This window comes from Lissotriton vulgaris, chromosome 7 (genome assembly GCF_964263255.1).
Source record: "Lissotriton vulgaris chromosome 7, aLisVul1.2, whole genome shotgun sequence".
NCBI classification, from domain to species: domain Eukaryota; kingdom Metazoa; phylum Chordata; class Amphibia; order Caudata; family Salamandridae; genus Lissotriton; species Lissotriton vulgaris.
In genome coordinates, this window is record NC_141695.1 from 886,532,587 (window position 1) to 886,604,675 (window position 72,089).

Genomic DNA, 72,089 nt, shown 5'->3' on the forward strand with positions numbered 1-72,089 from the left:
ACACTATGATAAGCACAGATTTTTAGCTTAGGTGTTTTAAACCACACCCTTTGTTACACCGGCCACGCCCCTTTGAGAGACCCCACCCCAGTTTTTTCATCCTACTTAAAGCCCTGCCTGTCCCCATGTGTATTGGCATGGTTCCCTGTGGAGAGAAGTCCCTCTCAACTGGCACAGGCCTGGTCGGGTTCAGTGAACAGCAGTTCAAACATACACTCACTTAGCTAAGATAAACAATCATACACAACTGCGCAAGTCGTAATCACGAAAGACATACAACTCGCCACACAGTGACGCCACAAAGACCTCGCACACAATAGGATACCGTAGGCATTTTGCAATCTGCCACCCACTGCGAGTAGAGGCGCCCATAGACGGGCTCCGCGACTCAAGAGAAGAGATCCATTCTACATAGTGTCATTCGGGGCCAGTCGCACAAATCCATTCACTCTTTCTGTAGATCTTAATAAACCATGGAGACTGTGTATTTTTGTTTGCTTTTTTAATTTGCTTTTATTTTAAAGAGCTTTTATCTAAGGCGGAGGCCCCCGAGCCCCCTGATAACAACGAAACACATATCCAGTTCATTAAGTACTCAAATCTGAAAAACATATTTGTTCAATTAAGACTCCATAGAGATGCGCAGAATGGCTTGTTCCCAGACCTGGGTCGGCCGCAGCACAGGGAGGGGGCCCTGGGAGTCTGCGGAGCAGGGGCCTGCTTTCAACCAGCACTAAAAGCAGCCCTGGAGAAGGGTCTCACAAGTTTCTCATTGGCACATACATGATTGGTTCTGCACAGAAATAATGCTCCAACATATTCTGCCAGTCCCAGATCTATTTACATTTGTCACCAGTTTTTCTCCGGTCTTGTGGGCTCCTTTGAAATTCTGAGATTGTTATCAATTTATTTGGGTAATTGTGATCCCATCTTAGTATCGATATAGCCTTATTGGCTCCCAGTGCTAATCCCTTGGAACGAAAGAGACATAGCCACCACGTTCAGGGACCGGTGTCAAAAATAATGTTTAAGGCTTCAGCTCCCACCCTGCTTGCTATCTAAGAAGTTGACCCTGGTAACACAATCGTATGTCCTTGTGCAATGTCTGTGTAGGCAGACTAGGTGCCATACAACTGTCACAGCGGTGCATATGGCTGGACTGACCGTAGCGGGCATCGGGTATTTCCCCGTTAGGCCGGCAGGGTGGGGCTGGTTTTTGACCGGTGGGGCCTGTTTTAGTTACTGAGGACCGGTTATGCAGCAGTGCTGCGTGTTGCAAAATTGGCCCCTTTTACCAAAAGCGCAGTCAAACATAACTTCCTGGGCTGGTTTACTATCTCAGTCATAGCGAAACTTGAGGGTGTTCCCCTGCAAAGTACATGGAAGACCCCTCAAACTCACCTAGGAGCTCTCAGGCCAAGGTACTGTGCTGAGTGGGCCCCTGGAGCTTGCACCCCACCGCACTGCGGGGCTGCAGGGGCCTTTGTTACGCCACTGAACTGTAGTAACATAACATACATGAGTTACCTGTAGACGCACTGTGGTCTTCCTCCTGTAACACTCTGCCTAGTTAGGGCTGGGTATTTTAAAACTACATTTGTCCCCTTTCTAGGAATGTACTGCAGTGGAGCTAGCGGAGGTGGGTTCTCGGAGGTGGATTGTTGAGGGGGTGAGAGGAGGTTTCTGGGACTCAGCCCCCCCCCCCCCCCCCCCAAAGGATATATGTCTGTTTAGGGATGCTGGTGTTCTGTTATTTCAGAAGGCCTGGTCATGCGGAATATTCCAGCATCAACTTCAGAAATGCTAGGTTGACACCTGGTACCTGTAAGCAGTATGTTGACGGCAGAGGTACCAGTGCTGCCCTGTGACTGAGGCCCAGCCTCAGATTCGAGAGAGAAGAAAGGAGGGCTGCCAACAAAGCGTTAGGCTTAAACCAGCAGCTGGCTGTCCCCTTTCTTCGTGGGAGGGTTGGGGCTGTAATGGGGATACACTACTGAGTGGTCATTATAGAGTTAATAGTAATATTAGTCATGTATCATTGGACAAACAATGTATTTTAAATAATAAAAAAAGGTAAAAGTATGTGTTGGGTCATAATTCTGTCTACGAGTGTGCCGTGTAAGATGTGGTGAAGTGGTAGAGCAGGCGGAGGCTCGGGTCAACATTCCAACCCATCCCATCACAATGCGACTCATGGTACCGGCAACTTACAGAAGAGTATGTCCGTGCACAGGAGAAAACTGACCCGATCACTCAGAATGATAACTAGATGAGCTGGGACTTGAATGAGTAATCCAACATATGAGGCACCAGAGGACACCTCTTGCCCTAATGACAGAGGTGTGGCAAAGGTAGCGGTCAGGGTATAAAACACTGACAGGAGTGCAGCAGCAATAAGTGTGCATCACCCTGACACAGCTATCCCAGTCTGTTGTTTCTTAGATTACTTGGACATGATGAATCTGTGATTATGGAGTCGGCACTTTGAGCCTAATCCACAAAGGTAACTTACACTTTTGCATAAGTTTACACTTTAGAGTAAGCTTACTACTTTTTTGTAGTGACAAATGGTGCTTTTGTAGAAACATACACGTTTGCCCTAACATCCACTTTTGTAGTAAGTCCAGCGCTACATGTGGTCAACCACTGGTACTTCACAGTCTCCCATAAACCATAATGAAGGTAGGGAGAACTTACTGCAAAAATGTAAGTTACTACAAAAGTGCAGTTTGTGAATACTGAACAGGAGCAAACGTACTCAAAAGTGAAAGCTACCACAAAAGTGCAGTTTGTGAATAGCACTTTGTAGTAAGTTTTCTAGTACTAATGTAGTACTATAAAACTTACTTCAAAGTACAGTTTGTGAATCAGGCCCACAAAACTGGCATTGCATTCTGTGGACAGGGAGATTCTCTTCCAACAAAGACTTTGAGTTGCAAATATCACTATGTTTCAGATAAAGGTATTATGGTTAAACATCTCAAAGATCCTCACAGTGGCAAATCTGGTTCCTGATAACAGGTCGTTACAGGTGTTATCTATTTATGAAGATTAATATCAGCTTCTCAAAGGAGTTAAGTCTTTAAGCATTGAGCTCCTAAAATCCATAGTCATGAGATATTCCACACCGGCGTACCCTTGGTCACCGATGTCCTTCCACAGTATGAGTGCTAGTGACATACTCCCGTCACAGGTGAGGACCAGCGAGAAGAACAAATCACATACTGTACACCTTATTCCTGGAATTCCTTTGGTCCTCCTAGGCATTGTCCATGGCCAGTGTGCCTGGAGAGAAGGCATCGTTCTGCCCACAGCCGGGGCAAGTTAGTGTTCACCAGAGAGGCCGGCCATTACCCCAGGCTCCAGCCTCAAACAACCCCATTGCGCATGGGGTGAGTCCGAACCCTGTATATGATCACGGCTGTGGCCGGGCAGAGCAGCAAGGACATCATGATGATGATGGTGGCCAGGATGATGAGAACGATGACCCAAACATCCAGGATGTGCTTGGGGACAGCGGCCGCCGTGGGATCTGCAAGGTCGTGCATGCTGGCCCATTAGTTCTCGCTGTCTCTGCAACAAAATAAACAGGAAACGTTACTGGAAGCCTCAGCTACCACAAGAAGCCTACTGCAGGTCTTCACACGCTGCCCACCCCTCTTGCACCACATTATTTTGAAAATTATATAGTCGCACATTCAGATGTTTATGGAAGTTGCTATGTGGGAAACCATGGGTCAGTGGCACCGCACTCATTGTCTTGGTAGAGTTAAGACTGCCACCTCATCCCATACCTGCTGAGTTTTCACTCAATATCCAGCTGCAACCATGTTACTGCAGCTCCTACACTTGCTGCATCATTCCATCCTAGCAGCAAGGTCTACTGCGTGGTAATGCACAGAATGTACCACCTATTCCATTTAACAATAGCGCTCTTAAACCACAAGGTACTAGTGCCCTTTACAACAAGCATTTGCAATGCAATCGGTCTCGCTATACAGCACGTTAGCCTGGGTGCTGAAAGATCTACTGTTCTTTAACATGGATGGAAAGTAAGCACCAAACTGCGTGACACGCCTGGTGTGGGAACACATGGAGAGAAATATTGCCTTTAATCGGGAAATGGTATTGTCCAAAGCTCTGTTTTTAATATAAAATCAGGGCCTTCAGTGGTCCTATCACTGAAAATACAAGATTTGAAAAAAATCATTTTGTCTACAGGTGCTCGTGTAAGACAATTTCTAAGGACTGGAATCTAGAGAATGCTAAAGTGATTCTGGTATTTTACTGACCTCTGCTGGTCGTTTTCTATCAAGAAAGTTAAATAGAGGCAGTTGCCAGAAATATATTTTAACAAGCATTTACAATGCAACGGTTTCGCCTTCGGAAAAGTTAGAGCTATTGGCATTGTAAATGAGAAACTTTATGACTCACTTTCCGGGCGGTGACCGATGCGTAAAAACAACACTGGCAAACTCTTAAGAAAAGATAATCATGCGAATCCGGCTCACCACACTATCCCTTCGCCCTCGACTGGCACTATCTGAAGCGACAGTACTTTCACCTTCATCATCTGTAGACTTTAAATATGAACACTCAGTTGGATGCACATCACAAAACACTCACCTATCTCGAAAACAGTTTGGCAGAAGTGGTATTAAGTAATTAAAATGTAGAAATCATAGGCCACTCCTAAAGGTTTGTTTTTAGACGATAGATATACTGTAACGTAACAAGGCGTATGACCCCCCCCCCCGTAACCCCCAAAAGACGGGGGTCCTGAACTAAAAAAAATACATCTCTTGAAGGAAAACCTCCATAAACATTCTTAATCGCAATCAGTCATTTACAGCAGTCGGTTTCCGAGCACCTTTGAACCATCCAATCACAATAAGAGACAAATATACTGCTGTGGTGCACATAAACACTAGGATGCATCAAAAATGCCGCGTTGATTAATATTACATGAGTCAATACCGAGTACACATTAAAAATGTCTTTATGACTTCACTCAAAGAAAATGCCCTTGCACGTTTCATATATGCTTGATACTTTAAGCTCAGATTCAGTGGAGAGTGGACAGAGTTTTTACTGCAATCTTTGCGAGTGGTCTATAAAAGAAATGTTGATCGAACATTTCTAATTAAATCGAACATTTCTAATTATTTGTAAAGAAACTGCCTCCATCATAGGACGATAGGTTTCAGCGTATATTAATTCAGAAGGCCTCCCTTAGACAAAAAGCAAGGATCTTAAGGAAGGTGATAGGATACATTCCATACTGCTTTTTCAGACCAGTGGAGAGGTTCCTATAGCGTGAAAAATCTAGGCATGGTGAGATGAATTTCCCAAAGCCAATCGAACATCTGGTGTGGCAGCGGTAAGCTCAGTGGGGGCCATATTTCGACCAACACACTGTCTCCAAACAGTCTACTGAATTCAGCCCGCTAGCTAAAAGCGGGGAAAACCAACTGGACCCTAAAGTTAAGAGAGCCTCTTTGCGGACTCACAACGATGACGTGAGTTTCAGAGTCGTGGTTAAAGCAAGTAAGGTATAGATCACAGGAACCTCTCCTACTGTAAATAAGATTAACAATGTAAACAATGCAGTACTGGGAGGCAGCAGCCTAGGTACTTGTAACCAATACTGCATGTTTATTAATAAAATAACAGTCAAGAGAACACAGTCAGCTACTCAGTATGCTCTAGGACGGTGATGTTTGTTTGTGTCCAAATTAACAGACATGCGTTTAAAGTTAGAAAGCAGTCATAGCGTTAAAAGACTATTATTTGTGATTCGAGCCCCAAGAGTCGCCACAGAGATTAAAGTTGGAAGGAGGCAGGTGTTAGCAACTTCTGGTACCAAGAAGGAACGTGTGCGAACAAGCTGGTGTAAATTGTAAGAGGTAGGAGAACTAGTGAACACTGTGCCAAGCAACATCAGGACAAAGGATTTAGAAAGTCAACTTATACTGGGATCTTCTAGAATGACTGCAGCAAAGGGACCTTGTGCGTAGTTTACTGCTCCCTCACTGAACGCAGTGTAAATGGTACTTGATGAGCTTATGTACTGTTGTCACCAGTCTAACTCTTTACGCAGTGTAAGCCCAAGTACTGCAAGGAAGAGTCAAGCTTTTAAGTTGGCATATTGGTGAGAACTAAAGATTCACCGTAGCTCTTGGAAGAGAATTTTTAAATTACTCACATTTGCACAACAAGAAAATCGAAAGAGCAGGCAGTACTTTTAGCAATTTGTTCAAGTCTCCATTGTATTTTTTGCAGTTTGTTACAGGAGGAATTAACCATCACAATTATATTGTAGATTTAGTGTGCCCTTTATCACCCAAATCATGTATTTACATGTTTTATAAGCAACAGTAGTGTCCACAGAGTGGAACCACAAATTCAATTCGGCGCACAGCAATATCGGCCACCAATACAGTGTGCACAGACAGCTTGTTGCAGTGATGTGCAGCATGAAACCAGTTTTGTTCCAAAAGCATACCCCCCCCCCCCACCAACTTTTTTAAATGGATATTATAAAGGCGTTTTGTCGCATATTCACGGTCTAAAAAGTAGTACAATTTTACACGTATTAATAGTCGGTAATTGTGTGAGAAGACTTTTACACGCCGGTTCGAGGAGTCAAAGATGTATATTTCTCAAGACTAATATATCCCATGGGGATTAGTGAGATTGTTTTTTAACAAGGCCAATACATTAGCACTCCTAGTTAGTTTGCAGTGGCCCTTGCTACTTTGCCTTTAGACATGGCATCCCTCAAATTGCATTACGAGGGAAATATCCATTTTCAGATTTGTATCTCGCCAAAATAGCTTCTAAACTAAAACGTTACTTTCCTAGTCCGTTTGTTCACCAAGTACACATCTTGCATTCACTGTAAGGAAAACAGTTATCGTTCTCAGAGCAAAAATTTAGTTTACAAGAGAAACCGAAAACAACTGATCCTAATGTTTACATTTAAATTAAGGACCCATCGAGACTAAGGAATACTACTCTTTCAGCCACAAGTCATAGCGCCAGGCAGAATCATTGTACCTTTGGAAGACTACAATAGTATTGGCAGTATAAACAGACTGAAGAAGGGTCCAAGTTCGTTGCAGCTTTACAAACAGGAAACCAATCTTGGGTGATTTCGATAACCGGACTAGCCACCCTCTCTGCACACGCCCTCTTTACTCATGCCTTCTCTTCACTTGCCCTCTCTACACATGGACCAGTGCAGAGAGATCATATGGAGAGAGGCATGTGCAGAGAGGCCGTGTGTAGAGAGGCTGTGTGCAGTGATAGCGCATGTTGAGAGGGCATATGCAAAGAGGAGAGGACAGGATACAGAGGTAGTGTAGGAATGAGAAAGTGTAAGAAGTAGTGGGAGGGCAGAAAAGAGTGGGAGAGCAAGAGAGAGGGCAGAAATAAAAGGGAAGGGATGAAAGAGGCCAGGAGTAAGAAAGAAGAAAGGTCAAAAGGACGCGAGGCGCCCAGCTCACCTCACCATACACAGGGGTCTCAGAGCACACACTCGCACTTTTATCTACGCCTGATGGGTCAAGTAAGGGCACACCCCATGATGGGGACTCGTTGGGTGGATTGCGTTCTGCTGACGTCACTCTCCGGGTTGCTGACCGCTCTCCAGCATTGCTTGCGTCACCTAGTCCCTGTGGCCTGCAGTCCGCTTAAGATGCGGCTCCAAGGTCAATTCACCAAAATGCCTGGGGTAGCGGAAGTGCCTTTACATTCCACTTGACCTTCACTTACACATACATATTTATACATATACAAACACACACTCTGCCTACTCATTTACACTCTTACATAAACACACTCAAAACTGCCAGCACGCACACAACATACATATATATAAAAGCATTTTTCCCCTTACCTCAGCTGCGAGGGAAAAGCATTCACCAGCTATAAATATGGGGTCGTTGGAGCCCCCCTCTGGGGGTCGACGTCCTGAAAAATGGCCCCTCTGAGCCTCAACAGGCTCTCTTCAGCGTTGGGGCGACCCACTGCCATCCGGGGCCGCCCTGACTCTCCATTTACTTCACCAAATGCCCCCCAGAGCCTCTCAGGGCTCTAAATACAAAAAAATGGGTCGGGGAGCCTCTCCGGGCTCTGTGCACGTTGGGGCGACCCACTGCCAACCGGGGCCGCCCTTGAAGCCCTCGTGGCTTCACACACCCAAGGAACGCGAGCTCGCGCTACTGCGGGGGAGGGGCGGACACCGGCAATGTGTCCCGGCGCCCCTCCCTTTCGTCGGCTCACTCACCGGCCGGCGGCTCTCTCTTCACTCGGGGCTCTCCCTCCAGTCGGGGAGCCTCACGGGGGGGGGGCAGGCACCGGCAATGTGCTTCGCGCCCTCTCCGCTCGCTTCTGAAGGCCGCTCCTCTCGCTGCAGGGCTCCCTCCGCTCACGGGGGCCCTGCAGTCCAGCTGCCATCACTCTTCCTCCTCTTCTCCCCGGACCCGGCGGTGATTACCCGGCACTTTGGAGATTCCCTCGGCGAGGACGGGGTCGAACGGCTGACTCGGCTTCCGGATCCTCGCTGGGGCGGCTCCACTGCTGCGGCCCAATCCGGTCGCGGCTCCTGCGTCGAGCCTCCATACACGCCCAGCTTCTGCGGGCAAGGCACCGAATCAGAGCGCGGCTCTCGGGACAGGCCTACTGCAAACGGCCAATCAGAGCGCGCCTCCTGTCAACAGAGGACCAATCAGGTCGCGGCCCCTTCGTTTCTCTCGCTTCAGCTTCTGATCACTTTCAGGCCCCCGGGCCGCAGCGGTGAGAACACGGGGCAATGCCGGGTGGGCACCGGCTCTTCAGTTAGTTAACAATCGAGGTGGCCACTCGATCGGACCATAACAGGACAGCGAGGAGGGGGGACGGCGGGAGGAGGGACACAAGGCAGGACAGCAGCAACGGGACAGGCCTACTGCAAACGGCCAATCAGAGCGCGCCTCCTGTCAACAGAGGACCAATCAGGTCGCGGCCCCTTCGTTTCTCTCGCTTCAGCTTCTGATCACTTTCAGGCCCCCGGGCCGCAGCGGTGAGAACACGGGGCAATGCCAGGTGGGCACCGGCTCTTCAGTTAGTTAACAATCGAGGTGGCCACTCGATCGGGCCATAACAGGACAGCGAGGAGGGGGGAGGGGGGACGGCGGGAGGAGGGACACAAGGCAGGACAGCAGCAAGCACGGCCCGGCCGGACCAGATTCGGGGGCGTTCCCGGCTTTTGGCTGACGTAGCATGACGTAGCCAAAAGCCAAAGATTCTCGGGAACGCCCCCGAATCTGGTCCGGCCATGATGGACGCCTCTCTGTTCCAATGGCTAGCCTCCATTTATGGAGCTAGCCAATACAATAGAGGGGCGTATTCAAGGCACCCTTACTAGAAACTACAGATTTCTCTGGAGGCGGAGCTTACGCTCCGTTCCCCAGCGAAACCTAAAAAAGGAAAGTCCCTTAGCAGAAAGCACTTCTGGTATTTTACTGACCTCTGCTGGTCGTTTTTCATCAAGACAGTTAATTAGAAGCAGTTGAACAGGAAAAAAGGCCCTAGGAGGAAGCAGACAAGTCCTAGGGATGATCTCCAGAGCCCACAAAGTACATACACATATACAAGAGGTCTCGAATGCTCGACCTAATAAAGTGGTAAAGGCCCGGAGACAACAACTGTGACCAACAGTAACTTTCCAAAGCTGACTGAGGATAAATTCTTGGGAGCCCAGGGAAGGGGGTAGGGGGTTGGAGTGGAAATCACAGTGGTTGCTTTTTCGACCCCTGGCGGCCGCTACATTAAGTCACAGTTGTGGTGTCTCTAACCCAAAGATCTGTTCTGACAAAAAAATATATATTTATGAAAAAGCAAAATGCACCAAAAGTGCAACTAAACATAGCGCTACCAAGTGACCCATAAGAACATCACAGTTTGGGCGTTAAAGGATATAGGAGGAATTTGTATCTGGCTGCAAACAGTTTACTGTGAAATGCATCTTAAAAAGTGATTAACACATTCATCTTAATGTTCCTTCCAAGGTACGGTGTTGGTGAGACCTCACCCCTATCATCCTACAGCTTTTCTTTTCACAACTGATTTGAAGACATCTCTGTTTGCACACTGCACAACTCCCTCCGTATGTGAAAGAGTTACGTAACCTGAAATCGACTGGTCCAGGCAAGCTGGAATCGTCATTTTCCAAAAGACAAGTGTTTAGCAATGGTCATCATATGACAATGATTGGCAAATCCAATATGTCTCATCTTTCGAAGGCATTACCCAGCCTTTTGGCATCAATGCTTTATAGTTAAAAAGAATGTACCCGTAGGATTCTTAATTACATGTACTCATTCATATCACACACTCACATATCTAGCTCATGGGACAACTTCAAAGATCGGAAATATGAAAATATATCACAGTTTATTCTTTACCAAGCATATGCAATTTAAAAATGATCAATCGATCACAATCAGTACAATACAATACACTTTAAAAATAGTGTTGAAAACACAGTTATAAAACAATAAAAATCAATACATCACAAAAATACATGAATAGCAGCGAGTTTCACATAATATTACAATAAACTAAATGGAAGGAAACCTACAACAGGCCACATCAATGTACCCTTATTACGTTAATCTGTTAGTGACTAGGAACATTGCTCGGGACAAAAATTCTGTTGTTATGCCAATTGTCCTGTTACAGATTTAACTGGTGTATTTGCGTTGACGCGTTTCGGCAGAAGTAACAGTTTATTTCCACCATATTCAGGACAATTATACAAAGAACATTTATGGTGGCGAGACGATAAACGAGACTCGTACGGTATCCTGAAGTTTATGGACTGAGAGGAGCAATATAGCCCTACAATTGCGAAAACACTGACCAGATCGTTAATAATACTCAGATTGCGTTTTCTGCCATCCAGTTACTTGTGAGGTAATGCAATCAACAGGAACCAGTTTATCAAATGACAACAAAATAACACCTGTGAGAAGAGATTTTTAAACAAACAAAAAGACAGCTACGAGAAACTCAACTAGATTGAGGACAAGGATCCGTAAGAAATAAACAGATATTTGGAATCCTGTCAAAATTAAATGTCACAAGGATAACACATCAGGATCTGCTTATAAGACACTGTGTCAAAATACATTTATGGAAGACAAAGTGGAAGGACTCTTTGTATAATTGTCCTGAAGATGGTGGAAATAAACTGTCAGTTCCGCATATGCTTTGGTAAAGAATAAACTGTGATATATTTTCATATTTCCGACCTTTGGAGTTGTCCCATGAGCTGGGTACATGAGTGTGTGATATGAATGAGTACATGTAATTAAGAATCCCAAGGGTAATTTTTTTTTAACTAAAACTGTTTCTGGTGCTCCATCCCTTTGGATCCTATGAGCCCCTCTCCTTGTTTTTTAGGTCTCGCCTGTCGATGCGCATGCGCATCGAGCAAGCGAGACTATGGTGGCTTATCCACTCTTTATCCCCAACTTGCAAGGAATCGTGGCGATTCCTTGCAGTGCACGAGAAATTTAAGCTCAATGCGCATGCGCATTGAGCTTAAAAGCGCGTGCACATGCCCCCAGCCGCCTGCCTTGCCTACTCTCCCAGCTGGTGCCGCTCCACCCCCTGCGGCATCAAAGGCTTTCACGGCCGGCCGGCCATGCTTTCAGTTTCACGACCCGCCGGCCGTGTGAAGTACATTTCAAAGCCCGCTCTCCCTGCTCCGCCCCCTGCTCCGGCCGAGACGCATTTCTCCTCCCTCCTCCCCCCTCCTGGGTCAGGTTACCCTGCTTTCTCTTTCGCTTTTTTTTCACCCAGTGACATTGTTGCCTTTAGCCCTTCCCTCACCTTCCCAAGCCGTTACTCGTTGCCTCTTACTCTCTCTCTCTCTCACACATGCACACACTTTTCCCCTCTCTCTCGTCTCTCACTTTATGCCTCTCTCCCTCCTTCTCGTTTTGTCTCTCTAAATCTCTCCTCTGTTCTCTCTCTCATCTACTTCTTCTCTGTTCACCTCTCTCCTTGTTTAAGAATCCCAGTTTGCCCGCAGGCACCTATTCCTGCTTCCTTGCTCCCACTCTTAAGAAAGTTACTGTGGAACCAATCTTCACAGGAGATTTTCAGATTTACGACTTATTTACGCATGGGAAAACATTAATTTACACTCGTGTGAGTCACGCTATGTTTACTAAAGTTAAAGAAGTGCTGTAAGTACTTTGCATAAGAGAGTGTAACTTGCTTGGTGACAACTTACTAGGTCGTAACTTACACATTCTTTTTTGTACTCCAAACCTTTTAATAGTAATCATTTTTCATAGCTGGTTACGTTACAGACTCAAAAGATTTCTATAAACTCGTGCACAATCCTTCATTTTATCGTCAAGTTAAAACACATGTAATCCCCCTCCCGGAATGCCCCCCATACCGAGTTGCATGGATTAATCGGCCCCTTCCTTGGAACGACGCTGTCCGCCGTTCCGCCAAGGTAGCCACGTCCAGTAGACAAATCTGGTTTGCCCCTTGTGCGATGACGTCGTCCTGTTCTGTCTTGCACTCTTCGTGGCTACCATCGAACCTATAAACTCGTGCACAATCCTTCATTTTATCGTCAAGTTAAAACACATGTAATCCCCCTCCCGGAATGCCCCCCATACCGAGTTGCATGGATTAATCGGCCCCTTCCTTGGAACGGCGCTGTCCGCCGCTGTGCCAAGGTAGCCACGTCCAGTAGACAAATCTGGTTTGCCCCTTGTGCGATGACGTCGTCCTGTTCTGTCTTGCACTCTTCGTGGCTACCATCAAACCCCATGGTAGCCACAGCGCACTCCCCTTTCGAACCCGCGACCATTTAGCTGTTCTCATTCAAGAGGGTCTTTTTGGGTGACAGGTATGTGTGTCTTTCATCCTACCAAGTTTTCTCTTAGGTGTCACTTGGGGGCGTGTCCAGGGGTGTGTCAGGGGAGTGGTCATTCATTCAGGTGTCACTTTCTGGCTCCTCGCGCCTCGAGGCGTAGCTGAAGATGCACACGAAGCCGCCCTGTTTCCTTTCACTCACCCTCAACCCCTCACCCTCACTCACCCTCACTCACACTCACCCTCACTCACCCTCACTCACCCTCACCCTCACTCACCCTCACTCACCCTCACCCACCCTCACCCTCAACCCCTCACCCTCAACCCCTCACCCTCACTCACCCTCACTCACCCTCAACCCCTCAAACTCACCCTCACTCACCCTCAACCCCTCACCCTCACTCACCCTCAACCCCCACCCTCAACCCCTCACCCTCAACCCCTTACCCTCACTCACCCTCACCCTCACTCACCCTCACCCTCACTCACCCTCAACCCCTCACCCTCACTCACCCTCACCCTCAACCCCTCAAACTCACCCTCACTCACCCTCACTCACCCTCAACCCCTCACCCACCCTCACCCTCACTCACCCTGACCATCACTCACCCTCAACCCCTCACTCACCCTCAACCCCTCACTCACCCTCAACCCCTCACTCACCCTCAACCCCTCACTCACCCTCACTCTCACTCATCCTCACTCACCCTCAACCCCTCACCCTCACTCACCCTCACTCACCCTCACTCACCCTCACTCACCCTCAACCCCTCACTCACCCTCACCCTCACTCTCACTCATCCTCACTCACCCTCACTCACCCTCAACCCCTCACCCACCCTCACCCTCACTCACCCTGACCATCACTCACCCTCAACCCCTCACTCACCCTCAACCCCTCACTCACCCTCAACCCCTCACTAACCCTCACTCTCACTCATCCTCACTCACCCTCAACCCCTCACCCTCACTCACCCTCACCCTCACTCACCCTCAACCCCTCACCCTCAACCCCTCACTCACCCTCACTCTCACTCATCCTCACTCACCCTCAACCCCTCACTCACTCACCCTCAACCCCTCACCCTCACTCACTCACCCTCAACCCCTCACCCTCAACCCCTCACCCTCAACCCCTCACCCTCACCCTCACTCACCCTCAACCCCTCACCCTCAACCCCTCACCCACCCTCACTCTCTCATCCTCACTCACCCTCAACCCCTCACCCTCACTCACCCTCACTCACCCTCACCCTCACTCACCCTCAACCCCTCACCCTCACTCACTCACCCTCAACCCCTCACCCCCTCACTCACCCTCACTCTCACTCATCCTCACTCAACCACCCTCAACCTCACTCACCCTCAACCCCTCACCCTCACTCACCCTCAACCCCTCACCCTCACTCACTCACCCTCAACCCCTCACCCTCACTCACCCACCCTCAACCCCTCACCCTCAACCCCTCACCCTCACTCACTCACCCTCACTCACCCTCAACCCCTCACCCTCACTCACCCTCAACCCCTCACCCTCAAACCCTTACTCACCCTCAACCCCTCACCCTCAACCCCTCACTCACCCTCACTCTCACTCATCCTCACTCACCCTCAACCCCTCACCCTCACTCACCCTCACCCTCACTCACCCTCACTCACTCACCCTCAACCCCTCACCCTCACTCACCCTCAACCCCTCACCCCCTCACTCACCCTCACTCTCACTCACCCTCACTCAGCCTCAACTACTCCCCCTCACCCTCACTCACCCAAAACCCCTCACCCTCACTCACCCTCAACACCTCACTCACCCTCACCCTCACTCACCCTCACTCACCCTCAACACCTCACCCTCAACCTCAACCCCTCACCCTCACTCACCCTCACTCACCCTCACTCACCCTCACCCTCACTCACCCTCACCCTCACACAGTGCAATAGTTCTCAGACCATTTCAGTTAGAGCTTTTAGAAATGTTTATGGCTTTTTTTATTTGTAATACTTTCGCATTGGCTACAGGAAACAAAAATGCTAAACATTTACAAAAAAACCCATAAACAATTCTAAAAGCACTAACTCTAATGGTGCGAGACCTATTGCATTTCCAATGCTTGTTTCAAGATTGATGCTCTTTGTCAACGCTGTTTGGTATCAACATAAAGAAACAAGCATTGCAAATGTAATAGGTCTCGCAGTTGTTGGAGTCTAGGTAAAAAAATAGTATAATGCCAAGAACACCAACTCCAACAAATTCGAGACCTGTTACATTTGAAATGCTTCTTTTTGTTCAGCTCTCAGAAAGGAGTGGGTTATCTACTGGGCCATGACAGATTAGTTACATGCAAATACTGCCTGATGTACTATAGTAATTAATAACTTATTTATTTTATGTTCAGCACTTCATACAACAGTATATACTGTTGGTAAGTGCAGTAACTAACATGTTTCACTATTATAAAATGTACAGCACTTAGTTTAACGACTTGAGACGGATTGTTCTAGTAACTTGTTATGCAAAAGGCGACTAGGACACCCCCCAAAAAAGAGAAAAACAAGAACAAAAATCACCTCGTAATTCTAAACGTAGGTAGCTGAAGAGAAATGTTACAACTTCAAAAAAGAAAAGAAAGCATAACAGCAAGGAGCTGGTGAAACTTTCGTGCAAGCAAATGAACCCAAGCATTTGCAATGCAATAGGTCTTGCATTCCTGAAAGTTAGAGCTATTAGCGTTGCTAATAATAATGTAACGCCAGTAGCTCAAACTTTCAGTAATGTGTGAGCTATTGTATTGCAAAGCAATCACAGCACTCACGCTTAAGCTTTAAACATCTTAAGGTAAAGTGTGGGTGCCGTGATTGTTTTAAAAGGAAAGAAATTAGAAAAAAGTGGTTTTCTATTTCTTTACTTTTAAAGCAATCGTGGCAAGCGCGCTTCTGCTTAAGATGCTTAAAGCTTAAGCGAAGTGCTGCAACTGTAACAAAAGTAAACAAAAAGGAAAAAAGTGGCTCACTCACACTACTTTTTTCTGTGTATTTACTTTTGTTACAATGGTGGCACCTGTGCTTTAGCTCTAAGCATTTTAAGCGAATGCCCAGGTGCCACGCTTGCTTCAAAAGCAAAGAAATAGAGAAAATATCTCGTTTTTCTTTCTATTTCTTTACTTTTAAAGCAATTGCGGCACCAGCGCTTTCGCTTAAGATGTTTAAAGCTAAAGCACCGGTGCTGCATTGTAAAAAAAGTAAATAAACAGAAGAAAAACAAGGCATTCGCCGAGTTTAGTGCCGCAAATAACAAAGGAAAGGCACAGCCGCCATTATTACAACTGCGGTGTGCCGAGTCAGGTACATAAAAAAATATATATAGCGTTGCCGGAGAGTGTGTCCTGCCTGCTACAGCAAGCAGAAAAAGCCATTAAAAAAAAAATTGTGCTGGGAGGCTGTATTTATAACGTACTGAGTAACAACACATATAACAGGGGGTCTGCTCGTGGGACATTACATGAAGAAAAAAGGCGGTACTAAGGAGGGACTACTAAGCCTATTGACTAATGACAAGCCACAAATTACAAAGTAAGTGACAGGAGTCAATTAAAATGTCGGGTGGAAATTGGGTGGAGCTTCATGCCCATACAGCATGTCTCAAAGAGAAAGCACATGTGTTGCCTAGGCGAGGCCTAAAAAGAAAAACTTGTTTACCCATGCAAATCAGCATCCGCAAAAACAACAAGCAATGGCAAAGCTAACAGGTCTCCAGTTATTGGCTTTGGCAATTGGGTGTGGAGCCGGATAATGGGACAGTTAAAAAAGCACTATAGTGCCAGCGCTGTCTGCTACAATTTGCTTTTTTTCTTACCTTCTGTCAGATGCGAGGGGGGAGAATTAACAGAGACCGACGGGTTGGAGGAGGATAAGAAACAGGGTCAGGGGGAAGAAGAAACAGGGCAGGTGGTACAGGGTGAAGAACCAGCATGGGTGAGAAGAAGTGTGCCAGTGGGGGAAGAAGAAACAAGGACAGGGTGTGGAAAAGCTAATAAAGCAATATGACGTGGCCAGCGTTGCCTGCATCATATCGCTTTTTAAAACAAGCATTTGCAATGCAATAGGTCTCGCATTGGTGAGATTTTGAGCTATTCGCATTGTAAATGACTATGCCTTTTATTTAAGTTTAAATAACCTGCAATAATAAAAGGCATTGTCATTTACAATACCAATAGGTCAAAGTTTCGAAAATGCGAGACCTATCGCATTGCAAATGCTTGTTTATATTGTGCTAACTCGACCAGAATGTATTGGAGCGTTTTACATAAACACCAGTCACATTACACAACAACACATTAATGTTATGTTATGTGTGATGTTAAATAATCTTGTAAAGCGCTCAGCTGCCCCAGCAAAGGTGTGTCCCTGCGCTGTTTGCAGAAAATAGATGAGTGTGAGGGGATCAGCCGGCAGACTTCAGAAAGGTTCACGGATCGATTAACTGATTTGCTCAGAATCACAGGACGTGCTCGCCTTTTCTTGTGACATCATGCTACCGAAGCTTGCAGTGTTCATTTAATGTGTTCAAAGTACACAAAACTAATTACATCTGCCTATCTTGCGCTCTGCAGGCCGGCTTTGCATATTTGACAACCTTCCAGTTTTTCCTACAGTCATTCACGTGCCCTCGTTTCAGCAAAAGAAATGTATCCTCCGGTAAACGCATTTTAAATTAAATTAACGGTGCGACTGCTGTACCGATAATGTCACATTACACAACCACACATAGTCAAGCGAGAAAACCAAATTGCACAAGCACCCTCTTAACAGTCCATTAATCTATGAACATGAATGTGGTCATTTCCGAGGTTATTGCACCAACATTATTCAATGGTTCGATGTCAATGTAAAATATGGATCCAAAACCGAATCTTGTTCTTAAAGTTCTTTATTATTCAAATAGGTTAAAAGATTCCCAGCTTATCATTGCCGACACGTGTTTCGCCCTCTCCAGGGCTTTTTCAAGGCTATCTTGTTATGGTCTTATGCTGCTCTGGTCTTGTGCTGCTCTGGCATCGGACTGGTTTGTAATCAAAAGGATGCTGGTACGAAGCGTTTTATGCGAAGCCTATTGGAAATTTTGGTCACAGCGAGCTATTAAGCAAGTAGGTTCCCTTTAGGTAACACGGATCTAGTTTAATCCCTCATGGATCATTGAACGAACAGAGCTGATTTGGATTAGTCTTGTTATGAGGGTGCGTCTCGCTGCGTGGAGATACGTCCTATCTCATTAGATGAGAAATTCTTAAAGACCTTGATAAGTCTTGTTCATGTTGTTTCCGGGCGCCGAGTCTCCACTGCAGGGCCCTGCCCTGCCCTGCAGTGGAGACTCGGCGCCCGGAAACAACATGAACAAGACTTATCAAGGTCTTTAAGAATTTCTCATCTAATGAGATAGGACGTATCTCCACGCAGCGAGACGCACCCTCATAACAAGACTAATCCAAATCAGCTCTGTTCGTTCAATGATCCATGAGGGATTAAACTAGATCTGTGTTACCTAAAGGGAACCTACTTGCTTAATAGCTCGCTGTGACCAAAATTTCCAATAGGCTTCGCATAAAACGCTTCGTACCAGCATCCTTTTGATTACAAACCAGTCCGATGCCAGAGCAGCACAAGACCAGAGCAGCATAAGACCATAACAAGATAGCCTTGAAAAAGCCCTGGAGAGGGCGAAACACGTGTCGGCAATGATAAGCTGGGAATCTTTTAACCTATTTGAATAATAAAGAACTTTAAGAACAAGATTCGGTTTTGGATCCATATTTTACATTGACATCGAACCATTGAATAATGTTGGTGCAATAACCTCGGAAATGACCACATTCATGTTCATAGATTAATGGACTGTTAAGAGGGTGCTTGTGCAATTTGGTTTTCTCGCTTGATTCATGGTATTTGCATTCAGTTGCATTGCTCAAACACCCCTGGTGGTGGGTGTCTTATCAAGTTCTCAGTGCACCTCTATATCTTCTTTATACCTCACGCATTACGTACCCAGGGAGAATAACTAACAACAGTAGGTGCGGACGTTTTCTCTGATGAGAAACACTACCACCATTTTGTTTGTACAACCACACATAGTCACGGAGCAATTAACTGATTTGCCCAGAATCACTGGATGTGCTTGCCTTTTCTTGTGATGTCATCCTACTGAAGCTTGCAGTGTTAATATAATGTGTTATAAGTACACACAACTAATTAAATCTGTTTGTCTTGCGCTCAGCGGGCCCCAACAGGGGCAGTAAATAGTAACATATTAAAGCTCTAAATGTATGTCCTGAAATTTACACCTAAAAAGAATGATCTCTCTCTAAACAAACTGCAAAGAATCCTGAAAGTAATTTAAGTCAGCGGAGGCCTCAGGGTGCCTGCATCAGTTCGGATTGTGCATGGGGGCACGCACATAGAGAGCGAGCTCTGGAGTTGAACTTAAAAGTGGTCAAGTGTCTTACATTGCCAGTCACTGTAATAAAGGCATTCACACTACCGGCTCATCCAGTCCTTGGCCTCTTTGTCGAACCCAAAGAATGATGCGCAGTTGTGCCTACTGCGATCAGCGCCTCATGGGAAAGTGTGTAAAAGTCACAGCTGTTAAAATATTGACAGAGACAAACAAGCATTGGAAATGCAATAGGTCTCGCATTAGAAAAGTTGTAGTTAATGGTTTTGTAAATGACCATTTTTTTTAATGTGTTGGTCTTGAAAATAGCCAAATTAATAGCTTTGTCATTTACAATGCCAATACTTTAAACTTTTTCAAATGTGACACCTATAGCATTTGTAATGCAACATGTTTTGTATGTATGTAATTAAATGGAAAAAAAACGAGAGACACGGCCCGCAAAAAGATTGGTGCGAAATGAAGACAAGGCACATGTAAGTGAGGGCAAGTTAGACCTTTCAGTGCGTCTAAACACTAAAACACACGATACTTGTTGCTAATTCTTGTTGCGATCTGACCATAAGCCGTTGTTGAAGGTGCTGCTGCCAGGTGGTATGAGCAAATGTTCAGCTAGACTTGGCAGATTAGCTGCCCGGTTACAGGAATATTGTGGAACACATGCAGGGATGGAGGAACACACAAGCTGATTGTTTGTAAAATAACAGTGACGTACAGTAATGGGAAGTCACCCAAGCATATATTTATACATAAATATATTATAAAAATAATTAATCATTCGCAATACAGATATGCAAATGTTCTTTGTAAAATGCTTGCCTTAAAAGCATTTCAGGGCTTGCTCTGCTTTCTGCTACGATGTTGACAAAGTATATGTAAAAAAAGAAATTGCAGCATACATTACTTTTGCCTTCTCCAAAACATCCCTATACAGTATACTTCATAGTGACTAGTGCACATGCTAGTATTATGTCTTCGTTTATGAGGCTTTACTATTATAGCCTCATTCTCACCCGTTCAATATAGATGGACCCAAACCTGTATGTGTGCAAACTAACAAAGTGAGGCAATGTAGCCGAAACTAAGAAACCAGTATTCTTACAACTCCCATTGCATAGTAAAACAGCTAAACATCTCAAATCAGGAACCGGCCCCTCCCCGTCGCCGCTCCTACTGGGCAGAGGATTTCCACAATCCTCACTACAAAAAGAAACAATGAACTAAATGGATCTAAGGCAGCAATCTGATTTGAGGTTATAGTTTTAAAAGCATTTAGAAGCCAAAAGAAGGAAGTTAGAGAAATTCTCAAATTCTCTTTGCTATTTTTAAGGGAATGGATTGCTTGCCTTTTTTGTTTCTTTAATCACGTGTGATCTGATAAAGTTCCCATTTATAACTAAAGGCAAATGGCTTGACCTCGAGCTGGGATTCCCGTGATGACTAGGGGAGGGAGGATTCCTAACATCAACAGTAATGAGAGTGGAAATGAAATCCTGCAAGGGTTTAGGTAAAGTGGGGGTAATGTCCCACAAATGTTACGGAAAGGTTTCACTCGTCTCAGTCGGCCGTGAGTTAAAGAACGTGAGACAAATTTACAAAGATTATATTCTGGAGCAACTGCCTCTTTTTAAACAGGCAAATCTTGAATTGGACCCTGTTAGATACTAATTGCACAAAATAGAATATAGTCATATAAGCGCAAACAATTCACTGAATGGCAAACAGAGCAAGGATAAGAAGCTTCACATTTGAGGGGAGTTTTTTTTTCTCACGATGTAAGGGACCACACTAACATTATGGAGCAGGCCAGTCAGATGGGCAGAGCTCAGAATCCTGCATAAGAGTGCAAGGCAGACCAGGTAGTAGGGTACACATATATCGTAAAGTAGCTGTGCTAAGCATGGCATGCTTTCCAAGCTGTGCTAATAACGTTAATGAGAAGACCGAGTAGTGCTCAAATAGGGGAGAGACAGTGCTTTAAGTGGGTCGGATCCTGTGACCCGATAGTAAATAAAATAAAACGAGACACGGCCTACTGGCCGTGAAAGTGAAAGTACGGCCAACCGGCCGTGAATAATTAGGGGAGGAGCAGCCAGGAGAGAGCAGGAGCGGAGGCGCCAAGCTGGGGAACAGATGGCTGGCGATTAGATGATGTGCACGAGCATTTTTGCTCAATGCGCTTGCGCATTGACCTAAAAGCGCACGGGCACAGCATATCGCCAGTCTAGTTAAACCTCTGTTTAAGCCCCTATATTCTCGCTCAGCTCAATGCGCATGCACATTGACAGGCGAGACCTAAAAACACGAGCATGCAGCGTGCCTGTGTGTGCATGTATGCGTTATTGAGGTTGTTAGACACACTGCCTGCTGGAAGGGGAGGCCCAGAGGATGTCCTGTGCTGGACGCCGGGATGCACCACTGAGCCCCCACCAGGTGGAGCTGTGACCGGAAGCTCAAGCTTTGCTCTCTGCAGGGGTAGATGCACAGTCCCAGGGCACAGCACGGGGATCATGGAGAACATAGCACTGCGAATAGTTCAGAAGTGTCCGGTGAACTAATATGCGGCACCGCAAAAAGCTCAGCAGTGTCCAGCAGTATGTGAATAATCTAAAAAAGGTACGCATATAGGGTGGGCTGTCTGTTATTGTGTGAGCCCTAACTTTTCGATGGGAAAGCAAAACATACCAGAGAATGAAGCGCCGCAAGGAGTTTTAATGTGGCGAAAAACTCCAGGTTAAAAAATGCTCAGCAGTATCGGGTGATATGTGGGCATCGCACATAATAAGGTACTACTTATTAAAGTGATCAGGTGTAAGGACATTGTCAAACTGGCCAGGGCTGTCTGTGAGGTACGCAGGCCTCGGCGGAGTGAAGGCAATGCCAGGGCCTGGCACTCAGTAGAGAGTGCTGATCAGACTAACATAAACTGGGCGTGGTTTGCACGCGGAAGCAGATATTGTCAACTACAGCGAAAACTGCCTGCAGATGGCCGAGTAGTAAATGGATGGGGGAAGCATAAACAGGAGGGAGGGGGAAAACCGAGACACAGCCATTGGCCGTGGGAAGTGTGAAGTATGGGGCGGGGGAGTGGATGCCTAAACGTGAAGCTGCTGGTGGCACCACGATGGGGAAGCAAAAGATGGCTGGCTTTGATGTGGTGATGCAATAGGGAAGCCTGTGGGGTAATGCGCGTGCTTGTGTGCTTGTCTTCACGTGAAATGTTGGATATCCGCCTGAAATTCTTAGATGGTTTGAGAACTTTTTTGGCCACTAGAATTCTCCCCTGTTTACATTCCTGCGGAATGTCATAGGCTCGACCTAAAAAAGAAATAGTATGTGAATCACAGCTTGAGCAGCGAATGGCCAGTGGAGGGACACTAATAAAATTTTAATTACTCTGTGCTTGGTCCGTGCACCACATAAAGAAAAGGATGTGACACACGGCAAGCACTGACATTTAGAATGTAGCAATGAAGAGTGACAATGATGCCAGGGGGCCGGTTCCAAGTCCATTACTGAACACAGTCTTGCAAGTGAGAGTGCAAGTGCAAGCCCATGCTAACGCAGGCTCGACCTAAAAATTAGGCCTTTCATAACTTAAGTTTACCATTCCAAGATGGCTCATATCAGGTAAATTAAAAATATACATAAAAGTGTATCAAAGATAAACAAACAAACAAATGACTCCATAGAAAATTGCAGGTGCTGGGTCCTCCCAAAAAATGGAATAAAAAATAATAGAAAAGCAATGGGGATGGGCAGTGCAGTACTCAAGAGTGGGTTTAGTAGTTGAGAGTCAATGGCGCAAGTCAACACTGCCTCTCCATGCGCTAGTACAGTGTTTCACCGCCCACCACCTCTGCTCAAAAGAGGCAACGCAAGAACAGGGGAATTGAAAACGAAGTTGAGGGGTAGAAGGAGCAACAAGATGAGCTTTGAGGGAGGATGGGAGCAATAAGGAAAGTGTGGTGGGATTTCATGGAGGAAGCAACTTAAGATAGAGAGCACTAAAATGCATGCACTCTCACGGAGTGCTGAAAATAAAAGAAAACAGAGTTCCCTGAATGTAAGCACTAGAATACCAGAATACAAGTTATTCAATCAAATGAATGGTAAAGAAGGGAAGGGACAAACACAAGAAGAAAAATGAATACCACTGAATAAGATCCAACCACAAGAGATTGATAAAAAAACAACCACGTGTATGAACTGGCGCAAAGTCCTCTGTATATATTGGTAATATAAACAATAGATCTTCAGCAACTAACAGCTAAAAGATGTCAGTAGGCGAAACCTAAAAAAGGAAAGAAAAAAAACTGCATCCCACCAACATTCTTGGCACAGGATTAACATTGCGATAAACAAAGCAGAGACTTGCTTCCTCTTCTCCAGTTACAGTTCTCCATTTTAGAACCTCCAGGGCTTTCATCGCTGAAATGTATAGAGTTCATAGTACTTTGAAGCAACTCCTCCCATAATCTGTTACAGCAAATGCAAACCAAATGCTTCCATAGGGTTTTCACCAGAGCTGCACATCTGGCATGTCAATTCCCACCATTCCACAAAACAGGAGGTCTGAACAAACAAAGCCACTTTATGAGAACGAATTTTCAGTATATAAAGTAGTGAATGGACCGTATATGTGCTCAACAAATAACCCAATAAGCAATTGCGTGCCTCACAACATTAAAGCCTGACAAAGCACTCAGTTTGGCGTCCCAACCATGGTCAGCTCATGGCTATGAACCTCAGAGAAGTGTACTGAGGCCTGCCGTCAACCTATGGAGAAGGAAGTGCAGTGGACCTCAAGGAATGGATTAAGCTTTTCCACAATTTCATCTAGATTAGAAACAGAAGGCCTTTAACGTGACCCACACCCATGAACATCATTTGCAGTGGTGCAGCAAAGGTAACATGGGCTCTAAATCACGGCAGGCAAATAGGCTTGTCTCCTGTTGTGGTAGTAAGAACAAATAGCCATAACTGGGGTATAGTGGACCACCTATACCCATGGCCCTGGTGCCACTGCACGGGCTGCACCGTTGATTGCTATGCCCCCGGTCATTTAGGTGCTGTCAGTCTTCAAAAACACCAACAACTTTAGATGAACCATCTCATGATTTAGTAGCACTACTCGATGGCTGGGTAGATTATATATTGTGCATTGACCTTACCGCATTTTGGCACTGATCTGCCTATTGCATGACCAATGTCCAACCGAAGATTTACGGAAAAAGATATGTTTTTATAACCCTCTGAATTCCATGTGTTTCTTCCTATGCCTGATTCAAAGGGCAGGGAATTCCAAAGTCTAGGTGCAATACATGAGAAACTCTGACCTCCTAGCGGCTGTTGCGAGTGTCTATGAGTAATCAAATCACTTTTATTTGATGGCCTCAGCACAGACTTTGACCAATGTTTTTGCATAATATTCTTCAGGTATGTTGCATCATCTCAAGTGATAACTTTGCAGGAAGCACTTAGGACCTAAATCTTTCCAATTTTTCGCTTTTTTCAAATGCATAGGTCTCAAAGCCATGGTAAAAAGGTTATGTCATTAAAGTCCTGATGTTACTCCTACCCTAACCTTTTAGGTAACCTATAATCTCACTGGGGAATGCTTTGGTTGCTGTTGGCATCATCTAGCCACAGATCGCCCATAGCACCTAATATTGTGTCTCAGGTTTCCTGGGATGAAATACATGCCATTACTCAGCATCGCCACATGAACAAAAACCTGTTCACCATCTGACAAATTTGAGAAGACCTTGTTAGATCACTGTCTGAGATAACTCCCAAATGCTGTAATTTGTCTGATTCAGAAAAGAGGGTGGTGATGAACAGAGTGTCTGAATTAAGCAGACCACTCTTACCCAGTCCAAAGATCAGAGCTTGATCCATCACCGTTATTTATCTCACTGCGCCATCCCAGCTCAGAACCTGGCTATATGCAAATCAGTCTGTCCCTGGCCCAGTGCATCATGGGAACAGGGCAGACTAAACTACCAAGCCAATTCTTCACCAGAAAGGAGACAAGCTACCGGGGACCGGTTTCTGGCATTTCAGCCGTCTTTGGCCCGGCTTGCTTGAATCCTGATGGTGCAGTGAGAAAGGGACTCATGTCTGAGTATACCCTGCCACACTTATAGTGGCCAAAATCGATTCAGAAAAGAGGGTGGTGATGAACAGAGTGTCTGAATTAAGCAGACCACTCTTACCCAGTCCAAAGATCAGAGCTTGATCCATCACCGTTATTTATCTCACTGCACCATCCCAGCTCAGAACCTGGCTATATGCAAATCAGTCTGTCCCTGGCCCAGTGCATCATGGGAACAGGGCAGACTAAACTACCAAGCCAATTCTTCACCAGAAAGGAGACAAGCTACCGGGGACCGGTTTCTGGCATTTCAGCCGTCTTCGGCCCGGCTTGCTTGAATCCTGATGGTGCAGTGAGAAAGGGACTCATGTCTGAGTATACCCTGCCACACTTATAGTGGCCAAAATCGATTCAGAAAAGAGGGTGGTGATGAACAGAGTGTCTGAATTAAGCAGACCGCTCTTACCCAGTCCAAAGATCAGAGCTTGATCCATCACCGTTATTTATCTCACTGCACCATCCCAGCTCAGAACCTGGCTATATGCAAATCAGTCTGTCCCTGGCCCAGTGCATCATGGGAACAGGGCAGACTAAACTACCAAGCCAATTCTTCACCAGAAAGGAGACAAGCTACCGGGGACCGGTTTCTGGCATTTCAGCCGTCTTCGGCCCGGCTTGCTTGAATCCTGATGGTGCAGTGAGAAAGGGACTCATGTCTGAGTATACCCTGCCACACTTATAGTGGCCAAAATCGATTCAGAAAAGAAGGTGGTGATGAACAGAGTGTCTGAATAGCAGACCACTCTTACCCAGTCCAAAGATCAGAGCTTGATCCATCACCGTTATTTATCTCACTGCACCATCCCAGCTCAGAACCTGGCTATATGCAAATCAGTCTGTCCCTGGCCCAGTGCATCATGGGAACAGGGCAGACTAAACTACCAAGCCAATTCTTCACCAGAAAGGAGACAAGCTACCGGGGACCGGTTTCTGGCATTTCAGCCGTCTTCGGCCCGGCTTGCTTGAATCCTGATGGTGCAGTGAGAAAGGGACTCATGTCTGAGTATACCCTGCCACACTTATAGTGGCCAAAATCGATTCAGCTGGGATGGTGCAGTGAGCTAAAAAACTGTGATGGATCAAGCCCTGATCTTTGGACTGGGTAAGAGTGATCTGCTTAATTCAGAGACTCTGTTCATCATCACCCCCTTTTCTGAATCATTTTTGTCCACCATAAGCGTGGACAGATATACTCAGATGTGAGTCCCTAGCTCATTGCACCATCAGGATTCAAGCAAGCCGGGCCGAAGACGGCTGAAATGCCAGAAACCGGTCCCCGGTAGCTTGTTTCCTTCCCAGTATAAGAATTGGCTTGGTAGTTTGGTCTGCCCTGTTCCCATGATGCACTGGGCCAGGGTCAGACTAATTTGCATATAGCCAAGTTCTGAGCTGGGATGGTGCAGTGAGCTAAAAAACGGTGATGGATCAAGCCCTGATCTTTGGACTGGGTAAGAGTGATCTGCTTAATTCAGAGACTCTGTTCATCATCACCCCCTTTTCTGAATCATTTTTGTCCACCATAAGCGTGGAAGGGTATACTCAGATGTGAGTCCCTAGCTCATTGCACCATCAGGATTCAAGCAAGCCGGGCCGAAGACGGCTGAAATGCCAGAAACCGGTCCCCGGTAGCTTGTTTCATTCCCAGTATAAGAATTGGCTTGGTAGTTTGGTCTGCCCTGTTCCCATGATGCACTGGGCCAGGGTCAGACTAATTTGCATATAGCCAAGTTCTGAGCTGGGATGGTGCAGTGAGCTAAAAAACGGTGATGGATCAAGCCCTGATCTTTGGACTGGGTAAGAGTGATCTGCTTAATTCAGAGACTCTGTTCATCATCACCCCCTTTTCTGAATCATTTGTCTGATAGTAAAACAGTCTGCGTAGAGTCCACAAATGGCGTCTCGCAAAACACTGAGTTCTCAAGTAGTTTACTGCCGCACCCAAACCATATAAATTTAATTTTGCCCCATTCAGATGAAGCCAGCTGTTGTTCATCCACCCTTCCAGCTACTTAAAACACTCAGCCAAAATTTCCTATTAAGAACTAGACCCATCAATCTTATATTCCACGTTCTAATCATACTCAATAATGGTTATATTTTTTTAAAAGAGACAGGGAGAAAGGGGTGACCACGTGGGCTCATTAAATTCCATTGTTGAGGTCTCCGAGTCATGATCTTCGAATCGCATTCTGGGGGTGCGTTCTTCCAGGATGCTGCTCAGCTGAGTTATTGCGTGATCGACTGTATCAAAGATGGCAAGGATAAGGGCCCTTCTGGACACCACTACCCTCCCACAGGAGCTAGCAAGGAATGGAAGGACGGCCATCTTTAGTGTGTCATTTGAGGTTGCCAGTGCTTGTAACTGCAACCTATATGCCCAAATACCCCCGTTCACGGTTTTTAAGTCATTATTTTTACACTTAGTATGGAATGTTGAAATTCGTGTAATCTTCTTTCTCGTATGCGATGATAAGCACTTGGGTGGCATAAGCAGGCAGTGGTACCCTCATGGCATCTCCTTGTAGGGCCTGTACTCACCCGTTAACTGCTGTAAGATTAGGACTGCTGCTCCCGCGTGTGCAGTACGTCTTCCACCCAAGAGAGCAGAGGAGACCGCTGAACCATGAGCAACTCTTATCACTGACTTGCCGATCCAGCCACAAACGTGTCTTAAACGGGGAATCAATCCCTGTCCATCAACCCGCTGCAGCCTTGAATTTTCAGCATTGATGTATTTTTACTAGATTATGCAATGGTCCCTCATCAGGGTCAAGGGTTGTAAGATGTCACTAGCTGTCACTCTGGGGGCCACAGGAGAATCGAAGCGTGGGAGGGCCATTCTTGCAATCCCTGTGACCAAACATTTCCAACGCCCCTTCCCTTGCCACAGACGCACGGTCAGAGCGCTCCTGCTGCATCCAATGGCATTCGAACAGAGGTGCACGTGCGGAGTCACCCGCTCTAGCGTGTCAGTGGTTTACATCTGACGCCACATACAAGAGAGCACGGCGGGGAGTTTTAGTTCTGCTTTGCTGCTGCTTTGTGCGCGGCCTTCGCGGTTTCAATGAACTCGTGGTCACGGCCTGTCAGAGCCGAAGCTCCTGGGCTCCCCAGCAGGCTCAGGCATGCAGCAGAGCAGGAGGCAGGCGCCCGAGCACAGCGTTTGCCTTCCAGCGCCTACACCTGCAGCCTGTCAGGCGAGGAGGCGTTTCTTAAAGGGCCAGCCGTCTACAGGAGGCGCGGGAAATCCTGAACACCTGCTATGTCATCAGATCAGAGTTTTCAATGAGATCGTCTTCATTTCATTATAATAACACGTTCGGTTTGCCGACGTGCATGAATTCAAAGTTTAAAATTGCTAAGAAACATAGGAGGTGAAGTGCAATGCAGAATGCAGGGCCAATTCAACTTTATATGTGGAGGATGGTGCAGAGGATCAGGTGGAAAGAGAAGTGTGTGTGGAAGAGGAAAGCATAGAAATATAGTGATAAAAGCGCAGATGCGAATGTAGTGAAGAGATCTCTCTGACCAGAAGACCAGCACAAAGGTGAAAAGTAATAGTGTAAATGGACTTTGCAAGTTCAAAAAACAGCTGGCCGAGAGGGTGTTTGTGCGCCTATGGAAACTGCTTTAAGTGGGACAGTGTGAGGAGTGTTCAATTTGCACAGATTGACTGTATATGCACAAATACAGAAACTTGCCTTTTTGTTCTCAGCAGACATTTGCTCTTTCAGTTTGGCGGATGCGCTGTGGCTCATAATGGAAGCGGCCCATGAGTTCTCTGCCAAGAAGTAGTTGGCCAACCGTTTGGTTCTTTCCAGGCAGGATCCCCTCGTGAGTGGCCATAATAATCTTTTGCAGGCTTGATAGTCTGAACTGCATAAGAGCACGAAGTGGATCAGGGACTCCGGGTGATAGCGGCAGCATGGACATGAAATCATCCTCATAGCGCTGCATTATATCTCCTGTGTTAGGAAATTACAGCAATGTTGTACCTTGAATTCTGAGGTAACTTAGGGACCCTAGACAGAGTGGATGGTGGCAGCTGGTAGGATGGGCTGAACGCCCACCAAAAGCCAATATACTTCATCAGAAAACAAATAAGTTTCTCACAAGACCTCATGCCCATTTAGTAGTGATGAAATAAATATGTGTTTGTGCGCTCGTCAGTCATGGCCTCTCTCGAAACTCCTTGTACCGGTCTCAGTGCAAATAAGGGAAATGCTCAAAGGAAGGGGAATTAAAGCTGTACTGGATCGCAAATTTCCCTCCAGAGGAACCATTCTCTACAGACCTGCAGACTGCAGCATAAGAAAGAAGCACAGACCTCGTCAGGCTGAAAACCCAGGCTATCTGCTCCAAACTGAAAACACTGCTTCAGAGCCTCACAGACGAAGGTAGTACAGCATATCCTGTGCTCTGTCCAAGGGTTCCCCAGGTTGGATCAAATCACGCAGCAAATGGAAGCCCACCAACCGGTCAGAGACCTCATTCATCCCTGGTTGATGTCCTGTGACAGCAAAGGGAGCTAGGGACCCTACTTGAAGAAAGAAAAGGTGCCTTCTGCCCCAAGTGGGATATTAAAGCACAGCCATAAATGGGGTGCAGATGGCCCCTCGTTCCCATGGGCTGTGTGCCACTGCACACACTGTACTACAAACAGCCACACCCGTTGCTCTCCTTGCTGATAGCTCTCCAGCACTGATAAGCAACCACATCAGCGTAGGTACTGTGTAGACAAGAGATATTGAACACACTTTGTACAGCAATAAAAATAAAACGATGTGCTGCATAATTGAACCGGAACCTTTGCCACAGGTGCACCTAGAAACAGTGCGGGCAAAGAGCCAATAAGTTTACTGACTATGCACCACACTAGTCCACCTATTCTAGCAGCCTACAATGTGCTGCAATGATAGAAAGTCGCCGACGGGCCACGCACTGCAAGACCTGGAACCTCTCCCAGTGGAGGTGGGTGGGGGTGGGTGGCTCCAATAAATATAACATATTCACAATCTATAGTTGTATGTGTAGTGTATCAGCACCACACCCTTCACACATGTTCAACATATTAACATAGCTGAGCCTTCTTTTATTATGGAATGGAAACCTTTAGTTACCTCAATCAGACGGTCCAGCAAAACTATGGCAGGAGACAGTCAGTGAATTTGTGCATTAAGAGAACAAACCAGTAAGAAAGAAATAAAAGAGCAGAAGGCCATGATGGGGTATGGAAGGGGATGGAGCCCCGATGAACCGTGTATCTCATGAGGAGTACAACAACATAGAAGAGGGGTGACTGTATAGCTTTCAAGCCTTCCTCGCCCCTGTCACAACAGTCCACATGAACCCTGTCCATCCTGCTTTTCCTGGAAACAGAGCCTTTTCAAAATCCGTCTCTGTCCAGGGAAGAGTATACACCTCTCTCGAATCCACTCCAGAGCTCGGATCTGTTCATTCAAAGCCTGGATCCATTTTGCGAGCTCCTCAGGGTTTACCGGACAGGGCTGCTCCACGCCTCAGTGCAGAATGGGTTTTCTAACAGGAGAGTTACGAGGACTCCCTTTTGGCTGGCCATCCTTCGCAGCATCCTGCAGATCTGAAGGAGATGCAAAGGGCTTGCGGCCACCGAAGCTCTCAAGACATTAGTCACTGATGAATTATGCAATGCTGTGCTCTCTTTCACACTAAGCGTCGAGAACTGCTACTGAATGAACTAAAATGTGCTACAGACCACTGCAGAATTCACGAGGTTTTAAATTCACCTACACTCCTTCTGACCATTGCTTATTGCTCCAGTCATAGATTCGATAATTATGCAAACTTCCTTTCTGGCCTTCCTCATTAGGAGATACACTAATCCCCATCCAATGTGCGAAGACGCAAGGGATTTGGGTTGTTGATAAACAACTCCTTGCCTTTTTCTTTTCTGCTCAGACTCCTCAGTGCCAAGAGACCTGTAGGTGAATGTGCGCTCTTACAAATTCCCATGTAACATAACATAACTTACTATGTCACTTTGGTGGTAATAAGCTGTTTTCATCATTTATGTATTTCAAAATCAATTTTTCATCTCTAGTCTCTGGCGCTGAGTTCAAATTGCAAACGTGTTCATATCAAGGCTTGATAACTGTAAGGCTATCTACTTCGGTTTACCTGCCAAAACTCTGAATAAATTCCATCTCATACAGAGCTCGGCAGATAAACTAATATTCAAACTCAAAAGGTCTACTCATATTTCCCCGGCGCTAGCCAAGTTGCACTGGTTACCAGTAAAGCAGAGACTCCGGTTTAAAGACTTGTGTTATGGTAATAAAGCCTTTTGCATTGGTTTTCAAAATCTTTTATCTCAGAGGCTATTGATATCTTAACCAACTCGCTTCTTGAGATCAGAGAACGTTTTTCTGTCCAATGTTCCCAGATTTTGCAGAACTATGTTGGGAGGGAGAGCGTCTTCGGTAGCTGTGACAAGACTTTTGAATACCTTGCCAAGAGCTACGTGCATACAATCCTCGTTGGCATCATTGTGGAGATGCCTGAAGACATGCAGCCTGATTCATCAAGCATAATTGCGCACGCAAAGGGCCAGATTCTGAGAATCTGGCCCTTTGCAAGTGCAATTTTTGCATTTGGGATTCATCATCCCAAATGCAAAAGTCGCTATTTAAGAACTCGCAAATTTGCGAGGAATAGCATTTAAGGAATCTCTATTAGAGATTCCTTAAATGCTATTCTTGAAACATTTAAAAATTGCGAATTCGCAATTTTGGGCCGCTATTTACCGCGAGGTAAAACCTCGTGGTAAATAGCGAAAACTTAGAAAAATGCTTTTAAAAGCATTTTTCTAAGTTGCATGTTACACACACACATGTCCTTTTGACATGTGTGTGTGTAACATCTGTGTAATTTAACATTTCAGGGGTGTTACAGGGTGTCCTTTGGACACCCCTGCACCCTTGAATTCGCAATCTCATTTGCGATTAGCTAATTGCTAATCGCAAATAAGGAATGACTCCCCATGCATTCCTATGGGCCTTTGGCAAATAAGGAATGACTCCCCATGCATTCCTATGGGCCTTTGGCCCATAGGAATGCATGGGGAGTCATTCCTTATTTGCGATTAGCAATTAGCTAATCGCAAATAAGGAATCAGTAGGACTCGCAAAAAATATTGCGAATCATACATGAATCCCGTTTTGCGAGTCTGGAATAGCGATTCCTTATTTATCGCTATTTCAGACTTGCAAAACTACTCAATGATGAATCTGACCGATGGTTCTTTCCAACACGTTTGCTTTTGTCTAGTTACTCTGTATTCGAAGCATGTTTCTCTGATATCATTTTCCAAATGGCTGTGGGTACGAATATATCTGTGGGTGAATGTTGCGCCACACAAATATCGAAACTAAACTAAACTAAACCTACACCGGATAGGCACAGTTTGAACTCCTCTATTTTCCCTGGCACCTTTTTCTTGTACAGGATACATGTGTGTCATGCTTTCTACCATGATGAAGATCTTTTAGGCGCTCCCTTTCGATACCTCTTGGAACCGTAGCAGCACTTAACCTGGGAATATGGCTAGAGCGTACATAAAGCGACCAATAGCATTTGGCACCACTTAGTGATTGATGGCACCAAATCACTGCACCTGCTTTTAAAAAACGACTTTTTTTCAGAGCAAGGGGAGCGCTCCAGATTGGAAAATCCGTTTTCACCTTGAGCGGATTATCTACACTTTGTTTCTGCTGAAGAAAGCTGGCTTCTGGTTTTCTTTCTTTTTTGCTCTTCTTGATTTTCATCCTGGCAAGTTCTGGCGTTGTGCATTACATTGGCCTCCTGCATGTTTTTGGTCTGTAATGACGCTGTTTGTAGCATAGTGTTAGATTTGTGAGACAGTTTTTGTTAACATTGGCCTTGCTCATTTGACATATCTTCATTTGTCGTGGGGATCTACCAAATTTCTGAGTGGAGCAGAAATCACAAAAACAGCATGAAGCCATGTCCAAACTGTCTACTTTTCTGACAAACTCGGAACACTGAGTTCTTAGACAATATGAAAACGAAAGAAGGGCAAGCCACTGAAGGTTCAAGCTAGGCTCGAGCCAGATGCCTCAGCTAGAGGTCCTCTTGGATCTTCAGGCTCAAATATATCTGAGGTTTCATTTGGCTACTGCCTGCCATCCAAGCTCAAACCTCATGTGCCAAGAATCTAGTATAAACCATTAATCTTTAATGTAAGACAGGAGCGAGAAAGGGATACCCTTTTAGGGGCTGAATGGTACATTGTGGACCCAGAAATTCTGGGATCGATCTCAGCTTTCTAATTTAACCAAAGTGTGTGATACTAGGCAAATATTTTACTTCACCGTGTCTCATTATTGTTCATTATTAAATGTGATGCCACTTGAAATACATGAGTTCAGAATGTGCGCTGTACAACAACTTCTTGTGTTTGAGTTGACAGATTATAAATTTGCTCCACTTACAACTGGAATCTAGGACACATATAATTTGCATATGACAACTGACTTGCCTGTTACCCAGTGAACTTAAAAACTATTGACCGATCTCCCTGCTCCGGTTCCTGGCCAAAGTATTAGAAAAAGCCATCAACCAACATCTCTGCTCACATCTGGAACAGAACTTGCTTGTAGACTCCTCCCATAACAGATTCTGCAGCAACGCAGCACAGATACAGCCCTCTTGCGGCTACCGACGACATCCAAGCCCTACTCGGCCAAGGGGAGACTGTGGCTCTGATCGTCCTAGACCTCTTGGCAGTTTTCGATATGGTCACCCACCAAACACTCATCACAAGCCTGCACAACATAGGCATCCAAGGAGCCGCTCTCAGATGAATCGCTACTTTCCTCACCGGAAGAACGCAAAAAGTCCACCTTCACCTCAGAACCCAAGGAAATCATCTGTGGAATACCCTAAGAATCCTTGCTCATCCCCACCCTCTTCAGCACTTATTTGACACCTATCGCCAAAACCCATGGACTCGTCATCATATCCTACAACAACGACACACAACTCATCCTCTCCCTCTCCGAAGACACCACCAACACCAACTTCCGTAACTGCATGACGACTCAGGCCAACTCTATCTCCTCCTCCTGCTTCTTCATCCTCTGCATTCTTCGTAAGATATTCAAATGGCTACCCATGAGTTTAAGGTGCACCGTCACCCAGGCCCTCATCTCCAGCCGACTGGGCAATGGCAACGCTCTCTACTCAGGGATTCCAGCTCAACTTCTCTGACACCTACAGAACACCACAGCCAGACTTGTCCTGGAACTCCTTAGACAAGCCCACATCACCCCCTACCTCTGGGAACACCACTGAATTCCTGTACAGAAAATATGCCAGTTCAAGCACCGGACACTGCATACAAGGCCCTATACAACTGTGGACCCACCTACTTGAGCTACCACCTAAACTTCTATCAGCCCTTTCTCTAAACCTTGAATCTGCATCTGACGTAGCAGATAAGGAGGCTGCTCCTTCTCCTACCTACTAGTGCAGACATGGAACAAGCTACCCCTCCATCCACAGACCTCTCCATTTCTTCCAGAATTCCAAAAGTCCCTGAGGACCTGGCTATTTGGCTAATCAACTGGACCCTGACGGCACCTGGATACCCTCACGGGTGAAAAGTAGTGCTCTATAAATCTACTGATTGATTTGTTAATTCACTAATGGCATTGTTGTCAAGGTGGGAGAGTTATGAATGTTACTTACTTCATATTTTAAAACCATCACTTTTAATAGATGCCTATGAATACATTGAACTGATCTGATCTGATCTGATGTACTATGGTCAAATGCTTCTGCTTGTTAAAGAAAAACACTTTATTGAATTATTATATTTTTATATGATATTTGCTGCATGGTTTTTATGGCAAACCTTTTCATAGTGCACAGGATCTTAGAGCCTAGCAAGACCCTTGACTCGGCTCTCACTTTTAATTTGTTGGCTTGCCCACCTCTAATAAAAAACAAGACCACCTTGTAAGGGTAACAAGCCATATAGAGACGCTGGATACCTAAGGCTTACTGCAAACTAACTACACATCAGAAAACTCTGAAAATTGAGTTGTTCATACCATCACATGCCCGAGAACTAGACACATGAAAGAGTCACATCAGATAGCTGTACTCCCTCTGTGAGTGGTCAATATAAACTGTGTTCGTAAGCTACCTGAAACACAACCCCATTCCTCTATTACAAATAACAACCCATCCCCGGTACTTTATTTGTAAAAGAATAGGTGTCGGGCCCAAAGTTTGCTCCGAAGCCCACAGCCAGCCCTATCAAATGTTGGGTGTGAATACCCGGGCGGCCTAGTCTTGATTCCATCTTATGCATCTTTCATCTAGTCAGGCACTCCCTGCCCCTTTATCTCGCTCGTGTAGGTTCTTGTTTGCACTAGCTTTCTCTTTTCCGCAGGTTTTCTGTTTTTCTATTCTGCCTTCTTTCCCCTTGTGTGTTTCTTTCTCTCTTGATTGGCGTCAAAGTCTGGTGAGAAAAAAGTGTTGGTCCCCAAAAATGAGTGCCTGGGACCACCCGCTCAAATTAAGCACTACCAACGACAGTGATCCACACGTAATAGTTGCTCAACTACATCCACAACAAATGTATTCGATACTGACATGCCACACCTAAAAGGCCAGTGCAAAGCAAATGCGTGATAAAAAATCACCAAAATAAATACATGTATTTTGCCTATTGTAGTTCCGAACGTTACGATTTGCCCACCTTCTCCAAAAGAAAAAAGAAAATTCTTCGATGGTCAGTATTGACTAATGAATATTCAAGAACTTCCCACAAAGGTAATACGGCTGGAGTATCTCTAATATGTCCAAAAAACATATCAGAGAAGGGATGTTCATTCCTGGAGTCAGAGTTGTGTTTTTGCTCTAAGATTCGTCGAAAGACGCCGGGCTGTGAGGGAAATACGATGCTGCTGTTCCCGACAGCTGTTTTGAATTATAGTCTGAGAGCACGCCACAGGCCCCTGCAATTCTCAGAAGTCATATCCAGTGATATTTACCCTACCACGCCACTGCTAAAAGCAGGCAAAGAAAACATGTAGAAAATACCTCCTGCGGTTTATTGTTTTGCACTGTCTGGCACACGGTATTTCAACCTGAACCTGAACTGGCAATTAATTTTGCTACAGCGAGAACTGGCATGATGTTAACGACTTCCATGCCATATTTTCAGAACTCTGATTCTGGAAAAACATGTATACATGACCAGATCCGGAACAGTATTGTTTAGAAACAGCAAGAAGCAACTCATAGCGTAAACACAAAGACAATGTCTTTCCACGAGCACTAAGCAGTGTGGAGCAATGCAAGGGAGCCGGGAGGTATTACCGCAGCGAGGCCGCTCAATGATACACAAAGCCAGGCTGAAGAGCGACAAGACCCCTGTCCTATTCTGAAGTGCTTTAACGCTTGGAAAAATATTTTAAAACAATCTGCCTGCCTTAAACTGAAGGCACTCTGGTGGGCGGGTGGGTAAGTGACATTACACTTCTCAACACACCAAAGACACTTAAAAGTTGTATATTTTGTCAAAAGCTCCTCAAATCAACATGCAAACTAATAAATTAATACATGAATAGTTTATCATTCGCTACAAAACACATCAGTAAATCCCCAGACACTCATCCTACACAAGTGTGGTTCAGAATATTCAAGTGTAAACCGGAGGGCTACGATGTATTGTGGGGTCTGATGCAGTAAACAAGTGACCAGGGGTCTCCATACCCCTGCTTCCAATGTGAGAGCGAGGGGCTGCGAGTCTCAATGCCAGGCCTTACTCAGCTTGCCTGGAACTTGTACCCATGATGGAGGATGATGGAGCCTGGAACATTACATGCTGCGCCCAAACTGGTTCTTGGGAGGATAATGACAAGGTTCACTGCGATGAAGGCAGCTGGCGGCGGCGAAGGATGTAGGAATAATAATACCTGGGTTCAGTCTGACACTTTCACTCATCAGGGAATTGAAAAATCTGATTTAATTATTTATATGTATTTATTAAACTTATATTTATTTAATTACTGCCTTAGTCATCTCAAACAGTAAAAAACTGCTGCTCCCCAGTGTTTGGCCAATAGGTAAATTATCCAATAGCAGCAGGTTTGCAGTACCGCCTGGCACAGCATTGTCCAGTTACAGCAGATTAGTGGTATTTTCTGGCAGACAGGGCCTATACAATAGCAGCACTACGGCTGGTACCTTCCTTGCATTAATGCATTGATGCACATGTATCTGCAGAGCACAGACCTATTTATGGAGCACTGAAGCCCTGAGCAAGGGCTGGTGATCAGAATTACCATTCGAGATTCCGCTGAGGTAGGCAGACACTACCAGTTTCGGGTGTTGCCCTCCGGCCTGAAATCAGCACCACGCATTTTCACAAAATGCCTGTCTCCAGTGGCCGCGTATCTCCGGCAACAACATCACTAAGTCTTCCCATACTTAGACAACTGGCTCGTCAAGGCGCCTTCTTTTGCAGGCGTGACCAAGTCCTCCAACATCTGTCTTCAACTTTTCAACGGCTTGGGCCTCACTCTCAACCGAGACAAATCCGACCTTCACCCTTCCCAGCGTCTCACTTTCCTAGGCGCTGTCCTTGATTCGACCCAGAAGAAAGCATTTCCTTCGCAGGAACGTCAAATCAAGCTGTCATCCGTAGCGGCCTGCATTCAAGCCAAAAGATCCCTCACGGTGCGCCTTTACAAGTCTCTGCTTGGGATGATGTCTTCTTGCATCCTGTTAGTTCTGCATTGCCGTCTTACAAGCGCCCTCTTCAGGAAGCACTGTCCACTCAAAGGATCCAGTGTGCAGGATCATTCGACGATGTCATCCATTGACTCGTCCCATGGTGCAAGCTCTACAATGGTGGATTCACCTGCAGAACCTTTTGCAAGGCTTGCCTTTCTTGCTTCCAGTTTCTCCGCATATCGTAACAACAGATGCGTCCCTGGAAGTTTGGAGTGCGTTCCTCCAAGAACTCAGAATCAGCGGACGGTGGTCCTCTTCCGAGCGCCAACTGCACATAAACCTCCTCGAGTTACGAGCAGTTTACTTAGCGCTTCGAGCATTTCTTCCTCGGATCAGAAATTCCCCAGTCATTGTGAGGACGGACAATATCACAACAATGCACTATATAAACAAACAGGGGGGGGGGGACCCGTTTTCTGACGTTGTCTCACGAATCTCAGAGAATCTGGAACTGGTTGCTTCTTCACAACATTTCTCTTCGTGCAGACTACGTCCCTGGAATGGACAATGTCCTCGCAGACTCACTGAGCAGACAGCGCTCTGGGTGCCACGAGTGGGAATTGGATCAACAGCTTCTCAATCACATCTTCTCCCAATGGGGCACGCCTCACCTGGACCTTTTCGCAACCAGACAGAACGCCAAATGCCAACACTACGCAAGTTGGCGTCCCCAGAAGGGGTCTCTAGGGAATGCATTTTCGATCACATGGTTCAACGTCTTTGTGTACGCATTTCCTCCATTTCCCTTGATTCCCAGGGTCCTCCGGAAGTTGAAGGCGGAACATTGTACCCTTATCTTGATAGCTCCAGCTTGGCCGCGCCAACACTGGTTTATGGAGCTTTATCTCCTATCGCTGGAACCAGCGATCGCATTGCGGCCGTTCCCAAATCTCCTCACAATGAACCAAGGGCAAGTCCAACATCCGGATCCAGCATCTCTCAAATTATCGGCTTGGCTCCTGAATTCAGGGAATTCCAAAACTTAGACATCCCACCAGATTGCAGAGCTGTTCTGGCCCGAGCTCGTGCTGACAGTACCAACAAGACATATTCCCTGAAATGGAAGAGATTCTGCATATGGTGCAAATCAAAGAAAGTGCATCCTCTTTCTTCGTCTCCTGCACAGATTTTGCCTTACCTTCTACATTTGGGCCACTCAGGTCTGGCTCATGCTTCCATAAAAGTTCACCTGGCCGCAATATCTCGCTTCAGACGTTCCTTTGCAGGTCCTTCCCTCTGGTCCAGTAGACTCATAAAACAGTTTCTTAAAGGCTTGTTCTGGAGGTTTCCGCCGGTTAAGACTTTACCACCTACCTGGCAGCTTAACATTGTGCTTGCTCAACGGATGAAACATCCCTTTGAGCCGATTCACAAAGCAGATATTAAATATCTCTCCCGGAAAACGGCACTTCTACTGGCTCTTACCTCGACAAGAAGAGTGAGTGAACTCCAAGCATTCTCAATTCAAGACCCTTTCCTCCAATTCAAACACGACAGAGTGATTCTGAGGACTAATCCTAAATTTATTCTGAAGGTCCCATCTGACTTTCATCATAATGAGCCTATAGTCCTGCGCTCTTTCTTTCCGAACCCACAATCGGCAGCAGAGAGGTCTCTCCACTCTCTTGATCTCAAACGCTGTCTTAAATTCTACATTCACAGAACACAGGCATTTAGAAAATATAACCAACTCTTTGTTGCTTTTAGCAGACCTAGGAAAGGTCTTCTCTTGACTAAGCAGAGTATTTCACGTTGGATCTCTGCGGTTATTGCTTTCTGTCATCAACAGGCAGGACATCCTCTGCATTCCAAGGTTCGTGCTCATTCCACTAGAGCAGTCTCAACCTCCATGGCGCTCCTTGCTGGAGTGCCCATTACTGACATCTGCAGAGCGGCGACATGGAAGACGCCGCATACGTTCAACAGGCACTACTGCTTGGATACAGAACTTATGAAAGATGCAGCAGTGGGACAAGCTGTGCTCCGTCATCTATTTCTCTAGAGGTGAGCCTTCTCTTTTATCCCACCTTCTACTGTATGCTCGCACATTTCTCTCTGCTATTGCATTTTGGTACCTTTTACATTTCACATTTGATATATTATTATCCTGTGAGACTTTATGTTGTACCATTCGAAATGTGCTTGTCATTGCTTGCTACTCTGATTCAGGCATGTGAATCTATGAAAGATTCCCCTAATACTGGATAAGGAATGTGTTCCTTACCTGTAACTGCAGTTATCCAGTATTGGTATCTTTCATAGATTCACATGCAACCCAGCCGCCTCCCCTGGAAGGGCTCACTTTAGTTCTCTCAGTAATATGTCTACTTAGCACTGTGCTTACGAAAATCTGAGGGACCAGAGCTCCTTCCAGGAAGGTTCCAGAGGGTGGTGATAGCTGATTGGCTCTTGGCCAAAGTTTGGTCCTTTTCACAAAAGGACATGGATATGTTACTAATGAGAGGGCTCTGGCCCATTACTATGTATATATGTCTATGTGACATTACTTTATTTATGTACCGGGGACTCCCATCCCGACGACGGGGAATGATTCAGTCATGTGAATCTATGAAAGATACCAATACTGGATAACTGCTTTTGCCCTGTACATATTGTGACATCTCTGCACCCCCTTCACACACATTTACATGGAATTTAAATTGCAACTGGAATTCATGACCATTGTTCTGTGTGCTCTGCAGGGACGCCAACCCATTGACAGGCACTTTGCTTTGCCTTCAGCCTCGGCGCCAGCGCTCTCAATCAAAGATCTCCAGAAGCACCTAGCACAACTCAAAGTATGTACTAAGCAAGAGAATTAAGATGCACAAAAAAACACAACGTGATGAAATGGCTAATTCTCTTGGAGAATGCAAGAGTAATAAGGAAAATGTGAAATATGAGAGGAACTAAATCGCTGGCATGTTTTCCCATAACGCTTTTCACATTCATTGTCCGTACATCAATTCATGTTTTTGACATTAATGTTAAACGCATGAAGACAAGGCCAGTTTTCAAGCCATGCAGCAGATAACAGTCTTTACTGTAAGTACATAGTTCTCGCTTTGCACTTGACTTGGATATTCAGATCAACTTTGCGAGTGAAACAAGAACACTATTCGTCTTTTGGATCAATTTTGCAGGCGATAAATACAGCAGCTCCATTTCCAAAGGGCAGGTGGCCTGCAGCCAGGGCCTGAGGTGTCACAGAGGGGGAGGTTAGCATGAAAAGGGGTCTCAGTACAATATAAATATTACATGATTAACATTATAACACTTACCATTAAGAAGGACAAGGCACCAAATCATGTGTGCTTGCATCCACTTCTAAGTGTGACGACTGGGAAAGGGTAGGATCTATGCCTGTGAATGACTGACGTCTGGCATCATGCAGGGATACATACTTTGGCGCCTGAAACCGTGTGCCTGATACCTACACTGGCCTACTGCGGATTCCACCATAGACCACAATGAAGGCCTTTAGAAAGGTAAGCCCAGCTTTGTGCGCCACCGTGCAGAAAGTTGATTTACTGCCTGGCTCCCGTCTGATGCTTTAGAGCGAGGTGGGGCAGCAGCTTGGGACTGAAGCCCAGACTTAAATACGATCGTATCTCTAAATAAATGGATCTATTTAATATTGTTTGATGTAAATGTGTAGGAATTTCAGAGGAGTGCAGCCCCAGAGCCATAATTGAGAAACCATCCCTAGGGTGTGCCTTGGGAGTAAGGTTTTGAAATGGATTATGGTCATGACAACCAGTGGAGTGACGTCAGTGCAAGTGCTCTGTGATCAGATCACAAAAGATGCTGGAACATAAGGCAAAGAAGGAATGTTTCCTTCTGGGCACCAGCTTCTCAATAGAGCTGGCGTACTCTTAAAGGGACAGGACTCACTGGCACTTCTCAGTAGGGTGGTTGCTGTGGAGAGTGTGCACCACGCCTCCTTTTGCTCAATTTCAAACACCATAAACTATTCACTCTGCTAGTCTGAATGCTGTAAAAAAAATACACAGTCAGGGCTCTGTGTTCCTTCTCCAGTCCCAAGCTCTGCATTCAGACTGGAAGACTGAGAGTAGCTAAAGACAGGGGCGCCCCTGGGCGAGGGGGGCTGCGGATTACAAGAAAATGAACATTTCCAAATATATGTCAGAAACGGTACAACATTCTAACACCGGGATTTCGTTGTCTCTTGTGTAGAACTAGATCATCAAGCCTTGGCTTTAACTGCCTGTTCGGGTACTGTATTTGTAAATGTCAAATGGGAAAAGCAGGGATAGAAGTATCAGGAGGCAACTGAACAATGAATCCGTGAGCTACTCAAGTCTGTAGCAAGTTGAGATCTCTCTGTGCCATATATCAGGGGCTTTTGTGGTGCTGCAAGGACATGCCTCCAAGTTACAAGGAAGAATGTAAACAGAGATACAACTTGAGACAACCTCAGAGCTTCTAACTTGTCCCATGAAGAGTGACAGCAACTATCAAACAGTTGAGTGTCAGTAAGCTGGGCATTAGTAGCAGCCTTTACTCTACAGCACATACAGTCAGTAAAACTCTACTGTGACGTGATACATTATATAGCCGGGTGGTTGCAAAACTCACAAAGGTGGGCCCTTACAAATAACACCCTGCATACCAACTGAGAAGTCTAAACAATGAAATGCCCTTGGGCACAATGTCACTTCATACTGGCAGCAATCACTCCTACCTCCTCCGTCCCTGTCAGAAAGAAGTCTATGACTCACTCCCCCTTATCTAGAATTACCCCTCAGTGCAGTCAAGGGATAATTTCCCCCCTGTGCTATGTTTTCACCCTATTATGTTCTGCCTCCCGAATATGTCTAGCTGGATTGCACCCTGTAGTGTATACGATTTGTTGATGTCAGGGATTGCAGAAATCTGCAATTAGATTAGCAAATCACAGCATGGCCACTTTTAGTCTTTCATACTTATGCTGTTAATACAATTAGTACTCTTATCTTGGGCAAATGGACTGGCCATTTACTGTGCTAAAAGCAGCAGAAAGCAAGTATGACTCACTATATAAAAAGCAAAGTAAAAAGATAATAACCTTGTTAGACTGGGCGCAAGCATCTGAATCTTCTGTAGCAGTGGCCCTGTTGGACGCTGAAAAAGCGTTCGACAGGGTCACATGGAGGTTCTTATGGGCTGTCATGATTAGGATGGGATTCCCTGAGGAATTTTTGAATGCTATTAAGGCTCTCTATCATCAACCAAAAGCTGTTATAAGGATTACGGACACAGTATCTGAACCTTTCGAGATAACAAGGGGGACCAGGCAGGGTTGCCCCTGCTCCCCCCTGTTGTTTGCCATGTATCTCGAACCCTATCTTCATAAATTAGCGACCGAGGAAGGAATTACTCCAGTAATGATTAGAGGAAACAATTTTAAAATATTCGCCTATGCGGATGGCGTTGCCATTACTACACCAGACATTAAAAATGCTTTACCGAAGATAATATCTCTGGCAGAAGAGTTCGGGGAGCTATCAGGCTATAAGTTAAATATTGCGAAAACGCAGATCATTCATTCTAAAAATGCTCGCCCCAAAGATATGGTATTTGTACCGGAGGCTCAATATTTGGGAATTACAATATCATCTAAAGTCGAGGATATTGTTCGTTTAAATACCGAGCCTGTAATAAAATCTTTAAATATTACGTTGGAAAGGCTTAACAACCTTCACTTTTCTCTTTATGGTCGGGCAAATATTTTAAAGATGTTAATTTTTCCAAAATTTTTATATTTATTTCGAACTATCCCTTTATTGTTTTCAACATCGTACTTTTCCCAAATGGATAGAATGGCATCTAGATTTTTATGGAGCTATCATCGGACTAGACGTGCTATTAGTCGATGCTCTCTCCCAAGGATGAAAGGAGGTTGGGGGGTCCCGAATTTCCGACTGTATTACTGGCTCATTCTACTAAAATATATGGGTATATTAATTTTTCCAGGGATCACCATCGAACAAGCGATATACCCGTCAATCTACGAGATATTATTGGGAGAGGAAGTCCCTCAATCTTTGGTTAAAATTCTGGAAATCAGTTATTATAAAAAAACTAAATTTAAAATCATAGCAGCGGCTGCCTCAATTTGGCGGCAGTTTAAAAAGAAAATTATTAATCTTAAAGATATTAGTTATTATACTCCAATTCTGAAGACTAGGGTACTGCCCGAGATTTTTGATGACCCGATCATGAAAAGATGGTATGCAGCAGGTGTTCACATCTTGGGAGACCTCTACAATGATAATCAACTGTGTTCTTTTTCCAGCTTACAAGTCAAATATAATTTGTCAAGGCACGATTTTTTTAAATATCTTCAACTCCGGAATTTTCTAGAAACAAAAGGTTTACTTGATAATATCTGTATGAATAAAAACTATATTCTGGAAGCATTAAGGAAAGGGGGGATGAGAATTGGCTTAATCTATCAGTTAGTAATAAATCAAATGGATGATGATTTGAAACTAATCGAAATTAAATGGCAAAAGAAACTTGGAATCGCCAAGGTTGATATAGCAAGATTGATCAAATTAGCAACCAAAGTACTGTTCAATGGCTCACTGCAGAGCCAACATTTTATGGCCATCTATGATCTGTATTATTCACCTGCGAGGTTGGCTAAATGGAGAGGAAACCATGTTGATAAATGTAACAGATGTAATGAAATAGCTGCCGACTCTAGCCACATGTTCTTCAAATGTCCTAAACTCTCCCAATTTATCACAGATATCGAATTCTTTATTAATAACAGTTTGGGGGTCTTGGTCAAATTAAATACGGAAATGGTCATCCTTGGTTTAGAATTTAATCAAATAGGAATTAGGACACTAGGTGAAGAAGTTTTTTTATTTATCTGTATGGCAGCTTTTCGTTTTTGTATTACGTCACACTGGCTTGATCCCGAACCTCCTGTCTTTTGCCAATGGCAAACCAAAATTTTATCTATATATCAACTTCAAACTGCGATTTATAGAACAAAGAGTGTCGTAAAGCAGAGATTCTGGTTAAAAGTCTGGGCACCTATTCAGAAATGGATATAATTTATTGATTCACCAATCTCTTTAAAACACAAGGGCCAAACGAATGTATTTATTGTATTTGTACATGTTTCTATTTCTTTTTACTTTAAATCTAATTTGTACTTCGTGTCCGTTGTAGGACAGTCCTGTCTTATTTTTTGTATAATGTCTGATTGTTTGCTGAAATAAAATCAATAAAAAATAAAATAAAAAAAAGACCATAATTGATACTGTTTAACTTTCACACAGGCCCTGATCTCGAGTTGCGTGGTAATGCAAAGCCAGTAATTCCTAGAGGAAATTGTAAATCTGGAGGAGAACAGAACAGTTGAATTTTCTCCACCATCTTAAAACAATAGCAAAGTAAAGATTATAGTTGGATTCTTAGGAATTACCACTTCATCCAAAAATTATAGGGATTTACATTAGCACCCAACTCTGGATCAGGCTGGTAGTCTATATCCCTTAATGCAAGGAACCCTGACAATCTTCACAGTTAATTGTGATAAACAGAAGAACAGGCAAGTGAAAAAAAGACAAGGAGCTGAACATTGACAACGGTGAGCCCAGTCTTGCCAGGATTCCATGATCGCGCATGAGAGAGTGTTATGACAGATTTAATGGTCACAGACAAGTCATCTTTCTTTTAGCACCCACATGCCCTTCTGCACAAAGGAAATGATGCGCAGAGTATCAATAAAAGCACGGCCATGCCTTGAACTGCATGCTACAAAACCCACATCCTTCTGATGATGCTACCAACAGCTCCAAGGCGATGTCTTCTGAAGAGAATGCGGGAAAGCAAGCAGCCACCACGCTTCAACTAGATTTTCTAAATGTAGTCAGTGTATTTAGGATTTCTGTTCACTAAAGGAACTGGTTGAATACGTGATTAGACTGCTTTCTAGGGCCTCTACACTATTTCACACCTTTCCTGAGTGGAATACACACTCGCAGGTTTACTTTGTCTGTCTTGTCACCAGTCCCAGAGCCTGAGGCATTTTTATTGAGAAAATATATCAAATGAGGTTGGTCCTTTGATTGGGAGCCTAGAAAGGTAGCAGGGGATTGGTTGTTGCATTGTAGGGTATCGAAATCATTTCTTAAAAGGGTCACCAGCAGAAACATAGTAGAGTGAAAGTGGTTTCATACAAACTCCCCCATCCAAAACGACCTCCTAAGGACATAATTTCCAAAGACAGGAAAAGCAGCTGCTCAAGGAATTTGAGATAAACAACTATAGAAAGGGCCCCATATATTGGACCGACAGTGAGGAGGGCCCTGCTCCTAGATTTCTCCATGGATAAAGTCACTGGATTGAAAAAGTACTACTCTGGCTTTGGCTGCCTGCCTGCCTTTCCCAGCCGAGATATTCAAGGCCGATGAAAAACTGAAAAGATAGAGTTTAAGAAACAACGTATTGTGAAGTAGCAGAGTTACATCAGAAAGGGAAACCATGTAGGGAAAGAAGGCTGGCAGGGTGGCATCAGAGCTGGTCAGTCGCACCGTTTATGTTAGTGAACACAGTTTGGGAAATACCACCAACACTACTGTAAAATATGGTCTTCCCGGAGCTCGCACTGTACCAGGCCTGGAAATGTACTTTCTGAGGACTTGAGACACAGGACAGCCTCTGGGATACCAAATGCGCACTGCTAAACACATATTGCAATATCTTTCTTATAAAAAACCTTTGCTGATTTTGTACAGCAGTTTTCAAAAAGGGAGATTACTTAACAACGAAGGACACAGTTCTCATTAATAATTCAGGTATATACTTGAGGCCTTGCTGGGAGACAATGTTCCTAAATTACCCAGAAATCAATCAATGTTTCCAGGCATAAGGCAGGAGAGAGCTCCAGCGATGGAGTTCACACTACGATAAAAGGGTTTCAGCCCTGAAGAGAAACGAGTTAGGCAGTCAAAGCTGTGATAGACCAGGGCTTCCATAAGTATACGTAATTGGAAGACGAGCTTTAACCGGCGGCACGTTTCCTCTTCTGACAATGTGCGGCGTGAGGTCTGGCACAGTCCGACGAGCAAACCCACTGTTGAGATACGAAGGGAAACAACTTTCAAGACGCACATTGCTGCCCTGGTTTAATCTGTGAGGGCTGCTGAGCTCAGAGATCACGAGTCACAGTGTGCATTTCTTAAAGGTTGTCTACTCATGTCTGTGCTCAGCCTCACAATCCGCTAAAACGAAGGTGCACGGGCTACAGTCCAAAAGTGCAGAGATGGGGACACTGGAAAGGAAGCCAGAGCATCTGTGGGCGAGTTGAATATTTTGGTTTGTTAGCCCAGACTGGATGATGTGAAGTATGGTGGATGCAGGGCTTCTAACATGGGCAGGAGAGGAGAAAGCGAGGTTGTCTGCCTGTGCTGACACCTGTGTCAGCCATCACAAACCTTCTCTTGACATTGAGACTTCAGAAGAAATAAACACGGAGGCAAATCCATGAAGGTCCAGTGGCCCAAGCTGAGGAACTCACTCAACCCAACTGGCAGCGGCTCAAGTTCTTTCTATGAATCTGTTTCATTCGAGATTGCTCACCTGCACACTCCAAAGCACGCCCTCACCTCTAGCTTCGTCATTGTTACTGCTGTATGACTGGAAAACATTTTCTGCTTGCTGTGGTTATTTGTATTTCTGTTTTCTCTCAAAAGAACCTGAAGTTACCAAAGAGCAGCAAAAGTGCAAAGGCCCCTAATGTAAGCAAGGAAAATGGGTTAGACGGCCCTACAATGTTTTTTTTGTTGTGAAAAGCGCCCCATGCTGCACTTTCACTTTAATAGAGGCCACGCCTTTTCTTTAGAAGTGGCTCGTCTAAAGAAAGGTGTAAGCGTCACTAAAGTGAAAGCGCCGTATGAGGTGCTTTTACAAAAAAAAGCATGTGTTTATGAAGTTGACTAACAAATGTATATTTTTTTGTAAAAGCACCCCCTTCCACGCTTTCACTTTAATAGGACCTGCACACCTTTCTTTAGACAAGCCGCGTCTAAAGAAAAGGGAGCGGCCACCATTAAAATGAAAGCGCCGCATTGGGAGCTTTAAATCCAAACAGTTAATATATAGACTGAAAAAAAAACCATGAGGCCGCGTTCTGCACCGCACACAACAAACCAAAGGCACGGCCGCAATTATATCAACTGAGGCGTGCCGTGCTTAGAAAAACAAAATGAAAGCATTGTGAGAGAGCCATTTAACCAAATAGTGCTCAGAGCCTGTAACTGAAGCCTACCAAGTAACAACACATGTAACAGGGGATGTCCTCATGGGAGGTAACAAGAAGAGACGAGGCGGTACTAAGGAGGGACTACTAAGCCTATTAACCAATTAAAAGCCAACATTTACAAAGGGCAGTGACAGGAGCTGCTTAAAAAGATAGGTGGACAGTGGACGAAGCTTCAAGTCTATAACTGAATACAGCATGTCTCAAAGAGAGAGGGCAAGCGCTTTTTAGGCAAGACCTAAAAAATAAAACTACAAGGATACTCCAGGAATAAATTAAAAATAGGTGTATGGGGGAGCTGATACAATCAGTTAGGACTTTTTGGCTTGAAACAGTTCTCTCCACCGACGCTTACATATCTGCAGTGCTCATATTGCTGAAGAGACCCACTTGCGCTTGTAAAAGTGCCTCCCACAGACATCAACGATGTGCATTATACACACTACTGCTTCTTATTCAATGGCTTGCCTTCCTCTTCTTGTGTACGACCCTGCCCTAGGGTTATCCTCTCTACTATCTTTTTGTTTGGCTGACTTGTATCATTTGACTGGAATTGTTCCACTAATCAAATTTAGAGAACTACATTTTTATTTTTCTATAAGCACTTCATTAGAGTGCATGTTTTCCAGCTCTCTCCTTTGAGTTCCTCACACCTTAAATTACCTGCCTTGCACACTTTTAGCTGCTCTCTTCCCTGCTTGCGCTCTCCCTTGTGTGATTTTGTATCAGTAATATCTGCTCCTTCCTTTTCCCATTTACTATCCCCCTCAAGTGCTATGGTTTCAGTCTATAGTGTTCCTTGTTCCTCCCTTATCCGGCCACCCCGAATTTTTTATTATTTATAGTTTATCCCCTCGTCAACTCGATATTGCTACCTCCCCAATCCATCACTCTTCCTTCAATCCCCTCCTTTTGTGCTTGCCCATCCTTACTGTTTTTTAAAGAAAAAAAATGGGGGGATGGCCCTGCCTCTCATTTGCTGCAGGGCTGCTTAGGTTTCCAAAATTAGTTTTTGCGCAAGTGAACATGTATGTTTATATTTGCCACTTCAAGTGGATCTACCATCCTGAATCTGCAAAAAAATAAAATAAAATGGCACCTATGTAATTTGGTAGACATGAGTATCACACGTGTGCATTCCTACTGAATGATGCATTATGCCAGTAGGGTCATAATGTGTACTCATGTGAGTATTGCCTTATCACTTCTTTTTTGTCAATGCTGTAGACCATGATACTGTACAACATCGGCAAAGCCAATAGATCAGAAAGGTGAGACCTATTAGCTTTGCCAGTGCTTGTTCCTTTCAGATATTTCTTTACCCTCTGCGCAGTCTCTGCCTCCTCTTACCCTGCATCTGGACTGGGTGCAGTTGTTTCAGCCCCGTTATGGTCCTATGACTCCTCACTACTTTCAACTCTCCCATCACACTGTCTGGGTAAATGTAGGAGAGGTTAACAGTAACTTTCAGAGGTGACTCTTTCTCTATTTGGGCCTGCTATAAATGGCAATGACCTATGGCCAGAATCCCTGAAACTCTTCTCAGCCTTTATATCCAACTTCTTCCTCCTTTTTCAGGACCTCCACTCAATGTCTGCTCAAATATTTTACCTAGTAGTATCACATCCTTCCCAGTAAGTTGCACCATAGCATTTCTGGGTACCCCTTATAGACTCAATTCCACTGCATATAGCCTGCCTTGGACAGAAAATGTGTCACTACTGCATACAACTAATAGATCCACTACTGGTCTTTATACCTTTCCTGGGTAGAGCAATTGTTTCTTCTGCAGCATCATATGGCTAGCCCCTCCACTGCAGTAATTTTTTTTCACTCAGTAGAGTAATTGTCACTTCTGGGTTTTCCCCAAGGACCCACTATTGAAGGAATCAACCTCCGTTGGGGTAAGTAATTTTCTTCCTGGGCGGAGTCTTTTCCCCTACTGGTTATACCCAATCAGACCGACCCTTAGGTATATCACTTTCCTGTGCGACAATTCCACTTTACTAGGTGAAGCCATCACCTCTTCTGGATATTCCATAAAGAATATTTACTGCAGTATATACATTTCCTGTGGTGAAGTCTTCATTGCTTCTGGGTGTTCCCCATTGACCCAGAGTCACTCTTGGTGGAGATTGTACCTTTATTGGATACAGCCATTGTTGCTTTGGGTATTCCTAGTAGACCCACATCTACTGTGATTGGTGGAGTTTTTTGGCTCTGGTTATCCCCTTGGCCGTCACCTACCCATCCGATCGTCAGACACCGTTTCTTTTCTCGTCACCCTGTTGTGTCTCCAACCCCCTACCTCCCCTCTTTCCTCCCTCACTCTTTTTCTTCTTCTTCTATTCCTTCCCTCTCTTCCCCAAATCTCTCTCCCCCTGCCAGCTTTTCCTTCACCATACCTGAGCCATGCCTTTGTAACTCATGCATCTCCAGTAACTATGAACCTGAAACTGTTGTAACTATGTAACTATGTTTTGAAGCAATTGTCTCTCCTTATGTAAAGCTCTCTGATACCTCTGGGTTTAGCCTGCGCTATATAAAACTTTTCACAAAAAAAACTGTGTAAAAACTTGTCTTTGTGACTGTTTTTCTCCTTGCTATACACCATGGACCCACTATTGTGGTCTATGCAAATCTTTGGGCAGCGTGAGCACTGGATTTGATCGGGCCTTCTGGTCTCCTTGCTCCCCTTCACACCTGTGTTTAACCTTCTGAATCATCATGGCTGTAGATACTCCCGCCACGATCCTTTTCAATCCAAATAACAGACTAAGGGGGTCATTAGGATCGCGGACGGACTTGCGTCCGTCCACGACCCCAGAGCAGGAGGGAACCTCCGCATGGCATGCGGAGTTCCCTCCTGTTCAATTAGGATGTGACCGCCACCCTGGCGGTCGCATCCTCTATTTTTAACATTGCGGCGGGTGCGGCTTCAAGCTGCACCTGCAGCAATGTTAAAAATGCATGCATTTCATTTGTATGTAGAAAGTGGCAGGCACCGCGCGGTGCCTGCCGCTTACTGCATACAAATGCAGGGGGGTACCATAGGTACCCCCCATGTTCACCCCCCACCCCCCCTTCACCTATGGGGCCCGCAACGGGCCCCCGCAGTGAAGTTACACATGCTTTTCCACGGCGGAAAAGCATGTTTCCGAGCACATCCTAATCTGGCTGACAGTGTCTGAGAGACACCGTCACCATATTAGTGCTTTTCCACCGCGGTTGTAAGCCAGCCGCAGCGGAAAAGCTGCGGACGGAAACCAGGACCCACCAGCCATCCTAATGTGGCGGTGGGTCTTGGTGGGTCCGCAGAGGATTTTCCGCATCCTCCAGGCCGGCGGTGGCTTCCGCCGGCCCGGAGGATGCGGAAAATCCTCCATTCTAATCAGCCCCTAAATGTCCACCACTCAAATTAATTTCATATTTCACTATACTAATTCACTATTAATGCATTTTGGCTTCTGGAGTAGCGTGCTACTCGTTGAAAAAAGCACGTTGATGCTTCGTCTGGGAAGTAAGCGCTATATAAATGCAATTTCAATACAATACAACTGGGTATTGTCACTATTAATCAACCCTTTACCGTAGCCCTCACCACCTTTTTTAGCTCTGTCCTTTGCAATTGCTCGTAGTTCCCCTACTCTTACCACAGCTAATACCCCACGCACCTAGGATGTCCCCCTAAGACATCAGCAAAGCTTGGACACATGCTTCTCAAAATACAGTCACACAACTTAGAACCCACATTCTTCTATAGCGTCACCTCACTAACATCCTCCACTAGCTGACCCAAAACCCAAAGCCTCTGGATGTTCCTCTCCCCGAAACCCAATGTCTGTGAAAACAAACACACACAGGTAAGCTAAAATCTCACCAGGGTAGGGTGGAACATCAAGACACAACTTTAGCAAGACTACTATCATGTCTGTCGAACATTTATCACAGCATGACCTACAGCCAGATTTGCTACGTACCCACTCTGACCTAAACAGAAACAACACAGCAACATCCCATTCTGGCGCAGGAAATTTCCAACACATCACAACAGAAAAACTTTCACACTAGCCAACTATCTGTTGTGAAATTGACAACGATCAGACCAAGTAGTAAGTCTACCACTAGTGTGTCGGATGTCATACTATGATTACAAACAACAAGAGCCACCCAAGGGCTATGTGAACCTGGGTATGTCGTTATGAAAGGACCAGTGGTTTGCATGGATCCCATTTAAACAATAGGACATTTTACACAGTGAAATCACTGTAGGAAGTAAATTCATACTAATATAAAGGCAGGTTTTAATTGTAGAAAGTGGTTTATTACATCATAAACTAAATACATTCCAATTTATGTAACAAATCTATGCCAAGTGATCCCTAATGAGAAGAAACCACAAAAACTGTGAACAGTACGTGAATAAACAGTTGTGTGTTGATATACAAATAACTAAGAACGTTTTATCTGTTACAACAGGCCAACAGTCTCCGGTGTGTGGGTAATTAACGAAATGCCAACAGTTTTGTCTGTATGTAAATTGTTTATGACGTTAGGAACCCTAACCCAATCCAGGGTTCTCTACAGGGCACGAGGATAACTGGGGGCAAGATTACAATCTGGTATGCAGGTAAAACTCCATGGTAAGGAGGAAAGGTATAATAAATTCTTTGTATAGCCCAGGGGTATTGTGATAAACAGGAGATTACTGGGCAGGGCTGCGAAACCACAATGTGCAAGCTGCAACTGAGGTGAGTCACCTAAGTGAAAGGAATAAATCTGCTCACTGGTTTAGTAACCTGGTTGTACAGGATACACACAATAATATCCTAAAATTAAGCTACGAAGGGGGTGGAATAACATCTTACCCATGTATGAGAAGTGTGCTGTCGTAGCAGCAGCTGTGTCCAATCCAAAGGGCAGGAAATACTGCTCCAACAATAGGATTTAATCCACACGGTGGCAAGGATGTGTATGTTGCCCTCGTGAAAGTCAATCCAAGTTGTGTGTGCCAATACCCGTTCAGGGGCAATTGTGTGCTGCTCGAAGATGACGTGTGCTGGGAGTGTCACAATATGTGGGTTAAACAATAAGTGTACTATTATGTGCCTAGAAAGTATATGTTTCCTGCATATTTGAAGCAAATGCATTCTAAACCTTCTCATTGCTCATGCCTTTCAAATGCCTGAAATACCCCAGTATTTGTTTGTTTTGATTGTTTGTGCAGCATCGTGGATGCAGGACTGTGTCCCACTGTTTTATTGTTGGTTCGTCTGATTGAGCATATTTACAAATATTGAATACATTTCAAAGTCCGGCTGGACTTTTTTTCGTTATAGAGCTGATTGTGGCCTATAATTATTGTAACGCTTATATTTCTCCTTGTCAAGGACCTTTGTCTTTAGTCACACTGATCTCCTGGGACATGTTTTAGAAGTGAGAGGTGGGGCTCTAAGGTGGATAATATCTTACGGATTGTCAGGAACAAGTACAGCGGGCAGCGGGCTTTGAAGCGTGGCATATCTGAGTGCTTTACCTTATCTACAGGCCATATTGTTGATTCATGGTCTGTCGTGTCAAATGTACGCTGACAACAACGCAATTCTGTAGGATCGTACTAATAAGACTACCAACAGGATTATTGTCTGATAGCATTTAAAAATTGGATGGCGAGATACGATCTCTACCAAAATGCTAGAAAATCTATATAGTCTTACGCCATCTCCTATAGTCTCAGTTGACTGGCTTATACCACTTGGACCTCCAGCTAAGTCTTTCTTAGCAGTCAGGAATCTGGGTGTGATCTTTGATACGGAGTTGTCGTGTATTCCCACCTGTCAGTTGTTAACATACTGTACAACCTTCTATAAAATATAGCAAAGATTTGCCAATTGTTGAGAACTAAGCGAAAAATTGCCTTGGTTCAAGCAATTGTATTTTCAAGTCCTTGTTACTGTATGGAAATGTATTTGAATATTCCACAGTTTTCTATGACCATGTTTCAAGAAAGTTCAACACCTATTCATCAGACCTGTGTATGATCTAAGCATGACCATGCTTCAAGATTGAGAAAGAATTTGGGATGGCTGAGCCGTACTATCCCCTAAATGATTTTAGAGCTGAATTAAAAAAGTACCTTTTGAATCAAGAAGAAATCAGTCAGAATAACGACTTGTACATAGTGTTTTATACTTATTTTATTTCTTTTTATTTTATATATTTTTATTTCTCTGGAAGTATTTGTAAAATACTTTGTTATGCATCGAGCCTAGAAACTGGATGTTTTCCTTGCACTGAGTCTGCAAATAAATGCATAATGAAACGACGAGGGGTGATGAAGAAAACCCTTGTGCTGCCCCCAAAGAACCCTTGTTTTGCTGGATTCCACTGTGCCTGCCTTTTATATGTGCTGCTTGCGTTTCACAAGGGTTCATTCCAATCCCTCATAATGAGATTAACACAATGTTCTGGTCTGAGGAAACACGGCTTTGGTAGAACATTTTAATAAACATGTCCATATCATTTCTGTCTTGTTTGTGTCTATTCTAAGATATATACAACCAAACAATCAGAAAAGTTAATTGAATAATTACCCAACGGCAATCTTGAATGCAGGCCTGTGTCCCGTTATGAGCTGTTAATGGCCGTACATCTGTGCGTGATGGATGATGTACGGATGTTCAGTGCAGTCACATCCTAAATTGGTGATTAGTTGCATTAGCAAACAAGAAACCTCTCTGGGCTCCGCTAATTTCTCAGAAATCATTGCATTCCCCTGACTCCTTAGCTAATCGCTATGGCGAAGCTGACATTTCTCAGGCGCATGAAACCGGGACGTATTTGTATCGTCTGGGGGCGCAGGAAGGAAGGGAAAGCCCCCCTGGCAGGATGGAGCTGGATATAGAGAAATAGATGTGTTGACAAGCTGCGCCTCTGCAGGTGAGGTAGGGCTGGGATACAACTATAACCTTGGGTGCTCTAGGAGTTTTGAAAGCGCTCAAGAAGCAATACACAATTATATTTCCACTCTATGAGTTCTGTTTCCTCTGGGTGCTTACAATAGGGGAGAAAAAACACCCAACCTCTCCCTGCGTAATCAAAACGATTAGGCATACATTGAAAGACCACATAGATTGAAGCACTCCACTTATAACAGCTTGAAATAGCTCAAATTATTAGATAAAAAGAAAAATTATCCAAAGGTTTCTAAGGATTTTCTTCTTTTATTCCTTTTCCAATCCCAAACCAACGCGTTTCGGCGAGGTTATTGAACACCTATCGGCTTCATCAGGGCTTATCTGCATATAATTCTTGCCTCTTATCTTGGGGAGGATGCTCTTTATATTATTTACTGCTAGCCTCAGGTTGGAGTCAATAGGTTCTTTCGTGTCCGTAATTTCTGAAATACTAGTTTATTTATCGTCTAGGTCCCGTTTCCTTATTCCTATTTGAATTTTCTTATCTTGTTTGGTTGCCTTGATCATTTGCTTCACTCCATATCCCCTCGCTTCCACTCTGCTGCTCTCAGATCCTGCACCTCTCCCTCCCACGTTGTGTTGGCGTCCCGTGTACAGGCAATCTCCCCAAGATAAGAGGCAAGAATTATATGAAGATAAGCCCTGATGAAGCCGTTAGGTGTTCAATAACCTCGGCGAAACGCGTTGGTTTGGGATTGGAAAAGGAATAAAAGAAGAAAATCCTGAGAAACCTTTGGATAATTTTTCTTTTTATCTAATAATTTGAGCTATTTCAAGCTGTTATAAGTGGAGTGCTTCAATCTATGTGGACTTTCGGGGTAGGGCTGGGACACGGTCAGGTTTCTGGCTTGCCAGAAGGCTAGTATTTATTAAAGGATGTCAGGGCTGGGGCAGAGTCAGCCATTTGTGATTTTACTTGGGCTTATGAAAGTGGGTTATGACTGGTGTCGAATTAGCACCCACCCACACACATATATCCAACCAGATCCATTAACCATCCATTCATCCATATACCCCAACAATTCAGCATCCATTCTTCCATCCACCCCTCCACAACCTTCTCCATTAATTCCCCACTCTTAATCTACCAACCCATCAAACCATACATCCATCTGTCCATTCATACGTGCATCGGTCCGTCACAAACAATGATAAAAAAAATCTAAATTATTTAACATATTCAAGATAAATAAAACAGTATGTTCTTAAAAAGCTCCATGCCATATTTTATGCGAGGAAATCAGCAACGATTGAAAATAAATTCAAAACCATAGAGGAAATCAGCAAAGATTGAAAATAAATTCAAAAACATAGCTTTCAAATGTTCCACAATGTTAACTGTTCTGTTAAAAGATACCTTTGTTGTAATCAGTTCTCATTAACCTTTCATAGTGCAGTAGAAGACAGTTCTAATGTCTGTTCTGCCAAATGTCAAGCAGGTTAAAATGTCTTTTAGTGCATCTGTTACCTGCACAATATGGAACTTGATGGAATTACAGACTACTGCTGAGCGCTATGAGAAAAATAAAGGAGAATGGACATTCTGTTTAAATTATGAACAGTCCATGTAATTGACGACAACGTACAGGGAGGGGGTCGGCTTTACACCATAGAGTGAACGTGCCTGCACTACAACAGGTGCCAGTAAATAAGTGTCTAAACAGATATTCGCCTTAGTGTAATCATGTAATATTCATATCCAAACACCTGTTTGCTTTTCTCCCCCCACCTGCACCCTCTGTGTTGCTTCCCCCACCTGCGGAGGAGCGTCGCCTCACTGCTTTTGAGCAGTGAAAAATAAAAACAAAATTATTATAACAAAGGTTATTATCCTTTTATTTTTCCTCCCTTCTCCCTTATTTCCTGCAGCTAAGCCGAGGGTGGGTCCTTCCATTCCGGCATGACCACACAGCTGCAGGAGGGAGCAGGAGTGGTGGCACTGCTTGGTTCAAGTGCGCACGGCAGTTTGGCCTGCTGTGAAAGCCCGGCCAAACACTCATGCACACTTCGATCTCTCCACCCGCTCTGTGCATTACAGCTAGGTGGAGAACAAGCAGAGGGTCATAGACCCTTAGTAAGCGCCCAACTTGGGCACCCACATCAATCATGATGCTGCTCTCATGCTGGGTAATACCAGCATGAAAGCAGCATCTGGATTGGTGTAGGAAACCCTGTGGCATGCTGGGACGCGAGGTCGAGATGCAGAGGCCAGAAGAGCACCAATGCTGGAGAATGCAGGTAAGCATTACTTTTTTTACATTCATTTCCCCTCGCACTGCCCCCTTGCACTGCCCTTTACCCAACCCTGCCCTACCTCTTAAATGCCATAGCTGCTGCACTGCCTATTTATTCCAACCTCCTACCGTTCTCATTGTTCTATAATTTTCTTCCTCCTAATTTCCCCCTTTTCTACTTTTATTTCACTTCTCTGGGTCAAAGTCTCATGATGGAAAATAAGTCCCAGTCCCCAAAAATGGGTGTCCCTGCCCACCACCTGAAACCACCAGCACACATTAAACACCACAAATACGTCTAACTTTAGAGCAGAATCTATTTGTGAACATTTACTATAAGCAGTGCGGCTTCACAATGCAATCAACTTATTTGTAAGGTTCTATTGTCCACTGTCAAACATTGGTTTGCCCCTTTTCCTGTAATTGTCGAGATTTTTAAGTTAACACCTGACAGGTGTGATATGTACAGCCAGTCATTGCCTTTAAAAGAACACTCATTTGCAACCTGCTTCTTGTAGTTTTACTTCTCCCATTATAAATGGAGTGCTAAAAGTAGCAGGATGCAATCGGATATAAGTTAAAATTTTACTGTAAGATCATCACACTCTGGCTGCAGGATTCTAGGTCAGATGGACAAAGAACAGATTCACAAAAAGCGGTCGCAATTTTGAATTTGGGAACCAACCTATGCGCTAATAGTCCGGTTACAAAAAACATCATTTATAGTGGGTCACAATTCGACCTACCTCATCAATATTCATGAGGTAGGTTGCAACTCACTCTAATTAGATGCCAACACAAGGATGGTGGCTTGCATGTCAGCAGAGCACCACAGTATGTTTTTTTTTAATGCAGCTCATTTTTCTTCAAAGAAACACGTCTGCATTAAAGATTATTTTTTAAGTTATTTTTTTAATTTAAGGGTTGGTATTTCCCTTCTCTGGACCATTACTTCAAAACAAACTTTTTTGTCCATTTACATAGGGGAAGTTGTCACATTGAACACGTTCCCACGTCTAAACGGATTTGCAGATTAGACAGACAAATAACATATAGTGCTCTTACAGTGCCATCTAGGCACCTTTCACGGCTCCAAAATACTATTACGGGATTACATTGAGAGGGGAAAATGACTCTTGCGAAAACTAACCGCCCGGAAACGAACAGTGACGAGAAAAGACAGATGTTTACCGAACCCAACAAGGAAGCTGCAAAGAAAAGGTAGTTGCTGGCGGCAGAGTGGAAATTCTGAAAAGAAGTTCCCTTCATTGAACTACCCCGGTGGCAATCTTCTGATTCTTGTTGTCTTTCTCCCCCAGGGTCCCTCCCTCTCCTCGCCCTCAGGCGGCACCACGCACATGCAGTATTTTGGAACTAACTTCTAACTTCCTCACTCTGTGCAGATGGACAGTAAAGATAAACGCGGTGTCACGCCGATAGTGAAATGTGTGTTTTAGCGTAACTTGGAAATAAGCGGCTCTCTGGGGGTTATAGTTTATTACAGCGCCTCAGAGGCGACTTAAAAGCACCTTAAGCCCTGACAAGGGAGAAAGCGGCGAGAGGTAAAGACGATAGGCAGAAGAACGGGCCGGTGAGATTCCAATGCACCGAAAGAGAAACGGAAAGGGGACGCTTCAGTGCGCTTTCGAGTCTCTGCTGAGATGGTGGCGGGGAGAGTGACTCAGGTAAAAGGAAACATTCAAGTCCATAGAGAATGCCGTTCAGTACTCCACCCAGACCTATGGGGCTTGAATGTTATAAATGCAATGCACCACAAACGTTAAACACAAGACTGTCCAGAAAAGATCGTTTAATAAACCCATAAATACCTGCAGTACTTCCCGGCGCTGGGGCGGCTCAGCAGCCCCCCATGGCTGCAAGAGGCGGCTCCGTCACGCAGGGGTCGCGAGAGAGGATGGCACGTGGCAGAAAGCTTCCCTACGACGACATCCCAGGCATGAAGCGGAGCACGGTGGAAACGAGGCTTTGCAAGACCCGGCCGGCGCGAGCTGTTTCCGGGCTCCTCCACTCCGCAGGCACCAAGTCAGAGAGCTCACTCTCAGGCCGAGGCTTCTCTCACTGCCAATTTACGTTTCCAGAATCCCCGAGGGGAGGAGAAAGTACACGAGCTGCCTGTCAGCAGCCGCACAGGGCACTCTTTGTCTGAGGAGGGCTGGAGGCCGCCTAGCGTACATAGGCGCGCGCGCACGTGTGCAGGCGGACGATCACAGCTGAGCATGCGGGCAGCCTGGGGCACAGCAATGAATGCCTCCTGTCCTCTGAAGGCTGAACCTGCAGAAGCAGACTTTGCACCCCACAGGGCGAAGCTACCTATAGTTCTGCTGACTCGTGAAATAGCACAGTGCGTGCGTGCCAGTACTGAGCTGTGGGTCGAGATAAGGGGCACGGAATACAACACATGACATATACAACAAGCATTGCATGCAATACGTTTCGCGTTTGTGACAGTTTGAGCTATTGGCATTGTAAATTGCAATGCCTTTTATCAGGGGCCTAGCTAGAGCTTGTTGCGCCCGGGGCTACCCCTCAGATTGCCGCCCCTGCTGGGGAAAAAGGACGGTGAGCACTTGAAAGATGTCCGAGTCTCCGTGGAGACACGCGTAGTATTGCTGCTAACAGTTACCTCGATCATCAAAGTTAAATTTAGTTATTTATAAAGTTTTATATAGCGCGAACTTGAACCCGAAGGATATCAGAGAGCTTTACAATTTGAGGCAAAGGTAACAAATCATTAGAACAGAACATTAGTCTAACATGGGGAATCTAATGGGCATTGAGATGTTTGTTAGAAATGGGGGTCTCTAGTTGGCAATGGCTGGCCACTGTCCAAGTGGGGACCCTTCTTCCTAGGTCAGAGTAAGGGCGCTACACCCTTTGATAACCCCTGCTCAACCCTGTGGTAACGTAGCACGAGCAGCTAGGCTTATCTCAGAGGCAGTGTGTAAAGCATTTATGATCATACACAGTAACACAGTGAAGAACACTACAAAGGGACACCACACAAGTAGTTATAAAAAATACGTATCTTTATGCATAGACTTAACACAAGACCAATAACGGTAATGTCATCAGTCGGTGCGAGGTTCCCAATTTGAAATAAAGGTTTACAATTTGTGATGCTTCCAAAATTGCAAATTGGAAATTGGTATTAAGAAATGGCTATTTGGTAATGATGAGCCTTAGACCCTAATATCTGCAAATTCAGAAACAGTTATTTGCTAAAAATTGCTATTTTTTAAATTACCAAATGAAGTTTTCTAATTTTGGCTCTACCCCTTTTGATGATTTGCCTAATGTTTATAGAATAGTGTAGCCCCTTTAACCAGCTCAGGGCCACTGGAAAAACGTGAATGCACAACTGTGGCATTTTCTTTGCAGAAATACATATTTGCCAAAGTCACAGTGTATTTCATCTCTGCTGTATAATGTGCAGTTGTTAACAAAAAATATAGCTCAAATGGCTCAAAAGTTTAGTAAATACAACATGACACATTTAGTAAAATGCAGTGGCATACATTCTGCAAAAGGTAAGAGGTCACTTTCCAATTTTCTGTATTCAAGTGCTCTGCTGGAATTAATCCACAATGATAGTACTGGAGATGGCTTTTTTCTGCAGCATGAAATAAATCTTGACGTCTTTAAAGTAATCAAAAAGTGTGTAATTAATTATTCCTTCTTTGTCATGAAAACCATTTGCTTCATTATTCAAGCAAATTTGCGTTACACCATGCTGTTATCACAACAGCAGTTATTTCAAGTCGCCACCAGAGTACAGCAAATCTCAAACATTATACATCTCTTTTCAAGGGGCTGAGGAATTGCATATTTGAATGCCTCCCAGTCCCAACAAAAAAACATAAATTATAGATATGCAATGTAAACTTCTGCTCTGCAGGGCACTTTCGTAAAGGAAATAGGATGTGCTGGAAGCACATAAAAAGCTAAAGTGAAGACCAGCTCCTTTATTACATGAAATGTGCACGCGCAGGCATAGGTTCTGCTGCATGCAACACTGTACATTTTACCCAAACTATCTTCCTCTAGGTATAGGCAGGACAGCGCTAATAACATTGTGATCCAGTGCTCCCAGCGAGATAAAATCACCATTTGTGGACCAATTTTGCAATAGAATCGGTGCACATGTTCAGTTCTGTTTCTCAAGAATCCTTTGGACTTAGTCTAGAAATCGAAATCCCCTTTTTATCAATGCGCGTTAACATGAGGAACGCACGGCTTATACTACCTACCACACTCTCTGTGCAGCATAATGCTGCATATTTGAACTTTTCTTGACACATAATTTAGTTAAAGCTAGCACATAATACAATTTTCTACTGTCGCTTCACTCAAGTGGCCCTGATGTAGGCGTTGAACCTCAGCAGTGCGCACAATTAAATATATTTTAAAAGAAAATAAAAATGTGCCCCTCATAGTTTTAAAAACAGATTTCCAGGAATCGCTGCGGAGTTGATTTCTTTCTGGCACTTCTCAAAGTTTTCAGAACGGGTGTTTATGAGTTAACATGTACTGGTCTAGCTATTTCCTCAAGAATTAGTACAGAAAGGGAAGAGAGAATGCATGTACGGCTAACGTGCAATTAAAGTAAGAGAGGGATTTACTAACTGGGCATTGCTAGCCAGGCTGGCATGCTTGACAATGTGGCTGGCTCAGGCACTAGCCTGTCAGAAATCCCATTCCATATCCCATTCTCATGCCCCCCACTCTTAACAAGGCCTCGTCGCTCACTGCGTTAAAGCTTCTACTGCCACCACCAGCATGTGACTTCGAGTACACAGGCAAGAACTACGGCAAGGCGGCCACTCAGCCTTTCATCCATCGCTGATAAAATAAGTACTTTATTGATCAAGAAACATAGGCTGTGGGAAGGGAGGGGGCACAAGATGCAAACTCATACTCATGCATGGGTATTAGAATTTCAATGAAGTGCATAGCCATAGATCCTAACTAACGGATGAGTGCAAAACGAGTCTGGGGCCTGGGCACTTAAAGAGTGTGTAGAAGTAGTGTAACACTGGTGCACAGTGCAATGATTGCAGCGTAATTGGACGGACGGTCATCTTTATTCTTTCCTTTCCTCACCTGACTTATTTTATAGTTGTACTTGCTGCGTGCGTGCGTGCCGCTGCTGCCCCTGCCCGTATGCAGGCTGCAGGCAGGCAAAAGGAAACTAGAAGACAATGGTGACGCACTTCTCCGACTCTCCAGGCTCGACACGACGACGAGGGGCGAGCGTAGGCGCGGGGCGGGCAGTGAGCGCGTAACGCGTCACACTGCTTGCTACGGCGCGGCGAGGGCTGGCCAAAGTCCTTACAGGGCCGTCATTGGTTGCGCACGCTACCACTGGATTGACGGCCCTGGAGGAGGACTGAATTACTAGCGTGACTGAGCGAGGCTGGGAGGAGGAGGGGCAGGCCAACAACGTTGAAGGTCATCATGTGAATGTTGAAGATTTTTATTTCATGTCGAACCCGGGCCGACTGTGACAGCAACTAAGACAGTGTGTGACAGTATTTAACTTTGCAGTCTAGAACTAGAGCGCCGCCGCCCGCCCTACCTACAGTCACTAGTGTGTGTCACTCACAGAGGCCGCCGCGGCCGCAATGGGCCTCGGCCTATGACAGTCAGTGCCGGCCGCCTCAGAAAAGGTGCCGCCTCAGAAAAGGTGCCGCCTGCGGCGGACCGCCCCCCACCCCCCCCCTAGCTACGCGGCTGCCTTTTATTTATGAGTTTTGAAAACCTGCAAGCATAAGGAGGGCCATTGAATACAAAGTGTGTGTTTACCGCACCGCCTGCATTTTTTCAAAATACATAAATAAAAACCATTGTCATTTACAATGCCAATAGCTCAAACTATTACAAATGCGAGACCTATTGCATTGCCAATAGGTCTCGTTTTTTGGACCTGATATGTGTTTGGTCAGAGCTATTGGCTTAGCCAATGTAATTAAAGTATGTTGTAGAGCAAAATAAGCTGTACAACGGACTGTAATTGGGGGGTTGAGGGGTGGTTACACTCCATTAATTTACAGTTGCAAAGAAAAAAAATCACCTGCGTAGTTAAAATAATTTCTAGTGATTTAGCTTCAAGCGTTCCATCCTTCACTTTTTGTCTAGCCTAATCATGAGTGGCACCAAATAAAATACTTATGGTATCGGCAACCACTGGAATTTACAGTCTAAAAAAACAACTAAATCTTCTATGACATCTAAGGGTAAATAGGTTGGGTTTCATTTTAAAAACTGTTTCAAGAATATGACGACCGGGAATCTTGGCTAATTGATACTGACTTTTTACCCACAGCCGCACTGACAGTATAAAACAAGCATAGCCAATAGGTCTCGCCTTTGGGGCCTTATAAGTGTATAGGCAGAGCTATTGACTTTGCCAGTGTGTTTAAACTGTGCTGTAGAGAAGTGTGACTGCTGTGCAGCGTGCTAAAAAGTTCTAATAAAAAAGTGCCACTTGAGTGATGCTGTGCTGGCCCTGTGCTGGTCCTGAGTGATGCTGTGCTGGCCCTGAGTGATGCTGTGGTAGTACTGAGTGATGCTGTGGTGGTGCTGACTGATGCAGTGGTGGTGTTGAGTGATGCTGTGGTGGCCATGATTGATGCTGTGGTGACCTTGAGTGATGCTGTGGTGGTGCTGACGGATGCTGTGGTTGTGCTGACTGATGGGGTGGTGGTGCTGAGTGATGCTCTGGTGGTGCAGAGTGATGCTCCCATGACACTGTGTCTTTGCTAGTTACAGTGGGTAGAACAGGGATAGAAGAGGAATAGAAGAGGGGTAGAAGGGTGGTAGAGGAGTAGAAGAGGGGTAGAAGGGAGTATAAGGGGGTAGAAGAGGGTTAGAGGGGTAGAAGAGGGGTAGAGGGGTAGAAATGAAATGAAATGAAATGAAAAATTGCATTTGTATAGCGCATAACCGCCCTGGGGCCTCGCAGCGCTTAGAAGAGAGGTAGAGGAGTAGTAGAGGGGTAGAGGGGTAGTAGAGGGGTAGTAGGGTAGAGGGGTAGTAGGGTAGAGGGGTAGTAGAAGGGTAGAGGGGTAAAAGAAGGGTAGAAGAGGGGTTTAGGGGTAGTAGAGGGGTTTAAGGTAGTAGAGGGGTAGAAGAGGGGTATTTATTTATTTAATTAATTTATTTTAATGTTTTATAGAGCGCAAACTGGACCCGTGAGGGTAACAGAGCGCTTTACACAGTTACACGGTAAACAAAGGAACAAAGCAAGATCAGGGGTAAACAGCCTCAAAGCCTTCCTCGCTGACCTTAATCTTTAACCAAATATGTAACAACCCCACTCAGGACAAAGGCTCAAATCTCGACCTAATAATCTCTAAAGCTGACGCCACTCAGCTCGAATCGATCCTCCCTTACAACTGGTCTGACCACCATGTCATTACATTCCTAATCCTAGAAAAGGTTAAACGTCTCCCAACTCAACCCCTGAGAACTAAGATATTGAAAAGGAACCTGAATAACGCCAGATCTGACCTTATAGCATCAGCTAATTCAAACCTTTTTTTGTCCCCCGGAAGACCTTGACAATGTACAGGAACTGACCAATCACTACTTTTATTCCATGAGCAACCTACTTGACAAAATAGCCCCACTTCAACTGAAAAGAACCTCTACAAAAGACTCAAAACCGTGGTTTGATGGGAGACTAAATGAAGACAGACGCTCTCTTAGAGTCATTGAAAGACGATGGAGAGCCCCCCCCCCCCCCTCTGCTGAACACCTCAAGCTCCTTAGAATCTCAAGAAATGCTTATTTTAGAAAGATCAGAAAATCTAAAACCGGCTTCTTCAGGTCTCAACTAGATCAAGCCAAGAACCGCCCCAAAAAATTATTTGATCTTATCAAAGCACAGACCAAGAGCCTACCAAATCTCCCTAATGCCTTACCACTCTCTCTACCCAATTGTGAAGAATTTGCCTCCTTCTTCACCTCTAAGACGGAGTCCATTAAATCAGATCCACTCAAAGACCTTCAATCCATCTCAGAACTTGTAAAGAACCCTGCACTGGTGCCCAAGCTAACAACCTCCCGAAATTTTAACTAAAAAACAATGCTACTTGGTCCCACTTCAACACCTACAGTGAGGATACCATTTTAAAGACGCTAACCTCCTTGAAACCTTCCAATCACTTCATAGGCCCGCTCCCGGCAAATTACCTAAAAGACTTCCTTCCTGTTACTACCTCTCTGGACTAAGATCATTAATACGTCTCTCCTTCAAGGATCCATCCCAGACAGCTTGAAATCAGGTTAGGTCCCTCCTATCCTTAAGAAACCAACTGATGACCCCTCGGACCCAAATAACTGTTGTCCGATCTAACATTCCTATTCTTGCCAAACTCAGGGAAAAATGCGTTAGCATTCAGCTGAACAACCATATTGATCATTTAAACCTACTTAACCAATTCCAATCAGGCTTCAGAGCAGGTCACAGCACTGAATCAGCCATGACTCATGTATTAGACAACGCCCTAAAAATCCTGGACCGAAACAAAGCCTGTCTACTAATCCTACTCAACGCGCAGCGGTCCCGTGCAGGGGGCGCGCCGATTGTGCGCCAAAGGCAAGCCCATCTGCGCCCGTCCGCGCCTTGACTGCGCCCAGCACCAGGACCCCTGGCCCCTGAAGATGCCAGCCCACACGACGGACTTACGACGCCGCATTCCTCAACGCACTCAAACCCGTCAGGAACCCGGCCTGCTACCGAGCCACCCCGAAACGCACCCACGGACCCTTCACCTGCAAAGCCTGCAAGTTCACCTGCCTCCGGACCTACACCGCACCCACTAAGCCAGATACCAGCAACAACCACCTCAAGTGCATCCTGCTCAACACCCGCTCCGTCCACAGACAAGCCGTCAAACTCTGGAACCTGCTCGACACAACATCACCAGACGTCGCCTTCCTCACAGAAACATGGATGGGCGCCTCCTCAGCCCCCGACATCGCCATAGCCATCCCAGAAGGCTACAAGATCACCCGGAGGGATCGCGTCAACCAGACCGACGAGGCATCGCCATCATCCACAGGAACACCATCCGCATCACGACCAACTCCGACAACACCTTCACCGCCGCCTAACACCTCCACTTCCAGATACACACCGACCCCAAGTCCACCCTCAGAGGCACTCTCATCTACAGACCCCCGGGACCACGCACACAATTCAGCGAAGACTTCGCAGACTTCATCAGTTCGCACGCCCTCCCCTCCGCTGACTACATCCTCCTAGGGGACCTCAACCTCCACCTGGAGAACTACAACGACAACACCACCACCCTCCTGGACAACCTCACCAACTTCGGACTCAAGCAACTGGTGAACACCCCCACCCACTACGCTGGACACACGCTTGACCCCGTCTTCTCCTCCAGCAAGCACATCTCCTTCAGCCACTCCACCGGACTACACTGGACTGCCCACAGCTGCGTCCACTTCAGCTTCAGAAGAACCACGACCCACCACCACCCGCAACAGGCTCCCCGAAGGAGCTTGCGCAAGATCACCGCCGACCAGCTCACCACGTCCCTCAGCCAGAACCCTCCCACCAGCACAACGGAACCCAACGAAGCAGCCCGCATCTTCACACAGTGGCTCACCAACTGCGCAGATGACCTCGCACCACCGAAGAACCCTCCCTGCAGACCCGGCAGCAAGAAAGCCTCTTGGTTCACCAACAAAACTCAAAAACTCCAAGAAGAACTGCCGCACCCTCGAGAAAGCCTGGCGCCACGACCAGACCACAGAAAACATGACTGCCCTCAAGAACGCCACCCGCAAACACCACCAGCTGATCCGCACCACCAAAAGAACAACACTCAAAGAACGACTGGACAACAACACCCACAACAGCAAGGAACTCTTCAGCATCGTCAAAGAGTTCTCCAACCCCAACGCCGGAAACAACGACATCACCCCCTCGCAAGAACTCTGCGACTCACTCGCCTCATTCTTCCACCGCAAGATCACCGACATACACAACAGCTTCGGTGCACCTACCACGCACCCAACTACCGAACCAGCGCCCCCCACCACCACCCTCAGTGCCTGGACCCCGGTCAGCACCGAAGACACCACCTGCATGATGAACACCATCCACTCCGGATCTCGAAACGGCCCCTACCCCCACCACGTCTTCAACAAGGCCGACTCCATCATCGCACCCCAACTCCGGGACATCATCAACATCTCCTTCAACACCGCCACCTTCCCGGAGAGCTGGAAGCATGCCGAGCTCAGTGCCCTCCTGAAGAAACCAACAGCGGACCCCACCGACCTCAAGAACTTCCGCCCCATCTCGCTCCTCCCTTTTCCTGCCAAAGTCATTGAGAAGACCGTCAACAGACAGCTCGCCGCCTTCCTCGAGACGAATGGATCCCTCGACCCCTCGCAGTCCGGTTTCCGAGCCAACCACAGCACCAAGACCGCCCTGAACGCAGCCACCGATAACATCAGATCCCTGCTCGACAACGGGGAAACAGCGGCCCTCATGCTCCTGGACCTCTCTGCAGCGTTCGACGCTGTCTGCCACTGCACCCTAGCACAGCGCCTTAGCAACAGCGGAATCCAAGAGAAGGCACTGGCGTGGATCATCTCGTTCCTCGCTGGAAGAACCCAGAGAGTCCGCCTCCCCCGTTCTGATCCGAGGCCACCGAAGTCATCTGCGGCGTACCACAAGGATCTTCACTCAGCCCAACCCACTTCAACGTCTGCATGAGCCCTCTCACAGCCATCGCACGCCAACACAACCTCAACATCATCTCCTACACCGATGACACCCAGCTGATCCTCTCCCTCACCAACGACCCCGCCACCGCCAGAGCCAGCCTACACGAAGGGATGAAAGACGTCGCCGAGTGGATGAAGAACAGCCGCCTGAAACTGAACTCAGACAAAACGGAAATCCTCATCCTGGGATCATCGCCCTCCACCTGGGACAACTCCTGATGGCCCCCTGCCCTGGGCACCACTCCCAAGCCAACGGACCACGCACGTAACCTGGGCTTCATCCTGGACTCCTCCCTCTCGATGACCAGACAAGTCAACGCCGTTTCATCATCATGCTTCAACACACTGTGCATTCTCTGCAAGATCTTCCGATGGATCCCCACCGAACCCAGGAAGATGCTCACCCAGGCACTAGTCACCAGCCGACTGGACTACGGGAACACCCTCTGCGCGGGAACCACAGCCAAACTACAGAAAAGACTCCAGCGCATACAGAACGCCTCCGCACGACTCATCCTGGACATCCCCCGACACAACCACATTTCCGTTCACCTGAGAGACCTGCACTGGCTCCCTGTCAGCAAGAGGATCACGTTCAGACTCCTCACCCATGCACACAAGGCTCTCCACGACCCGGGCCCCAAGTACCTCAACAACCGCCTGACCTTCTACACTCCCACCCGCCAGCTACAATCGACCAGCCTCGCCCTCGCCGCCGTACCACGCATTCGCAGAGCCACCGCCGGAGGAAGATCCTTCTCCTACCTGGCGGCCAAGACATTGAACTCCCTCCCCATCCACCTACGGATGACCCAGGACCATCTCTCCTTCAGGAAGCAACTCAAGACCTGGCTTTTCGAGCAGTGACGGCCCCCCCACGCTCCAGCGCCTTGAGACCCCTCCGGGTGAGCAGTGCGCTATACAAATTATGTGATTGATTGATTGATTGAACTTGTCTTCAGTCTTTGACACCATCAAACACGGCAACCTGCTCGATCTCTTGAAGCACAGAATGGGATTGTCTGGAACAGTATTTAAATGGTTTGCCTCTTTCTTCCATAATAGATCACAAAGTTTCAAGGTCAACCAATCCCTGTCAAACCCCATGCCAGTCACTTTAGGAGTTCCGCAAGGCTCTTCCCTCTCTACCACCCTTTTCAACCTTTTTATGGAACCACTTACTGATCTTCTCAGCCTCGCCAAGATTCACTTCCACATGTATGCAGACGACACCTAAATCTACATCAAGATTCACTTGATGACATCAAATCGCTCAACTCCACCCTACAAATAACCCAAACATGGTTGGCCGAAAACCATTTGAAACTAAACTCCCTCAAAAAGGAATTCCTCTTAATTGCTCCCCCTAACAAAACTCCCACTATCTTGGAGTGGATGAAACACTTAACAGCCCTCAATGGTCAACCTCTCGTTGTGACGCTTAACAGTAACCTAGCCATGCAGAAACATATCAGCGCCTCAACCAAAGGAGCTAACTTCCACCTGAAGACCCTACGAAAACTGAAACCCTTTCTGCCCGCACAAGATTTCAAACAAGCAGTTCAAGCCCTTGTAATCCCTTGCGTGGAATTTGGGGCAGTAACCTTATGCGGCCTCCCAAGGACACCGACAGCACAGCTAAGAGCCACAATCAACTCAGCTGCAAGACTCATCACAGGCTCCAAGAGAAACTCCCACATATCCCCAGACTTGAGAGCCCTCAACTGGCTACCATTTGAAGCCAGAATCCATCTCAAAATAACTTGTATGACGCACAAGAGCCTCTTCCACAACGCCCCACTCTATCTAGCTCAGAAACTAGTGCTCTCTGCAGGCAGCAGAGCCTCAAGGAGTGCCAAGACTCTCTGCTAAAACCCCAACGATTTGCCAAGAAAAAAACCTATTACCGATCCTCCTCTGGTATGGCTCCTAGGATCTGGAATGCTTTGCCTATTGAAACAAGAATGAACCCTTCCTCTGCCGCATTCAAAATAGAAGTGAAAGCAATCATCATGGCTAAATTCACGTGAACTCTATAACTGTTTTTCTGTATTGTATTCGTATCCTGTTTTCTATGCTCCATAGTTTGACCTTTGGTCAGCTTAATCTATGCTACTATTTGCTTTGTATTACTGTTTTCTCTAAGATTGTGTGATGTTATTTCGTTCTTTCCACGTATGACCTGTAAAGCGCTCTGTTACTCGCAAGCTCGTTCTTGTTCGCGCTATATAAAAAATTCAAAATAAATAAAAATAAAACATGAACTCAAGTGCAGAAATATACAAAGTTTGGGGAGCGGTAGGGTAGCTGAGGGGCATAGGATACACTTATAGTGGAACCATTAAAAGCAGAAACAGAAGCCCCACGATTACATATCAGGGCGAGTTGGTAAACTGCGGAAGAGGCAATAGTTATGGATTCGATTGACACACTGTGGTAGGTGCAAGCATGTCATTGGCCTAGGAATTTGCCCATGAGAAAGGTTTTGGTCTCCTTCTTGAAGCGTGATAGAGAGGGGATTTTTCGGATGCCAGGCGGGAGGGAGTTCCAAATTCTTGGTGCTGATCCGGACAATGCCCTATTATAGGTTCTATTTTTCTGAAAGCAAGCAGGTTCGAGCAGGAGGTTTCTAGCGGACCGGGAGTTCCTAGTTCCTCCAGACATCACCAGTTTCTGCGCCAGATAGGCAGGGGAGTTTGTGTAGAAGGCCTTGTGAGTAATGCATGCAATTTTCAGTTGTATTCTAGCCTCCATAGGGAGCTAGTGTAGTGCTTTCAAATGTGGAGAAATGTGGTCAAATTTGCCTGTGAGTAATCTCGCGGCCGCATTGAGGCAGGCTTTTAGAGGAGCCAGAGAAATTTTGGGTAAACCAGTGAGGGTGGAACACCCATATTCTAGTCTCGATATGACTAGTGCTTGGATTGCCATTTTTAAGTCTAGAGCATCTATGAAGGGTTTTAGCTTCCACAAGTAGCTCAGGTGGAATCTGGCTGATTTAGCCATTGAGTTGATGTGGTCACGCATGTTCAAGTTACTGTCGAGGAGTATGCCCAAGGATTTGGCAGAGTTCACAATGGTCCGTGGGCAGTTTAAGGCTGTGATGGCTTTGATCCAAGTCTCGATCTCCAGGTTGGCTTTAGAGGGGGAGATAAGAAGGAATTCGATTTTCTTTGCATTGAGTTTCAGTTGGTTAGCGGCAAGCCATTGGACAGTTAGTTTCAGGGTCTCGTTCAGGGTAATGTTCTCAAGTGATGTAATATTGATGTATATTTGGGTAACGTCCGTGTACATATGGTAGGAGATGTTAGCGGTATGAAGAACTTCAGTGAGTGGTTCTAAGTGAAGGTTAAAGAGGGTGGGTGATAAGGTTGAACCTTGGGGGACACCGACTGTGACTGGGGTGGGAGCTGATAGGTTGCCGTTAATGAGGAATCCCTGAGATCGGTTATGTAGGAAGGACCTAAACCATTCTTGGACAACGCCATCGAGCCCCATCCTGAGATTAAGACGTTCGAGT

General features: G+C 45.5%; 1 protein-coding gene across 1 annotated transcript; it reads right to left on the minus strand.

The window, feature by feature from the left end:
* Window positions 1-487: 487 nt before the first annotated feature.
* SMIM3 (small integral membrane protein 3) lies at window positions 488-59,752 on the minus strand. Its single transcript, XM_086931291.1, has 2 exons — window positions 59,617-59,752; window positions 488-3,573 (listed from the first exon to the last, which is right to left on the minus strand). The coding sequence occupies exon 2, from the start codon at window positions 3,546-3,548 to the stop codon at window positions 3,369-3,371; it is 180 nt and encodes a 59-aa protein (XP_086787417.1). The 5' UTR covers window positions 3,549-3,573; window positions 59,617-59,752; the 3' UTR covers window positions 488-3,368.
* Between the last annotated feature and the right edge of the window lie 12,337 nt (window positions 59,753-72,089).

Excerpts from the sequence above, each read along its gene's own strand:
- SMIM3 (XM_086931291.1), bottom strand. The coding sequence starts at position 3,548 with ATGCACGACCTTGCAGATCCCACGGCGGCCGCTGTCCCCAAGCACATC.